At 37.1% G+C, this 72,089-nt stretch overlaps 4 protein-coding genes, 2 non-coding genes and 1 pseudogene across 8 annotated transcripts in view; 3 read left to right on the forward strand and 4 right to left on the reverse strand.

The window, feature by feature from the left end:
- The first annotated feature begins 6,931 nt into the window (after nt 1-6,931).
- On the forward strand, nt 6,932-7,531 carry LOC148868558 (uncharacterized). Its single transcript, XM_088968771.1, has one exon. The coding sequence runs from the start codon at nt 6,932-6,934 to the stop codon at nt 7,529-7,531; it is 600 nt and encodes a 199-aa protein (XP_088824897.1).
- Nucleotides 7,532-10,173: 2,642 nt separating this feature from the next.
- LOC148868559 (secreted RxLR effector protein 161 pseudogene) lies at nt 10,174-10,677 on the forward strand (annotated as a pseudogene).
- A 4,139-nt stretch (nt 10,678-14,816) lies between these two features.
- Nucleotides 14,817-21,872, reverse strand: LOC148868560 (putative methyltransferase PMT23). Of its 2 annotated transcripts, none has more exons than XM_088972075.1 (9): nt 21,112-21,872; nt 19,656-19,805; nt 18,391-18,661; nt 18,115-18,225; nt 17,693-17,864; nt 17,315-17,569; nt 16,259-16,453; nt 15,539-15,767; nt 14,817-15,282 (listed from the first exon to the last, which is right to left on the reverse strand). In XM_088972075.1, the coding sequence occupies exons 1-8, from the start codon at nt 21,595-21,597 to the stop codon at nt 15,569-15,571; spliced, it is 1,839 nt and encodes a 612-aa protein (XP_088828201.1). In that variant the 5' UTR covers nt 21,598-21,872; the 3' UTR covers nt 14,817-15,282; nt 15,539-15,568. The 2 variants fall into 2 exon arrangements, with proteins under 2 accessions (XP_088828201.1, XP_088828200.1); XM_088972074.1 differs by having other exon boundaries at nt 15,557-15,767; nt 21,112-21,867.
- A 2,227-nt stretch (nt 21,873-24,099) lies between these two features.
- On the reverse strand, nt 24,100-35,237 carry LOC148868561 (eukaryotic translation initiation factor 2 subunit alpha homolog). 2 transcript variants are annotated; one of them, XM_088968762.1, is made up of 8 exons: nt 35,065-35,227; nt 34,488-34,970; nt 31,456-31,512; nt 31,276-31,362; nt 31,048-31,194; nt 30,807-30,911; nt 24,749-24,847; nt 24,100-24,541 (listed from the first exon to the last, which is right to left on the reverse strand). In XM_088968762.1, exons 2-8 carry the CDS (start codon nt 34,869-34,871, stop codon nt 24,386-24,388), a joined length of 1,035 nt encoding a protein of 344 aa, XP_088824888.1. In that variant the 5' UTR covers nt 34,872-34,970; nt 35,065-35,227; the 3' UTR covers nt 24,100-24,385. The 2 variants fall into 2 exon arrangements, with proteins under 2 accessions (XP_088824888.1, XP_088824887.1); XM_088968761.1 differs by having other exon boundaries at nt 34,488-35,237.
- A 55-nt stretch (nt 35,238-35,292) lies between these two features.
- Nucleotides 35,293-35,374, reverse strand: TRNAS-CGA (transfer RNA serine (anticodon CGA)). Its single transcript has one exon. It is a non-coding gene; the product is annotated as a tRNA-Ser (tRNA).
- Nucleotides 35,375-40,839: 5,465 nt separating this feature from the next.
- TRNAK-CUU (transfer RNA lysine (anticodon CUU)) lies at nt 40,840-40,912 on the reverse strand. Its single transcript has one exon. It is a non-coding gene; the product is annotated as a tRNA-Lys (tRNA).
- Nucleotides 40,913-67,848: 26,936 nt separating this feature from the next.
- LOC148868564 (histone-lysine N-methyltransferase ATXR3-like protein) overlaps nt 67,849-72,089 on the forward strand; it is a 10,601-nt gene continuing 6,360 nt past the window's right edge. The window contains exons 1-3 of the mRNA XM_088969318.1: nt 67,849-68,753; nt 69,449-69,646; nt 70,415-70,697. Of these exons, the coding sequence (XP_088825444.1) occupies nt 68,060-68,753; nt 69,449-69,646; nt 70,415-70,697 (1,175 nt within the window). The 5' untranslated portion in view covers nt 67,849-68,059. The remainder of the gene's footprint in view (nt 68,754-69,448; nt 69,647-70,414; nt 70,698-72,089) is intronic.

Raw genomic sequence — 72,089 nt, forward strand, 5'->3', positions numbered from 1 at the left:
GACTAGTTACGTGTTAAGCCAGTCATTGCATGTGAAGGGCCTCCATCTTTGTTTCCCAATAAGGAGACTTGGACCAATTGGACGACCAACCCAATCCATCATCATTCTTCAGCTTGGCTCCATTCCCCGACCCTGAGACTTGCATCCACCAAAGACTCTTTTATAGACTATAGAAGACTATAGAAAATAGGCTCTATCTTAGGACTGTGTTTGGTTTCAAAGAGAAACACAAAGTATTTTTAGCTGCGACAGAGAAACAGAAAGTTGAGAGAATTTTGTAAAATTCCTTCTTTTATAGCTTTCCCTCAACTTTTTTGTTTCTCTTATTTTCTCTCAAACCAAACACAGTCTTAGTGGGAACATATATATAGCTAGGCTTTCGTCACTTGGGAGGGTTATGAACAGTCGGTACCCTGGATGCATGGCCCATGAGAGATCAGTATTTTGGTTATTCTGGGTTCACCTACAGGTTTGATAATTAAAAGAGGCGGAAGAAGAAATTCGTGGATTTACTACGATAATTGAAAAGTAACAGTATTTCAAATAAAAGGTCACAATAAATTAAAAATGTTTTATAGGAATAAATATTTAATTCTTCACTATTTGGCCAAAAATAACAATCGTTTATATATTTGATTTTTTTTCCTTTTTATTTCTGTTTTCATAAGTAGGTACATCTGATATTTTAAGATATTGTTAATACATAAAATATGAGTCATTAACATCAATTTGTTATATATTTTATTATGGATGACATTTAGGTGCATTTTCTACTTTGTTTTCTTTTTTTTTTTTCAAGCCAGCGTATTTTCTACTTTGATTGGAATCCAATTTGATCCAATCCGTTTGCATCCCTAATTATAATACTCCTATTTCCCTTTAGAAAAGAGCAAAAAAATAATGTTTTGGATGCATTTTTAAGTGATAAACTATTCACCTTTTTTTTCCAAACATTTTGGCTCCCTTTATCTGCAATGCAAATCTGAACCATAGGCAAATTTTGCACTTGATTCAGCTTTGCTTCTATTTATTTGTAATTATCATTTGCACTCTTATTTAATAAAATTTTTCACTTTTTTGTCTCATTTGAATTCATTGGCAGGGCAAACTTTGCATCTAAAAGTTGATGCGAATTTGCACCACTTTCTTCCTACCCTCATTCTCTCTAATATAAAGTGGGACCACAACATTCTACTACCTATTTTACTTCTTGCAAAGTAAACCAAGTTTTACACTTAGCCCATTTTTTCACCGGTGTAAATAAAATTTGTATTATGAACAAATAGAGCCTTTGTTATAAATTTTGCATTATATGAAGTGGAGGATACTTCCGTTCTAGTAATGGGTGCTTTGGGGAATAGGGATATTTTTCGAAGATTATTAATATTAGGAAGTTGAAAGTCAAAAAAGGTACGGGCCATTTACCGATGGCAGAATCGAATGATTTATTATTTTTATCTTTAGTGGATGAAATTATATATGAAATAATAAAATAGTTGTGGGTAATAACAAAATGCCCTTAAAGCCTAAGGCATTTGTGCAGAATAGCTCAACGCTCAACCATAGGATTCAATAACTTGTAGTGTCACTTAATTGGAACAGAACTAAGGCTGTTCATGGGTTGGATTGGGTCGGTTTATTGAGGTTTTTCCAATTGATCTGACCTAGTCAGATTATTTGAGATGGAAACCAAAACCGACCTAGTGTTAAGCAAAATCGACTTGATTGGTTTGAGTCGAGTTGGGTTGGTTTGGGTCGGCTCTAAGTTCATCCATGCCTCCCATGGCCCATGTGCTTGTGTGGTGCAAGTTTGGGTTGTCAGATATTTCAGTTTTTATATAAAACTGAAATATCTTTATTTAACAGTTTTAAATATAATATATATTTAAATTAAAATCAAAATATATATTTAAATAGATTATGTCGATTTAATTTAAAATTGAAATATATATTTAAATAATTAAGTAGGAACTAAGTTGGTTCGGTTTGGATTGGTCGGTTTGGTCGAGTTGGGCCTTCTTATGAACAACCCTAAACAGAACCATTGGAAAGAGTTCAGGCTGCGTTTGAAAACGATGCAAATAAATGTAAATGCAAATATATATAGAATGTACAAATATACTGAACCAGGATTTATACTCCATTTGCATTGTTTTCAAATACAGCCTTAATGTATTAAAAAATTAAAACAACTGGAAGCTCTTAGCTGAAGACCTGAAGTTACTGAATTGAAAGGCTAATTGTTATGTCTTTTAATTGCAAAATTAAAACAACTGGTCTATCTAACTTCAGTTTCAAATTCACCAAAAGACAAAGCAATAAATTTTTCAGTTCAACACATTCAGCTGTAATGAAATAGCCCCCGGTCTCAATCAATAAAACCTTATATAAGCGTATAGACAGAATAGGAGTTACAGTTTCGAACACTTTTAACATTATAGAAAACCCAAAGAAGAAAAAGAAAATAGAAATAGAGGGGATAGAGGAGGTAATAGAAGAGTTCAGGAGATGAAAAGTGTACAAAAACCAAGTTAGAGCTTAGAACCAGATCAGAAGTTGGGACTAACATTGTCCAATCCAGGTTGAATGGGGGGGTAGACCCCACATCAAAGCAGTCCAAACGATATGGTATAAGAAAAGAGAGAAGTTTTTATTTTATGTGATTTTCGCCGTTGAACCATCAGATGAGCTATTTGCTCTTTGTTGTTATGTGATGTCCAAAATCCACATGCGTCCAGCTTCGGTTTGATTTTTAACTCATTGGATGAATGACAAGGGTGCAACAGACACGGTAAGATGGAGAAGTAACGTAAAGCAAACAGAAAAAGGACGAGAACAAATTGAATTCCGAAATTATTTTTCTTGGATTCTATCACAAATCTCGAAATTTCTATGAAACTTCCAAGAATATATATATATATCCCTATCATCCAAATTTGATCAAATTCAAATTTATCCCTATCATCCAAACTTGATTTGATCCATTGCAGATTTTGCAGCCCTATTTTTTTTTCATGAACATATTGAAATTGAAACCTAACTCGAAGTTCTATCTCAGAAGGTGTCAGCTAACTTGCAGTAAGGTCTTTGGCTGGTTGTAGTAAGATTTGAGATTGAGTCCTGCCTTTCCTAGGGTTAGGATCTTGGGGTTTGGAGAAGGATTACTTACACTTGCAGTAAGGTCTTTGGCTGGTTGTAGTAAGACTTGAGATTGAGTCCTGCCTTTACTAGGGTTAGGATCTTGGGGTTTGGAGAAGGATTACTTACAGTAGTATAACCCAATTATCTACCCAAAAAAATAAAAAAATATATATATATATATATTCCCCAATGTTAAATGGAAATGCAACTTGCACTAGGTTAGCCCAGACCCAATCCAGAAAAATTGAGCGAGATTAGGTCAATTTAGGGCGTGCTCAATCTATGGTTTTGCCTGTATGTCAATTAATTTAAAAATGAGAGATCATGTTTCATGCATTTTGCTATATTATTATTTCTTACATTTTGGGTTCACGGAGCTATAAAAGTGGAGTAGGTCATCCCATTCCTATTACAGGCGGCATTCGATCCCAAGTCTCTGCTACAACTAATCAAAAACTTTACTAACCAATCAGTTGACAACTTACAATTTTTCTTTTTAATTTTTGATAGCATTTTATTACACTTTTGGTGGTTTGATAATTATCAATTAATCCATTGCCCCAAAACCACCAGAACCCCTTTTTCAAACATACCAAATTATCATGTTTTAATCCTAAAAACATTCATTGATGTGAAAATGACATAGCAGTTATATGGCGTGTCTGCCAAATCAATAAAGTTTCAGTCATAATTTTCTTACTCAATATTATTTGTACAATCAAAATGAAGTAGTAGGGAGTACACATGCGGATGAATCACATATATCATAATTCAAAACATGGACCATGAATAGAGAGAGCAACCTCTTTTGTTCTTTTTTGTACTGTGTGGTTAAAAAATGTGTTATAAGAGTTGAGTTTTTGGAATAACCAAATCTACTCTAAACCCAATGTCTTAAAGCACCATATTTGGCCTTGGATATGTATACTAACAATTAAGCTAGGTAATCAACGTTTATTGCTTGATTCCAACTCATTCAGTAAGGGCAATTTTTTACCAAAACCCAACTCATTCAGTAAGCTAGGTAATCATGTTGATTCTCAACATGGACGATGGGAGTGTCTTGTGTACGTTGGGTCTTTAGATTGCGCGCTGTGTCCATATCTTAACTGAGGGAAACTCTAATAGCCTCTTGTAAGGAAATTGAGCCAATCCATTAGGATTTGGGTTAGGATTTGTGTTGGGAGTTTTAACGATTTAGGTTGAGTTAGCTAGAGTTGACCATTTGACCTCAACCCAACCTTACCTGGCTCAATTTGTGCCCTTAGCTACCAGATATGATATATTGAAAGGGATCAGGTCCAAGTAATTAATGTTCAATTGCCAACTGTCCTGCAAAAGACCTTAATACAAGATAACACGTGAAATCTATAGAATGACAATTAATGCTGCTCGATTCGAGGTGTCCCAAGGCAATGTCATATTTAGATAATCCTACTAACTAGACAAAGCCAAGGTGGAAGGATAAAGCCATGCTCCAATATATAAAACTAAGAAAGTGATCAGGGGCCCGATGAGTTATTCTCCGAATAGGTGTTCCGACGCTCAAATTAATTGAGAAGAATAGGTAGTCGGGCTGAGCAGTTGAGAGTGATGCTAGTCCGAGCAGTATAGCAAGTATGGGTGCTGCAGAGTCAAAAAGTCAGATCCCTTACCTTGAACGGAAGTTACCTTTTTATAGCCATGGATTCGTGTCCTATTCGGATGAGGCTTCCGGGGTTGTCAGGATGAGGTTATCCACTAAGGTCTTCGAGATAAATCTTAATCTCCGACGGACTTGTCCTCCTCATTTATATGGGATTCTCCTTTCTTAGTTGCGCTTATCCAGTTCACGTGGTACCGATATGGCCAAGGAGATAAAATAACTGTGGATGTGACACATGACACCCGTAACCAACTCAACCATAACCCAAATAATAACCATCAATAAAATGGTCACCTTAACACTTAATTTCCCACTGCTATAACCTCATTAGACAATGTATAAGCTAAATAAGAAGGCATTTATTGGATTACAGTTACAGCCCTATATTAAAGTGTTGGGAAAAGGGTAATACAAGGAGAAGCTTATTTGGCAATCCAAAGTATATATCCCTTGTACAGGGCATGCAAGGAGAATTAGAGAGAATTGAAGGGTAATTTTTCAAGGATTTTCACCTGTATTTGTAATATAAATTTATATTTCTCTTTAAAGGAGCAATGCAATGGATAGATGCTTAGCTATTTAACCCTTTTTCTAATGGCAAAAAAATAAAAAACTTTTTTCTAATGACATGGAACAATTAATATTTTCCCTTGAAAAAAGAAAAGTTTTCCAACTTTTGTAACAAGAAATTAATTATTCTTTTCTCTTTTGGTGGTAGACGGTAATTTGGGTTTTTATGGTTTTGGGTATTCTAATGCAGTTTTGGGCGAGGGAAGTGGAGATTGGATATTTGGATCTGTCACCCACAAGACACTACAGACAGATCATTTTCCTGTAAAGGACATTTGAGATATTCCAAATGTACAGCTGTAGTATCGTGGATAAATTTGTGGGTAATGTTCTCAATAGCAAATCCAGATTCCCACGCTTAACCTTGTTAGTGGGTTAGTGGGGTCAATGATGAAATGGGATCTAATAGGCATATAGAGGTGTCAATTGGATTGGATTTGGTCCAATCCGGTTCAGTTCAATGTGAGTTCATTATAAATGGACCAGGTCCAATCCAATCCAATGACCAGTCTAATTTAATGTCTAGATAGTTATATTTGTTTTAATCTATATTGGTTTCAACTCAAATTCAGTCCTTTAACACCTAATATAAATTAATTATAAATAAATCAAGTCCAGTCCAATCTAATAAATATTTTGAATTAGATTGGTCTAATCCAATATGTTTTGTTGGTCCATCCAATCTTTTCGATTTTGGGCATTGGGCGGGATCCAGTCCAAACCGGTCCATTGACACCCTTAAGCATAACCTTATGAATTTGGATCTTGCCCTAGTGCACAGTCCCAACACCACCCCATCAGCTCATTGCATCAATGGTGCATTGGAAACATCTCCATCTATTGCCCTTCATGGTGAGATATTCCTGATGTATGAATGCAATGGCTGTTGGGACCCTGTGTTGAGACTTAGATCTGAACTCCAAACTTGTAGCACACTGAGTAAGCATTCAAATTAAAGAGTTTGCCTATATATCTACAGCTTGAACCTGCACTTCCTCACCAACTGGATTAGACCGGCCGGCTGGCAACATTTTGCAGAGTACAAGTTGTGTATATGATTTCAGTAACTCCTACCAAAGCTTTTGTTCCAAAATCCCAAGAGAGGTTCAGGTTGAGGGTTTAGTATTCAAATTAGAAATGTCCGAATGGAAATGTTTTTTATGTTAATTGGGCATTCTCCTGTTTTTTAAATATTTTATATTTATTTTGTCTTTTCATATAGTAGGTAAAAGTAATTTTAGTTGGGTCATTTTCTACTTTTTGTAAATCTGGGTTAGTTGAAAATGTGTATTTGAAGAAGCTTCTATTTGGCTTGCTTAAGAAGCCATTCTTGTATGACTCTAACCAAAAGAGAAACCATAATAGGTATGAATTAATTTTTCAACCCTTTCTCTTGCTCTGTATTTTACTTCAATCTAATGCATGTAAGTTCTTTGTTTTCTCTACTTTGCATGCATCCACATTTAGCTGAAATTATAGCCAAATCCTAACAAGTGGTATCAGAGCTATAAGGTTCGTTGGAACAAGTTTGGGTGCAAGAAAAGTTGAAGAAAAATTGATTGTGAAGAGAAAACTATGGCCAACACTAATGTTATTAATTTCAACACAATTCAAGTTCCTATTTTTTATGGAGAATACTATGATTTCTGGTATGTTAAAATGAAAACCCTATTCTTGCCTTTGGATTTATGGGACATTGTTGTCCTTGGATATGAAAAACCAGAAAATATAGCAAATCTTACAACAGCTCAACAAAAGGAACTAAAGGACAAGAGAAGTAAGAATGTAGGAGTACTTTTAATGATAAAAATGAGAATTGGTAAACCTATTTTTCCAAGGGTAATGAGTGCTGAAAAGGCAAAAGAATCATGGGATACACTTCAGCAAGAGTTCCAAGGAGACAAAAAGGTAAGAGCTATTAAACTCCAATTGCTTAGAAGAGATTTTGAAGATATGAAAGTGAAGGAAAATGAAAGTTTAAATGATTATTTCCGTAGATTTATGGAGTTGATAAATCAAATGAAAGCACATGGTGAAAATTTTGATGATAGGATGATTGTTGAGAAGATTTTAATTAGCTTACTTGAGAAATTTAATCATATTGTGGCTGTCATTGAAGAGACAAAGGATCTCACTAAATTAAGTGTTCAAGAGTTGTTGGCATCTCTAATATGAGTAAAGATTGGCGCGTCATTCCAAAAAATTAATAGAGAGTGTATTCCAATCCAAACTCAATGTTAGTTCCAAAAATCATAATGGAATATCCTCAACTCATGAGCAAGGAAAATGAGACTCCTATAGAGAAGGTAGATATGCAAAAGGAAGAGGAAGAAGCAAAAGTAATTTTGACAGAAAGTCTATTGATGAAGGGTCATCACAACGGTGTTCTATTTGCAAAAGAAGCAGTCATGTTGATAAGGATTGTTGGCTTAAAGGAAAACCACAATGTCATTTTTGCAAAAAAATTGGGCATCTAAAAAAAGATTGTAGGTTGAAAAACAATAAGCAAGCAAATTTTATAAAAGAAAAAAAAAATGAAGGAAATTTGTTTTATGCATGTCAAAGTGCCACAAAGGAAAACAATGATGTGTGGTTCTTGGACAGTGGGTGTAGCAAACATATGATAGGGCACCAAAATATTTTTCTTAACATGGACACATCATTTAACTCAAAAGTGAAATTAGGAAATGGAGAAATTGTTAAAGTAAAAGGCAATGGCACAATTGGCGTTGAAACAAAGAAAGAAAGAAAATTTATACATGATGTGTTATTTGTACCTGAATTGAATGAGAATCTTCTCAATGTTGGACAGCTTTTAGAGCATGGATATTCACTCCATTTTGAAGATCTTGATTGTACCATTTATGACCATGAGAAACATATGGTGAAAATTTTGAAAATGAAGATAAATAGAAGTTTTCAACTAGTGTTTAACTATGCAAGAAATGTTGCTATGAATGCCAAGGAAATTGATAAATCTTGGCTATAGCATAGAAGATTTGGCCACCTAAATTCCAAGGGGCTAAAACTGTTATCATAAAAGGAGATGGTTCAAGGGCTTCTAAATAGTGAAGAAAAGCATGAAGTTTGTGAAGGTTGTGCACTTGGAAAGCATCATTGACGACCATTTCCAAAAGTAGTTGCATGAGAGCCAACAAAGTGCTAGAATTAGTTCATACCGATGTGTGTGAACCCATGAGGACATCCTCTTATTTCCAAAACAGGTATTTCATTCTTTTTATTGATGATTATACTCGCATGACTTGGGTTTATTTTATAAGAGAAAAATCTGATGTGTTTATTATTTTCAATAAATTTAAATGTCTTGTTTAGAAACAAAGTAGGTGTTACATTAAAAAATTGAGAAGTAATCATGGTAAAGAGTACACTTCAAAAGAATTTGATAAATTTTGTGAAGATTAGGGCATAGAAAGGCAACTAACAGTCCACTATACTCTCCAACAAAATGGAGTATCGGAGAGGAGAAATCAAACTATGATGGAGATGGCAAAATCCATGCTACATGAGAAGAAACTTCCCAAAAGTTTTTGGGCTGAAGCTGTAAACACGGCTGTGTATTTGATGAACCAATGCCCCACTGTTGCTATTAAAGGAATGACTCCATTGGAAGCTTGGAGTGGAAGGAAACCATCGATTAGACACTTGAAAGTGTATGGTAGTGTGTGCTATGCCCAAGTTCCAAAAGAGAAGAGATCAAAGCTTGATAAAATAAGTGAGAAGTGTATTTTTGTTGGCTATAGCTCTATATCAAAGGGTTATAGGCTGTACAGTTTGAAAGCAAACAAGATGGTTATTAGTAGAGATGTCTTGTTTAATGAAAAAACTGTTTAGAATTGGGAGCAAGAAAATTTTGAAGAAAAGCTTGTTCTCATGTCCAATTTGGAAGATAATACAACACAAAATGATGAGGGAACTTCTCAATCATCTCCAAGTTCAAGATCATCTTCATCTAGCTCGATTCCAAGAAAAATGAGGAGCTTAAGTGATGTTTATGCAATGTGCAATTTTTGTGCTATGAAACCAAAAAACTTTGAAGAAACTATTAAGGAAGAAGCTTGAAAAAATGCAATGGAAAAAGAAGTCCCAATCATAGAAAAGAATAAATCTTGGGAGTTGGTTGATAGACCCAACAACAAAGAAGTGATTGGTGTTAAATGGGTCCACAAAGTGAAGCACAATTCTAATGGTACTATGCAAAGAAACAAAGCAAGGCCAGTTGCTAAGGGCTATGCGCAACAGCCCGGTGCTAATTATTTGAAAACATTTGCTTCGGTAGCACAGTTGAATACTATTAGAGCTCTCATTGCACTTGATACCCACAAAAGTTGATTGTTATGGCAACTTGATGTTAAATCAGCTTTCTTGAATAGAGAATTGAAAAAAGAAGTGTATGTAGAACAACCACAAGGATTTGTGATTCAAAGCAAAGAAGAAAAATTGTAAAAGTTAAAGAAGGCTCTATATGGGTTAAAACAAACAACAAGAGCATGGTATAGCCAAATTGATGTATACTTTGCTAAGAAAGGGTTCATAAAAAGCAAGAGTGAGCATACTTTGTATGTGAAGAAACAATGTATGGATGATGTTCTCATTGTTTCTCTTTATGTTGATAACTTGGTTTTTACCGGAAATAATATGAAAATAATTGAAGATTTCAAAAATGAAATGGTGAAAAAATATGGAATGAGTGACATGGGACTGTTACATCACTTTTTTATATTGAAATTTATCAAGGTGATGATGGAGTATTCATTTGTCAAAGCAATTATGCTGAAAAAAATCTCAAAAAATTCAGAATGCTTGGATGCAAACCTATAGTTACTCCATTGGTTGTTAATGAGAAATTAATGAAGGAAGATGGTGGTAATAAGGAAGATGAAACCTTGTACAGAAGCTTGGTTGGAAACTTGTTCTATCTTACTGCTACAAGGTTGGACATCATGTTTGTGGCAAGTTTGCTGTCCAGATTTATGAATAGCCCCAGTCACATTCATTTTGGGACTGCAAAAAGAGTGCTAAGGTATGTGCAAGGCATCATGGATTATGGACCCAAATATGACAGAGGAAATGAAGTAAAACTGATTGTTTTTTGTGACAGTGATTGGGGAGGATGTGGTGATGACATGAAGAGCACATCTTGTTACTGTTTTTCCTTTGGTAGTGGTGTGTTTTCTTGGTGCTCAATTAAGCAAAAATCAGTAGTTCAATCTTCAACAAAAGTAGAATATGTTTCAGCTTCAATGGCAACATCTCAAACAATTTGGCTTAGGAGAATTATGGAAAATGTTAATGAGAAGTAAGAGAATTCTACGGTGATTCATTGTGACAACAAATCTGTCATTGCTATGTCCAAAAACCCATGTTATCATAGCAGAACTAAGCACATTGCTCTCAAACATCACTTCATTCGAGATGCCATTGAAGATGGAGAAATTGAATTAGTATATTGCAGAACCTAAGAGCAATTGGCTGATATTTTCACTAAGCCATTGGCAAGAGAAAAGTTTGAATAATTAAGAGAAGCATTAGGAGTCCAACAACAACACATTAAGGGGGAGAATGTTACAGCTAATGTGTTAGGAAGTTAAAATATTTTATATTTATTTTGTCTTTTCATGTAGTAGGTACAAATTAACTTTAGTTGGGTTATTTTCTAATTTTTGTAAATCTGGGTTAGTTGAAAATGTGCACTTGAAGAAGCTTCTATTTAGCTTGCTCAAGAAGCCATTCTTGTATGACTCTAACTAAGAGAGAAACCATAATATGTATGAAGTAATTTTTCAGCCCTTTCTCTTGCTCTGTATTTTACTTCAATCTGCTACATATAAGTAGAGGTGTCAATGGTATTCAAAAATTTGATTTCGAATTCGATATTCGACATAATCGAATCAAATTCAGATAATTCGAATATCTAATCGGTCGAATTTGGATATCCTATTCTTACCGAATAGTTAATCGGATTCGAATTCGGATATGACCTGATTCGATTCGATAAGTATATGAATTCGATCGATTATTTAATTCTTATATATAATATATATAATAATTAAGTTATATATTTTATATATTTATTAATTATCTAAAATAATTAATTAATCAAATTCGAATCGAATTGGATATTCAAATATTTAATCAGATTCGAATTCAGATATTAATTTTCAATATCCGTAATTGAGTCGAATTCAAATATTACCTGATCCGATTAGAAGTAGATCCGTTTACACCCCTACAAGTAAGCACCCACATATAGCTGAAACTACAGCCAAATCCCAAAAGGGTTATCATACTGTTTACAAGTTCATATCAGACTGAGCATGAGCAGGAAGAAAACGGTGATGGATAAAACAGATGGAATCATTTGACTATTTGAGCAATTGGTATCGTTCTTCCCCTCCCAGTTCCCGAAACAAAAGATAATTGCTTATCCCCAAAAAGAAACAGAGCATGAAACCACGATGCCATGAAGAGCTCCACCATAAGAAGACAATATTAGAAGCTATGTAAGAGTTGTTTAGATTATTGGGAGGTGGTGGTGATAAGACGTATTGAGGGAATCTATGGATACGGTTACAGGCTTTGTGATTCGTACTGCATCCAAACAGTAGTCATCCTTCATGGGCCTGCTAACGACTGCTTACCTAAAACCCTATCTTTCAGATCAGATCGTTCTTTCAATTCAACGTAACATGAAACCAAAATTTTCAGCCTGAATATATAATTTTTTCCCCCACTTTTACATTGAAAATTTTGTTCTCAAGTTCTTCGTTATTACATAAAAGCAAATTAAGAGGGGTAAAACGAGAAACCAAAGCTGCATTTAGAAATGATTTAAATTAAGATCAATATAAATATTTATATCAGTTAAAGGAGTGTAAATCAAGATTGACATAAAACTCTACTCTAATTTAAATTTATCCGTATTTGAATGGAATGAAATTTTATATCATAAATCGATATAAGACTTCATCAAAAATAAAGTTTTACATCAATAAAACTTCATCAAAATCGATGTAAAACATCATGCTTTCCAAAGTTAATGGTTACTTTTTTACTGTTTTAGTGTAAAACATCACTGAATATCGATGTACTTTTACACCAATAAAATTTTATACTGATTCCAAACAAACGCAGCTTAAAGATTTCACTAGGAATTAAAGAAGACCAAAATAAATTCCTTAATAAGTGCTTATTGTATTTCTGGCCCATTTTGGATCACAGTGTAATTTTCAAAATAATTATACCATCCGTTTGGTAGACATGCTTTTTTTATCAAACATTCATTAGAACTTATTAGGATAAACACTTTTAATAAATACTTACTTACACTCCCAATCCCAAACGAGGCAATTGGGAAAACCTACCGCACGCTTTCCAAGAAAAACTTATAAAAGAGAGAGAGGATCCAAACAGTTCACAGATTAATTAAAGGGAAAATAACAAAAAAATATACAAATATAAATAGCATAAAAAAGAGCATGCAAGTATGTACTCTCCAGACCCCAGAGTTCAGAAGAAAGAAAAAAGAAAAGATGAAAGATTGAACAGATCAAGCGTTAAGTTAAAACCTAGCGTACGAACGAGATGCCTTTTAAGTGGGTCCGCATTCCTTGCACGTGTACAAGAGTAACGTTTCACTGATAGAGGATTGGTACGGTACGTGTGTAATTGCATGGAGGCGTCACGGCCAACCCTGGCCTACCCAAACCCAACAAAGCTGAGTGCTGAGGAAACAAAACAAAGAGAGGAGAGGATCAAAGCAGGCGAGGAAGGGAGAAAGGAATAGGATTGGATGATGGTGTATGTGATTGCTGCATGGCTTTGTATTCCGGGCAATTACCAATATTCTGGGTGGAGGAGTGCAGAGAAAAGGAGATGAGTGGGGAGAGAGTGAAGCCACTCGTGTGGCGTGGGAACTAAGAAGGACACGCAGAGAGATTGAGAGAAGAGTTAGGTGTGGGCCCGGACTCCGAGCTCGTTTGACTGGATGTAGTTGCGGTCGCCGACAAGATATCCGGAGCGTAGATCTTGGCAGAGGTAAATGTGTGAGGATATTTCATATTTGTATGTTAATCCTGATTCCGGATTAGACAGCTCTTCCTTCCTTCGTCTCTCTCTCTCTCTCTCTCTCTCTCTCTCTTCTTTACCCACCCATCCTCACATCTCAGACTCACACGAACACACACTTTATTTAGCTAGCATGAATTCAGACAACAGACATCAAACCCATTCGTACCGAATTTGATTCTCCCAGTCCCATATCCATTGCGAGGAGAACAACTGTTGTGTGGTTTCCCACCCTTCAATTCACACGCTTGCAGTGTTAATGAGGGAAAAGAACAAATTGCCGTATACAAACATGCACGTGTATGACTCTGTACTGGGCCTCCATCCAGATCCAAGTTGTACGCATCAAATTTTCATTCACACCTTACCCACATTGGATGCCCATTGTCCGGTATTTCTCCGTTAAGACTTAGGACCTCCACCCTTTCTTCCTTTTTTTTCTTTTTTTCCCTTTGCCCTTGCTTTTTTACAAATGATGTTAGATAGCCATCCAAGCTTTTCATTTTAGCTAAAAAGAAAACCCATAAAGAAAGGCGAATCCTGAACTCTGAATACAGTGAAGGATTTTGACTACGAACTTTCGTCCATGCTGATGCTGATAGAAACATATAAATGTATGTAATCAATTAATATTCATATTTTCTATATAATAATGTAATAAATGTTTTCTACTTTTTTTATCCCATATTATTCACATATAAAGAATTTCCAGGTTTTATAAATCTTTGAGTAATTTTTGAATAGGAGTGTTCATTATATGGTCCAGACCATCAAATCAGACCTAACCAAACTGAAATTGGTAGTTTGGCTTGATCTGGACTTAAGAATGATCCGGTTCAGTTTGAAATTTTTTTAAAATCTGGTTTATGGTTACATTCCAGTTTCAAAATTCTCGTATCATAATTTATTGGTTTCTTCTGAGATTTATTGGTTTCCACTTGCTTACCACTCCGTTTTGTTACAGTATGAACAAATTGAACATCACTCCATGACGAGGCAAGTGGAGCACCAGACAATCCCAGAGCCCCGGAGGGCCCATACTCTTAACCTTGAACCCAGGTCCAATTTAGCTTTCATTACCCAGGCACTCAACTCGGGCCAATTCATAATTGAATGAATTTTCTACTCTAGCCAACCTAATCCAGTCCAGTGGCGTATGCTCCTAACCTTGGCATCCAGGTCCAATTTAGCTTTGATTCCCGGGCAGTTAAAATTGGATGACATTTTCTACTCTAGCCAACCTTAGAGCTGTGTAATTTTATTGATGTTTATCAGAAAAACGTTTTATATCATTTTTTCCTTTGAAAATCAGGATAAAACGTTTTATGTTGCTTTATCACAGCTAGGCACCATTAGGAAAGCCACATAAGCCGAATAGTAAAAAAATGCTTACTACTACTGAAGAACATGTCAAAAATGATGTTTCCTCCAACGATGACTCACAATCCAAGAAAATGTTTTAAAGGTGTCTCAAATGAAACAGATAATAGTGTCTTCAAGAATGCTTGGCCATTCATCATTTAGATTTTCTTATTTGATTTCCAGAAAACCAGTATTGCTGTGCATGTCAAGTATAGCTTCATGCAACTCTCAGGACAACTGAGGTAAAAAAAATTGGGTTGACCTACCAGACCTTTACAGAGAGCATCATCATCATCATATATGAACTAGCGGGACATCTCAAACAAGTCCAGCTGGCCACTCATGCAGGATCTTCTTCCATTCAAAAGGTGCTGCGAGGCAAGAAATCCATCAAATTGGATTTATAATCCATTTTATGGATAATATGGCTAGTGGTCGTGGATCGTCACACATTTTAATTCCTCTCAACAACTTGAGCCCTGCAAAGGACAAGATAATGTATATGAGAAGTGATAATCACCAATAAGACGACACAACAATTGACTTGCTTGGGCTATTTAATCTTATAAGCTAGACCTAATCGATGTTCATTCCAATTCTATACAAATATAACACATGAATGTGCTAAAAGTTCTGCCCCACAAACACTGAAAGCTATCAAAGCAACTAATGAGGCTCAAATAATATTTTTCACTACAATTGATAAAAGAACAGAGATGAAACGTAAGATTATACAGTGGTAAAGTGTGGAACCTCTACTCATGTTCATTGTCCTGCATCAGTGGGACGCCAGAAACCCTTCCTGCCAACAAGGAAGTCACCTTCGTATAGATTGGTCTCCCAATGAAGTGAGCGCAGTAACGGATTTATCTTATTAATCACTTCCAAGTTGTCTCGCACCAAAATCCATCCACCAGGTCTCAATATTCGATCCATCTCCGCAACAACATAAATAATGTCACACCTGCGAAAAAAAAAAAGAAAAGAGTATAAATTTTAGAATATACTAATAATCCTTACTATATCTGTTGATTGGAGGTATCATAAGCCCTTGATCTGTAAATACCTGACACAAGCAATGAGCCAAATCAACTTTGATATAGGGACCATTGCTTGCTTCCTACTTTTTGAGTCTGAGAGTGGCTACTTCATTCCCATTCCACCCCTCCCAAGACCACGAATAGTCAGGCCAGCATTGGGCAATGGCTTTATTCACGACACTAGACCAAACCCTAGAGCACTCAATCCTACTACTACTGCAGATCAAACCCTCATCTCCCAGAGAGGGGTGTTTTCATTTCCCTTTGTATCAAGGCATCATATTCAATTAAACTTTTGACATGGTATCCCCACCCAGAGAGAGAGAGAGAGAGAGAGAAAGTGTAGCAAGTAGGCCTATTCATGCTGTGTTGAAAAAAATTACTATTATAGACAAAATGGCCATTGTGATTATACCTTTTCGTGAGATTTCCAAAAAGGTAACTGGAGTGCAGAAGATCATAAGTTCGAGGGTATGTATTGAAAGCCTCACACCAATCGTGATAAATTCCAATCAACCCTCTGTCAAAAATTACAGGTAGAGTATCCGGTCTGTCAATGGGCACAACATTCATTACCCAGAGAGGTTGATCAATAAGTGCTGCAGCAAATCTGATAAGAGGCAAATGTCAATATTAACTGAAAATATACTTATTCAAAAGGTGCACTATTTTATTCTTAAACTAGTAAAATAGATATGCAGTGGATATGAATGATTGAAGGAATTCCATATCACAAAGCAATTACTGGAATTAGTTTTTTGTATACAAAAATTGACTGAAGATGGTAAGACATGTTAAGCTAAAGCACTAAAAAAAACAAAGGTCAAGGTTTGTCTTGAATTTGACAAAGCTGCTTGAACCTAGTATTATTTGTTGCAGTTCTCTCACGTTCAACCAGTTTTGTCACCTACAACAAATGTTCATGTTTTAGACTTTCATAAATTCATTAATGATGTCTCTTTCCATGGAGAATCTAAAGACCATCACATTTATCCTAGGCACACAATCACCACATGCAAAGATCCCCTGATCTCTTGACTAGAAACTATTATTATAAGTTCACATGGAACATGGTAGGTAAACTCTGTGATTAATTAAAACAACCAACTAAATCTAGCCTAGAAAATAATCTGATTACAGTATAATGGTCATCTCTAAATCCAAAACTCATGTGATAAAGAAAACAAGTCACAGTTTTACATATAATGTAAACTATATATTTCATTGTGGTTTTACTATATGTTTCAAATCGCATGTTTCACACCTACCATGAATTTGTTCCAAATTGATAGTAAAACATTAGAATGAAGTCATTCCTGGTTTTCAAGAAATATACCTCCTAATTTTCTTAAGAAACAGAAACGGCTCCATTTTATATGATGATAATTAAATTCAAATGCCATAAAAAATTAGAATGAAATGACTTTATTTCACATGGCATCAGGAAAGGAAGTGATTTAATAAATGTTACCCTCCATAACCAGCATTCATATCGATCACATTCCTAATGCTTGACCAGTTGATAGCCAACCCTTCCAAATAAACATCTGATACAAGTGAATGCCAGCGTTTACTGTCTTCATAGAATGTTCTTTCACCACTTGGTTCCATTGGTAAACTTGGAGGTTTACTGCTAAGCCTTTTGGGCCAGGGTGTAGGCCAGTTTAGGTTTCCAAGAGTGCCAGCTGCTGGAAGTAGGGGAATGCAGCCATCAAGGGGTGTATACCTGCCTCAACAACAAGTCCAGAAACCCAAACTTAACTAAAACAATGAAATCTTTCATTCCAATAAGAAATAAAATCTATGATAGAGAAAGAGAAGCATAATAATTGAAAATAAATATTTATACCATGAAGTTGCATTTCTGTTCTTTTGATCACACAAAGGAACAATACTTTCTTTGCGCTCTTCATAACAAGAATTCGAGACAGGTTTTTGATATATTACAAGTCCAATGCCATCTGAATCTTTAGTTTTTGCTACCATCTTCCAGCAGATAGATTCTGTCAATGTTACCATGGCTGCACAAAACATCATAGAAAGAACCAGGTTTTAACAAGCAAAATGCATAAAGCACAGTATAATTACCGTAACAATGTCATAATATTACTATAAGTTAAAATCATTAATAGGAAAGGAATTAAGAAACAAAGAGAGCTGACATGTTCCCAAGAAGCACCAGTCAGCACCATGGATCGAGCTAACGTGTGAGGGAATGTAACATGAAAATTTAGAACATCTTCTGAAAAGAGAAAGAGTATGACCACAAACCATTCCAGACACTCTGATGCTTTTCATCTGTAAGATAAACTGGTGTAGCAGACCATACAAAAAACCCTCCTGGTCTAAGAATCCTGTTTAGCTCTACCAATGGCTTTCCACCTACAATTCAACCCAAAACTTTACAATGATCTTTACTTAACATATGACAAGAAAAACAATCTGTAAACGTGTGCATGTGTTTGTATACCACATAGAGACACCCACACATACAGAAACACACATAACAATAACAACAGGGACCGGGATTGTAAAGTTCTAACCTACCATCTCCATACCAGTGAACCCTGCATCTTGCACAATGAATCAAATCATATACATTATCAGGGAAAGTCGATCTTTGTGTCCCAATAACAGAAAGAATTGCAGGAATTCCTCTCTCCAGAGCAAACTGTATTTGAGCTTCATGTTCGTCCTTTGGGGCAAATGACATGGTAATAACATCTTTCTCCAGCAAGTAGCCACCAAAGCTAGCCACACCACAACCAACATCTAGGACAACCCTTGTGTGCTTCCCCCATTGAATACCTGGTACAGTCTAGTGAAAGTCAAGATTTACATCAGTTACAACCAGATGTTAAATATCAAATATAAATGTAATGAAAGAGAGACACTTAAAAGTTCAGTATATGTAAATGCCCAAATTGGATATCTAAGCATCAATAAATTTCTTTTCCAGCAATAACTGTTGAATAAGCACACGGATAAAATACTGAAATTTCATCAGTTGATTGTTAAGGACAATGTTGGAAAAAAATAATTGTACAGTGGATTACTTTTTCCAATATAGAGACTTTTCCAATATTCCAGGTTATCGGACCAGGAAAATTTTAGAGATGCATTGGCAGATGTTCCTCAAGATCCAAATGCTTACCAATTACAAAAAGTTACAATATTTGAAATTCATCTGAATCCTTATATAGTAGTACTCATATTTTCCTTCCCTTCTTACAAAGGAGATAGTGATCATAATTTCTCTTATCACCTAAACAGCCAACTTTTATATCAAGAGAGATAGAAGTGTCCAAGTTTCTAGACAAACAGTTAAAATTATAATTAGATTAGGACATTCCCCTGTTTCACTTACTTGAATGGATGCAAATTAAAGGGATATTGAAATAAAAAAATAGTTGAAGATGAGGGTTAAATTCTGAACACATGAGTACACTGTACACCCCCCTTCTTTTTTACTTGCAAGAAAATCCAAAAAAGCATTAGTTAAGTAAAGACAAATAGAAGAGCAGGTTTCACTGCTCTAAACTAGGGGGTCATTTGATAACAGAAGAAGGGACTGAAACCAATGGTTGCTTTGTATTATAGTAAATAAGTTATTAAGGATGTCGCGATATCCTTAACGACTGAAGTTCAAGTTAGATTGGTTATTATACCCTCAAATATTTTATTCTTTTAACTATTTTATTCACTAGAAAAAGTCATTCAGTTCAACTACTTCAGTCACAATCAAACAGCCCTTAACTATTTCACCTATGGTACAGAACATCATATCTTTAACCAAAAGACACATATACTACCTTTTCTATAAACTCTGTGTAACTTCCCACTCCATGTTTAAATTGAGTACCACCTCCAGGAAAAACAAGGTAATCATTGGATGCTGTAACCCAGTTTTGGTCTTTCTTGTAGTCAACGAGTTTAGGATGAGGGACGTTATTAAACCAGATCTGCAAAACAGAAAGTTGATCACATCAATGATTATAAATTCCTAAAGATCCAAAATAGTTGGGACCAAGGCTAAGTTGAGTTCAGTTGATTTGAGATTCCAAGTTCCTAAAGATAACTTCAGCATCAAACTAATGGGATTCTTGACAATTCTTTTTAGACATATCTTGAGAAGTTCAGAACCAAATCAAAAGCAAATTATTTGAAAACAAATACACAATTCTAGAGATATATTACTTGATATTTGATAATGTACAATTGCCAAGAACCTGACGAGACAAAAGTAAGAAAAATACATGCAAAATGAATTAATAATGCTCCAAGAAAAGCATTTATAATATAATAATTTGCATCCTAGAGAGAGAGAGAGAGTGAGAGACCACAAATATATCCTACAATAAAGATCAAATTTTTCAGAAGTTTTCCGTAAAAGCATGGGGAAGAGAGCCATATATTACCACATCACAAGCATCTTTTACAATACACATTTAAATTTTGTAAATGTCTATCTGAAACTGAAAGCATGGAGAAGGAAACCACACGATATTCTCGGTTGAATGATTGATGCACATTCTGGAGTGCTGGATCTTTCAAACATTGGATCCCATAGTAAATGTGTAGCATGATTTACATGAAGAGATTTTAAGAGGTAACCAATTCAGTAAAATACTCGGGAACCACAGTAAACTTATTGGACGGTTACAATTCACTGAATATTGCCAACTGGCAGTTCTGTCGTGATTCAAAGGTACAACATATAAATGCTACAGCTTGTAAATGAATTAACTTGCGTGATTTATGTGGCTAGAGATGGTTGACAACCTGGAGTTGACAATGTTGCACATACCAAATAACGTTGCTGAAACCATTGTATTATTATTTAACAGCATATTCTCAGAATAAGAAATGTCTTTGCTTAAACCTATATCCTTGAAATGGTAATAGTTTTTTCTTTTTCCGTCTATCCTAAGCTCTCTTGGGAAGTATTGTAATGGTTTCACTTTCAAAGTTCTTTAAGGATCATTTCATTCTTGTCAATCAAACCAAAGGCTAACTCCTAGCTTTGGAACTATGATTGTAGCAATATAAGAACAAAGAAACAAAAATAGGAATGTTTCAGCTTATAGGCAGCGCTAGTAATTAGTTTAAGCTCCTCAAAATTAAACCAATCGAAAAGGTTTTATCGAGATTAAGAATTTCTCGCAAAATTAGGAAATCGAACAATTCACCGAGCAAGAACAAGAAATGGATCAAATAAAAATAGAAACCAAACAGACTCGCTTCCTCTTACCGAAGTATCAATCTCACCGTGTCCCTGCTTCTCGGCCACGGTACCGGAATTTTGTACCCCTGCGGAAGAGGAACCAAACACAGGAGGCTAGGATTAGGGCAATGCCGCTCCCTGTGCTCCATATGCTTTCTAGACTTCAACGCCTTTATAGCCTTCATGTTATCAAGACACGGTATGTAATCAATAGCCGCAGAACCTTTACAAGCAGTCCACGTGATTGAGATCAACTGAGTGCTGCCGTTGGAGATCCCATCCGAGGAAGAAACAAGAAGCTTCGGCTTCTTTCCCTTGGCAGGGCTTCGGGTTGGAGGAGAGATCGATACATTGGCAGGAGATGAAGAGATCGTCTGAGATTTTTCAAGATTTTCAAGATCGGTGGCAGATAAAGAAGGAAACCGATTGTTGGTGAAGAGAAGGACTGCAACGCAGACGAGCAAGAGGAAGAAAGCGAAGAGAAATGGATACTTTCTCTCCCTCAACATTGATTGTACCGATCGCGCCATGTCTTTTCGCTCTAAAGAATTGTAATAAAAAAGATTGGATCGCCTGAAGCTTCTGGGGGAACAGACAGAAAAGAGAAGCGAAAATTGACGATGAACGAGTGGACTTGTACAGAAAACTGGAAAGCGAGAAGACGGAGGAGCGAAGGTCTCTCTCGCTCTCTTCGCGATAAAAAAAAAAAAAAAAAAGCGAGAGAGAGAGAGAGAGAGAGAGAGATTGAAACTGGGGGAATTTGAAATGTCGTTAAGGAAGCAGATTGTATGCGCTGCTAGAAGGATAGAAGAGGTGGTGCCGTCAGTCGTCAGGAAAAATAAAAAGTCAACACGTGTGCCGACAGTGAATTACTGAATTCACGAGGAAGAGACGGCCGAATAAGAATAAAATAAAAAAGTTTATGGATCAGACGGTAAAAAAACCCTCTGATCATCATGGGGACATTTAACTTCTTGAGTGGGCCCATCCCCATCCCATCAAGTGATAGTAGATCTGAGTAAAATGCACAAACATACGATCTAGCATCCGGAGTAGCAAGTTGTTGAAACATCCGGCCAAATATTCTTGTGGGATGATCCAGTCCAGCACCCAGCTCAAATATTATATGTATATTATAAAAACAAGGTTGTTGTCTGAGAGTGTGAACCGACTAGGATCGACATTCGAGGTAGCACAGAGTTTAATAGGAAAGAGAGTAATGATTATTTTAGTCTGTTCATATGTTCTCGTGGACCGTGCAGTGTTTTTCTTTTCCGGTCTGAACCCAATTTCCCGCTTTTGTGGGGATCGAACCGAACTGGATTTATGAGAAAGGAATAGCAGAAACATAGGCCATCGGTCTAACTACCGGTGGCGGAGTTTTCCCTTTTTTTTTACGAGACCTCTGATATAAGCTTAAATGGCGACTGACGAATGCTCAGAATGTGTGACTGTGATATTATTATTAATACAATGGGGCACCGATATCAGTATACTTTTACTTGAACAAAACGGAGCAATAATATTGGTCTTAAGAAATATGATGTTAATGGGGAAATGCAAATTTTAAATCAACGCTACCCAATGGCAGTACCCATCCCACCAGTAGTAGGTAGAAGTAAAACTGTCTGTATCCCTCAACCTAGGTCAATGACAGTTCTCTTTTCGTTGGCACTCCCACCACCCCCCCGTCCAGGTCCAGCTTTCGAGCCACGTCCACTACGGCGTCTGCATGCATGTGGAGTGGTGACTCTGGACACACTGGACCAGTATCTTAAGTCACATATTTCAATATTTCGATGGTAGATTGAGGAATGGAATCGCAAAAAAAAAAAAAAAAAAAATCAGTGAGACTAGGGAGGCTTGGAGCCTAGCACTTGGCATTCGCCTGTTTACTTAACCAAAAATAATATAATTTAATGTAATGTACGCCTAGTCTTTCAAAAAATCAAAGTTCAAACCAAACTTTTATTATGAGCCGAAAAACCAAAGGAGAGGAGCAATTGTTTCTGTTGGGATAAGGTGGACTGTCAATACCTTGGAAAAAAAACAATTGACATTGCCCCAGTGTTACCAAACTAAACTAAGGGCTGCAAATCAGGTTGCACGACGTCAAGTATTTCAATTACATCAGGTTCAGGTTAGGGTTTGGGTCATTTTAACTTTAACAAATTCCCAACCCAAGCTTTTTAATCCCCCCTCCCCCCTCCGCCCCAAACCCAAACAAAAATAACTAGATATCTGGAATTTTGACTAATGCCAAACGAAGTATTTTATTTAATCCTTAATAATGGTGTGTGTTATGAAAGAATAAAGAATAACAAGCGTGATATGGATGATCGTTGTAGAACCCTTTTTTTACCACCAAGAAAAGTTTGAATCGGTTCCAAGTTATCTCGCTACGCAGAACCTTAAAAGCAAGGCCAGCTATTAGACTTGGAGGTTCCAGAGATTACAATGACCAAATTGGTTTAATTCTTTAACTTTAGAGTAGTGCCATCACATTGGTTAAATCTAGATTCTCAGAAGAGTACCACCGGAAGGTCAACCAGACAATATGCATCCTAGCTGGTCAACCACTTGCTTCTCTAACAATACACTCAAGTAAAATTTAAAATTTCAACGACATTAAACATTACAGATGGCAAGATCTTAGCCCTGTGACTCACATTTTTAAGTGTACACGTAACAATCAGTTCACGAAGATTCCAGGCTTCAAGGTCAAGGTTAAGTGCCTCAGTGCCTGCATGATCAACCAACAAAATCAATGCAGTAGACCCATATCAGCAAGGGGGTGTTTGGCAATGTAAATGGTTTTGCTTTTGAAAACAAAGATGCCAATAACCCAGTAGTTGAGACGGTCCCAAATATGACAGACATACCAACATGAAGAACGATACATCATCATTTAGGTGAAAACTGAAAACCACTGTCTCACATTTCATCTATGCTGTAGCTTCCACGGAAAGCAGATCATAATTAAGAATAAGTTAAAATTTAGGTTAGTCATGAATCATTACCATAGTACTATGTGATATAAAATGATTCCACCATAGCCATGGTAACCCATTTCAAATTTCTGTTGTCAAACACCATGGTAGTTGCAAAAACTGTTACAATGATGTATTTTTCAAATAAGTATCCTCCAAATTAACTCAGGGGAACATGGCCATTCCCAACTAGAAAAACCTGTTAAATAAATAGCTAGATTGGGAAAGGGCTTAATGACACAAAACATGGAAACTGGTTCTATACAACTACTCTCAAGCATGACAATAGAAAAAGAATGTTCCAATCCCGATCTAATTTGCTGTGCTTTTACTCAGTTATCCCAGAAGCCGCATTTTCCACATCAATTTCTCCCATCCCTGTATCTTCCTCTTCTTCACTGTCTTCGTCACCACTAACCTCCTCATTGTCATGTCGTAGTTTAGCCATGTGCTCAGCAAGTAGTTTATCATCCCGCTCGCTCACCTACACCAATGCACCATACAATAAGAAACAACAAAAAAAAATAAACCATGAAAATTCTTTATATGTTCTCAAACTGTGGTAATCTACATATAAAATACATTTCAAGCACCCCCCTTCCCACCAACACAAAAAACACAACATGCATATATACGCCTGATGCACAGAGAATAATATCTAAAGATTTAAAGTGTAAACAACGACACTCACAGCTCTAGGTGCTTCCTTCACTGCAAGTTTCCCCTTGTGGCGGTCTATTTCATCAGTGCAAGCTTTGATTGCATTATTGAGAATTGATATTCCTTGTTCCTGCCCAACAAAAATACAAATGGCGTTAAGTAAACAGTGATAGTCATGTTTATAAAGAAATTCAGTTGTGCTAGAAACAAAGCATTTACATAACTAAGGGGGAAATGATTAGTTCTAGCCGTCATGCAAGGTTTTGCATTTTGAAGGATTGTGTTGAAATAAAATTTTAACTTGACTTCGTTAAACAGATTTTTTTGAGAAATGCTAAACAGATTTCTAAATTGGTCTTAAATTCTAATGATATGATTCTTCTCCGAGGATGGGATTATGTAACAAGTATGCATCTGGCTGTGTGCTATCACATCCAACTTAAAAAACAGGTGACGCAGTGAACATAAAAGGTCCACAAGCCAAACAGTAATAATGAGCATTTATTTAGAAGGCCCATCTAATAATGGGACAAATTAACAAATATGTATATGAAAAGTTTATTTGTTCTCTAAATTGATGTCCTCATCCTCTCTCAATCTTAGAGGGACATGAATCCAGAATTTACATTAGAAAATTCCAGTAATTGCATATGGTTGGTTTATTTTGTTCATTTCACCTCCAAGTCAGAATCAGAGGGTGGTCTTATCAGCCTTTTGCAGAGATGTAATTAAGAGGACCATCTATTAGATACCCCAAATGAACATTACCCAAAACAATAAAAGCTCAATTGTTAATTAAGTAAATCATGTTGTATGAGAATTTCTTCAAAAAAAAATCCATCAACAACTTGCTTAACAGCTTTTTATTAGTAGCCTGCCTAGCAGAATTTGCATACAGGATCATATGGAAGATCAGGCAAGGGTGCACTCAAGTAAAGTATTATAAACAGAAAGCACTAAAAAAATCCCATAAAGAAAGAAGTGGCACAAAAACAAACTGGATAACAAGCATCTTAAATCTTCTAAGTGCTCAAGTAAATGAGATCAATGGCTCTTCATCTGAGATATCAGAGGGCATTACCCATTTTTTGGTCCCAGCTATCTAGGGTCTTGGGAGGGGTAGAGTAGATACAGTCCTAACAGACCTAATCTTTGGCATTTTTTGGACAAAGCGGCCACTCCACGCTCAAACCCGTATTCTCACGCTTGACCCATTCAGGATCCTACTCTTAGCAGTGAACATAGCTTCCATTCTCTATTGTAATTGCTCTTGTACAGCAGCAAGCTGTACCTGTTCAGCAGTCAGCCCTTGAAAGTTCAGATTCAATCTGATCCATGTGTGCTTCCTCCCCCAAACCTTGCTTTAATACCACTTTGGTACGTACAGGAGTGATCTGTGACTCTGGTACAATTAAGCGATGTGTATCCTTGGGGGAACAGGGTTCCCCCAAATGCCTTTCAACCCTGAATCTTCTCCACTTGACCTTCAGAGGGACTTAAGCATTTGACTGAGAACAGACCATTACTAGATTGTTGAACCATCACCAACTCTAAAGAAAACAAGGTTAAGAAAAGCGGACTAGAAACACATAATATCTTTTCATACACTTACCCCATAAGATGTCTTCACTTCTTTATGTCCTACCCCCCGAAACCAATAACTCCATATTTGCAAGCCACCACCCGCTTCTTCAAAGTGCCTCACTCTCCAACCCAAATCTCCATAACCATTTTCCTAAGAGGGCTGTATTGAATATCTTCAATTTTCTTATCCCCAAGCCGCCATCTTTTTTTTTTCAGTGCACATTTTATCCCACTTAACTAAGTAGAATTTCTTCTCAATCCCTTTAACTCCCCATAAGAACTCCTTTTACAAATTTTCAATTGAATTTATCACAATGTAGAGAGCCTTCAAAAAAGTGAGAGGTAATAAACCGGGAGAGTGGAAAGCACTCTTAATAAGAGTAATCCTTCCACCAAGAGAAAGATACATTCCCTTCCAACCTGCCCGTTTTGTATCAATGCTGTCGGGAACCGATTGCCAAGTAAATGAGACCGAAGCTTTTGCCCCTATAGGGAGACCCAAAATAAGTAAAAGGAAACTCCCCCACCAAACAACTCAAAGCTGAAGCACAGCCCTCCAATAAAGCATCAGGGATATCACCCATCCCAATCATCATGCTCTTCTTCAAATTGATCTTTTGACCTGCCAATATTTCATAAAACCTGAGGTCCATTGGCGCACCCAAAAATACCAGTGTGTCATCCACAAATTGAAGATGAGTGATAGAGGTTCCAGGTCCTCCTGCTCCAAACCCTTCCAGCATCCCAACTTATGCTCCTTTACAAAATAAGTGACTTAGGATTTTTTCTACCAAGACAAACAACAATGGTGACAGCGGGTCTCCCCGTCGCAAGACCCTATGCACTTGGAAAAAAAGTGTGGATATCCCACTGACAATAACTAAAAAGGAAACCAAAGAAATATGCACAAATATCCAACTTTTCCACCTCTCCCCAAAACCCATCCTAACCAGGAAATCCTCCAAAAACCCCAATTCACATGATCATAAGCCTTCTCAATATCAAGCTTGCAAACTAAACCTGGATGACCGCTTCTAGAGAGAACTTTGGCTATTATGCTGTATGGGGTTGAAATTAAGCTGACTGGTCTAAAACCTTTGATTCTAGAGGCCCCTTCCACATTCAGAATTAGAGATATGAAAGTCGCATTGGGCCTACAAAATCATGTAAGACCGATCTTCTAGAGAGAACTTTGGCTATTATGCTGTATGGGGTTGAAATTAAGCTGACTGGTCTAAAACCTTTGATTCTAGAGGCCCCTTCCACATTCAGAATTAGAGATATGAAAGTCGCATTGGCACTTCTCTCAATAATTTTCTCCTTCCAAAATCCATTGAACATCCTCAAAACATCCTCTTTTATCACATGTCAACAATTTTTGTAGAATGATATATTAAGCCCATCAAGACCTGGAGCCTTGTCACCTTTCATAATATTAACTGCCTCCCAAATTTCCTTTCCATCAAACTCCCTTTCCAACCAATCCCTTAGGCCCCCTCCCCAATCCTTTCCGGCTCTACACCACCCAAGAAAACATTTCTGCTTGGATTAGCCTTATATAGATTGATATAGAATCTTCCAATTTCCTCCATCACTTCTTGTGTATCATCAATGATTCTGGACTCCTCTTCCAACCTAGAAATGAAGTTATTTCTCCTATTGCCCCTTTTTTGTGCAAGTTGTAATAGACAAACCCCATGGACTCTTAAACATGTCTTCAAAAGGATTGCAAAGGATATGAATGCTGAATTCAAGTGGGTGAGGAGTGCAAACGGATTAGCTGATTCCCCTAATAAACAAGGGAATACAAAGCAGCAACTTTTTTGGGCTTCATTGTGAACTACCCTTGGATATTTTGAGACAGCATTATGGTTGTCAAGTTGCACTAACATATATAATTAATTTAATAAAATTACCTTTTTTTCTGATAAAAAAATGAGATAAGATCACAAAACATGGCTCTTTTGGACTCCATACATGTAACACAACCCAACTAGCAAACTTGCTCTAATTTACTAATATGGCTTGGGACAACATAGATGAACTATGCAAGTAAGATCAACAGGAGGGCACTGCCACTAAAATCACTTCAGGACAGGGAAAAAAAAAGAAATTGATAGCAAAAAATTAGGGTCCATTTGGTTTGCAGTTGGAACCGGAATCAAAATCCCTTGGAATCTGAATCAGAATGGTCTATTCCCATAGTCTGTTTGGTTTGGACAGGAATCAGAATCTGGATTGGAATGACTTGAATGGGATTTCATTCCCAAGGTAGGGGGAGAAAATGGTCATTCCCTCAAATGGGGAATGTCATTCCAGATTCCCAGCAGGAATGGGAATGGTATTCCGATTCCGCCCAACCAAACAGTTGGAATTGGAATGATCCATTCTGATTCCGATTCCAGATCCCTAGTCCCATAGCCAAACCCTTAATCAAGAAAAGGAATTTATCTTCATACTTACCAAAACAAAAGAATTTATCTTCATCTGGCACCGTCGTGCACAAGGTGATGCAAATTAGTCATGCTTAATTCAAAAATGACTGAATGATCCACCCAACAAAAATGTCAAACATTGGGATTGTTGACTTAAATCAAGATGCTAAAATAATCAAGTTGCCTTACAGTCAATTTTTTTCTTTATTTTGATAACTAACTTGATTATATTGGCATCGGAATATATTCTTGTCAGCCTTAGGTTGTTCTGTATCTACCTTTATTCTAACTTCCTTCAAATGAAGAATCTGGTTTCTACCAGTAACAATTAACAACTTTATTGATATATGCAAGAAAATCCATATACATCTATAATGTGTCAAGCACCACTTGTTAGCAGATTGCTACCTTCAGCTAGCCACCACTAGTATTTTCTGTCTGCTTGAGAGGTTAAACTCAATAAATACAAGTTCTTTTCACCCCCAATTTGCCTGTCCATTTACAACTATTGGCTGAACATGGTGTCCATTCTAGCTGCAATGCCAATTTATTGATCTCCTTTAAGGTATGTCTATACTTCCATAGTTCCATGCCCTGTATACGTCCCCTTTATCCAGCTTATGATCATGTGTGAGTCCCCTTTAATCAATTTATCTCTTTAGTTTAGGGATTTTGCCATCCTTGACCCTTGAAGCGCCGTCTCACAATTCTGTCCAAAACTCCAAATAGAACTCCAAAACCAACAGCTCCATACTTGATAGCTAATATATTTCCTTCCAAATTCCTAAATCCTACATACTCCCCCTACTCCAAAAGGACCTGGATTCCCTAAGTTGAATCCGTCAAAGTTTTAACTTAATAGTGTTTTGGGTCAGGAGGCTCCATTGTATGCAAATGCCTCTAACGGAGGGGAAGGACACAACATACTGCATATTTCTGAGAATATCTTTGTGGTAAAAGGTGCAAAAACATCCATAGTCTTTACCCAACTTGCTACATAGGTTGAAATGTTCTCTGTAAACTATGATGGCCTCGTAAGTGAAGAATTTATTCTTTCCTTATTTAATATAGTAGGCTGTCCACGGTTAGGCATTTGATTTGCCAAAGGATGTTCAACATGCCAAAAAGAGCACTCATGACAGTAATGCAAGCACTAGATTTTGGGACTTGAGGGAAAAAACAAAAAAAAATAAAAATTAAAAAAAAAAAAAGTCAGTAGTTGAGCTTCTTGAAGAAAGACCTGGCTGTGAACATACCTGAAGCATCCCACACCCACAGTCCAACCACTGCCAGTTTTCTAGATTGAATATTTCACATCAGTTCCACAATTGGAATATGACCAAATAAAGCCAACTTAGCTTCAGGTCAAGATGCTTCTGCTGTTCTCTAAAATTACTTGTTATTTGTTAATTCCCTACATGTTATACGCTGAAAGAGTTATGAATGAAACAAAGTTCCAAAGTCAAGACCCATGATAAGCTGATAAGTCAAGACTCAATGAAACTAAGTTCCATTGGGCTTGGGTCAACAGCCCTTAAATTTGAGGCCAGGTGGGATCTAGCTACAGATGAACTCATCTTCTCTGTTATTTAGGTTGGGTTTGTATGCTACTGACAGAAAAAACCCAATTCCCCACCAAAATATATAAATAAACAAGTAAATAAACCCAGTGGAACTGAAGAACTCCATAGCATGGACTAAAAAGACCATTTACTCAATGTAGGTCCCAAATATCTGGGGTCTTGGGAGGGATGGACCAGAAATGGACCTAACCTTTGCATTTTTTCATACAAAGTGACCACACTCAGACTAAAACCCAGTACTCATACTTGCCACTCAGTTTTTTTTTTTTTTACATTTACACCAAGCAATGCCCCCCAAAACATGGACTATCATATTAAAATTTAAAAATAAGGTGAGAAAAGAAATAAATGAGCAGATCGAAGTGATAAAATGATAACATAATAGAATCAACCACAAAATGTAGCAAAAATGCATGAATCCGAACAAGTAATAACATAGGTCATAGTAACTTCACCGTACCAAATTAGTGCAAAATTCATAACTGACCTTGTCAAGAGTTTGAGTTGTTAGAACATAGAGTGGAGGAGCAACCAGTTTAATCTTCACTGGGCAATCAGTATTACCAGCAGCTTCAGCTTTCCTCATAGCTTCCTGCAAATTAAAAATGCTACGAGGTTACAAACATAATTTTTCAGCCCCAAAGGCACAGTGCACAGTCAGGAGTAATGATAGTGTTTCAACTTTCAACTAATGGTATTGTGGCAGCAAAGGATAGCCACGATCAAACCTTAATGTGGAGAACCCCATCAAACTGGAAACATTTCATTTCAATGTCTGCTCGAATCTTCAATGGTTGAGGGGTCATTCGCCTCCTAATGTTTTTTATCAGAGCATCTTTAACCTCATCTGACATAGCAGGCACTACCTTGGTCACCTGTAAGATAAATAAATTGCAAATTAGTTTGAAAATCAGCAATAGAGATGGTGATCAAGATCCCAGGTACAATTTCATTACCTCTTGGCCATCAAGATCAACTTCTTTAATTTCACGAGTAAGTGAATTTAGAACAGAATCAGGATCAGTAACAATTATCTTGAATGCCTGCTCAAACAAGAAGACTTGGGAAGAATAACCACAAGATCAAAAGCAAACAATTCCTTTAAAAACCAAAGATGAAAAGGTCAGGGGTATCACCTCAAAAGCATGCCCATATTTGCGGTACAGAGGCCAAGCAACATGGATATACAAATCCTGCAATGTTTAAACTCCAACACTCAGCAGGTTGCACATGGGAATACATGCAACAGTTTCAAGAAACATTCTAACAAGTATTGAGTTATGCTAGCAAAAGGAATAAAAAGCAACCAAACCATTTGGAACCTGGAAAGGAAACCACATGCAAAGGAAAAGAGAGAGGAGCACACAAGCTCAACATATCAAGAAGCTGAATAAGACAAGTGTGCAACCAATCAGTTAACTGTAATACACACATTCCACTAACTCTAGTGAATGGTAATCATCATGATAAGTTGTTAATACCATAAAATAAAGAGGGATGAACATAGAGAAAATTCAAGTATTTGGAGAACATTTTCAGTTTCTTCCATTTTTCCAATCTAAAAGTAAAGCGAAAAAGGTTGTCTAAACCCACAGAATAAGAACCATCAATAACAGAACACAATAAATTTTGATCAGCAACATAAGAACCTGAGTATAGTTCAAATGAAAAGATTATCACAACATTATATTAACTCAAATAGCTCATGGATTGTTACCACAAATAGATCCAAGGGCAGCCTGTTAAGTTCCCATACTGGTACTTCATTGTGCATAATATATATCAAGAAGCACCAAGATAAGCAGATATAATTTCGTATAGGCCCAATGATTACAACATTAAATCATATTTAGGCGTAACCAAACAACACTTCTGGGTAATAAATAAAGCACATCAAATCATCCTGATGACTGCATCTTTTAACACCAGGTTTTTTTATTTTTGAAAAGGTAAGAAATATGATATTATTGAAGAGAAAAAGTGTATACAAGGAGTATACATAACCAAAGTGAGCACTCAGCCACCCCCAGGCAATCTTTTAATACTAATTGTAAGGACATAGACTTATAAATGGCAATAGACCCACTTAACCCAACTTGATCCCAAACCATCTCGGGTCATGAAATATTAAACCAGGCCTAGCTTTGAGTCAAGCAAGGGTGGGAAAGGGTAAACAGTTGGCCACCCATATTGAGGTGGTAAGAAGATTCTAAATAAGTCCCTTTACGAAAAAAGAAAAAAATATAAAGGATCTGGGTTCCCAAATTCAGGGGAACCCAGACCTGAACTCTCTCACTCTCTTCCTCTGGCCGGGTCTCGAGTTGGGATCTGCTCCTCACACTGACCTCACAGCCACATCCCACCACGTATTGGGAACATCTCCTGATGTGCGGCTGGTACATGTACGGGAGATGTTCCCAATGTGCAGCTGGTACATGCTGTGAGGCTGGTGTGAAGAGCAGATCCAGACTCTGGGCTCTCTCCCTCACAGTTCCCTCCATTTTCCACCAACATTCCACATCCCTCTCTCCTCCAACCACCAATTTTCTCTCCCACCAGTTCACTCCACCACCGAACCCAACTTTTGGATTGACTGACTTTGTCGTGCCATAGAAAACTGAGACAACTAATACACCATAGCAGGGGAACAAGATGATTTAGCATATAGTTCACCTGCCTAATCCATGGAAGATGAAGATCAACAAGCATGACCCATGACCAGTGGACAAGCACGTCACAACCATTAGAACAGGTTCATGTTGAAATTTTACTTTCCCAAAATCCTTGATACTTCCAACCAGTTGTAGTAACAAAGACATTGCAACTCTTTTTGCAAATGAATATGCAAATTTTATATGGACATGAATAAATGCAGCTAAATTTACAACAATAAAAAAAATATATGTTCACAAGTAAGAGAGAACATCATGTGTGTGGAAGTTCTCAAATTGTTTGCAAATATTGTGCATTCTGGCATCAGTTTCTGATTATACAGATAAGACCTAAACTGGGAACGTTTTCATAAGGAAAAGGATATGAACTAAGACAAGATGTGGAATAAACTAAGACTCTCAAGAAAATACAAAATCCTGTCAAAAACCACTAGATAAATCCTAAAATAATAAGGCTCACCAAATATAGTAATTTGAATGTTTGATTTTAGGCTTGTTGGAAAGATAAGCAGATAATCCCACCAAATGGCTGAAGTTTTGACCTAAAAGCATGACATAAGAGAGTGACAAATTTGAGAAAGTTGGTTCTTCTATTTTGGTTGATGCCCCAAGTAATTAAGTATTTAACTTTTGAATAATTTAGGTCCTTGCATCCCATGTCGCAAAGTTCCAACTGGTCACTCTCTCGAGATTTCTATAACAACAAAACTTTATAAGCCATTCAACCATATATAAAGACATTGTCGCATTGTTAAGTAATTCAGCATGGAAGGGAGCCTTGGCATCATGTAGATAACCACGAGCCCGTATCAAAGATAGCTAAGTATGAACCATGGTTGCGCATAGCAATAGAGAAGAAATCTAGCACAAGCATAGCATATGCAATATCTGATAGCCAGATATAAGACAGTCACAGCAAAATGTTAGAGTTTCTGTAGCGCAGTCTTTCCTTTCTGACAGACGAGATGCAGTAGCTTCATCAATTGGGGAAGAATGGATAAATGGGCCAATAGATATTTTGACAACATTTTTTTTATGAATATATTTTGACAACAATTACAACCTAACAGTTAGGTTGACAACAATTACAACCTAACAGTTATTATTTCTTCCATAGAGGCATTAAAAATGAAAAAACAAACCAGAAATAAGCAACCGAGTACACCACCACTAGTAAATGAGACCAAATTAGCTTGCTACTCAAAATAATTAATTGAAACAACAAACCCACATTGAGTTTCTAGTTGAATTTAACACATAGTTACTAGCTTCTCTTAGAAGTACACTTGGAAGATGAGAATTTAAAGACTTAATCAAGTACATAATCTAGCTTTTAACTCTCACATATCAAGACCCAATGGACTCACCGCCTCCCCGTTGGGGCGCATTGAGCTTTAGGATTTGAATACTCATCTTCAGAGCACCCAATAGAAATGAAAATTAATAGAAACGCATTTCATAATAGGAGACACGGACTAAAAAATGAATCCACGTACCTCTAAATCTAGTTGCATCGTTTCTGCAACATGGCGCATGATGGAATGAACAAGTTTGCTCTTGTTATACCTCTCCTCGCAAGCCTGAATGTCTTCCTCAGAGACCCTTCTCTTGCTGAGATCGATATAACCTTTCTCCTTATCAACCCTAAGAACCATCACCGGCTCTTGTCGCCCGACCTTAATCAAACTGCTCACACTGCGAATCCGACGACGAGAGAGCTCCGAAAACAAAATCATACCCTCTATGTTATTGTACTCAAGAAGAGAAACATAAGCTCCCATGTCGGCGATATTCTTCACTTGAATCATCACCGCCATGTCAACTTCCGGGTACTTCGCCTCGTACATCCGGCACTCTAAGTTCGGCCCGTTTGTCGCCATTTTTGAGGAGCTACGCTAGGGTTTCAAGGGTCTTGAATCTCCGGACACTTTAAGAACAAAGGCCAAAGGGAACGAGAAACAAAGATTTAGGGTTCTTGCCTGCAAAAAAAAGAACTAGGGTTTTATACTTTTCTATCTGAAGCGACGATTGGAACGGTGGAACCTTTTGCTAAGACTTCAAGACAGAGTGAACCTGTGAGTCTGCAGATCCAAGCACGGGTCCGATAGCTAAAGTCTGCACGTTTTTTTGGGGAGATTACACAAACCACAAATGAAACGGCTTGGGAGAGAGGGTGTTTGGTGAGTAGCATTGAGTTAAATGGTAATATTTTAAACAGTCAAAAGAAACTTCAGTCACTCTTTACTAGTATGTTGTCATATTAATTTTTGCTTTATTTTTTCATCGACGATGAAAAAAGATCGTCGACAGCAGGATTCGAACCTGCGCAGGCAGAGCCCAACAGATTTCGAGTCTGTCTCCTTAACCACTCGGACATATCGACAACTTGTTTCTTTATGTTTAACTATTTTATATATATTAATATTCCTTTCCGAGTTTTTGTTGCCAGACCCCACAAACTTGCTATCTTAAATTAACGTAACCATAAATTTTAACATTTTAGATCTTATAGTCATGAAAATATATAATTCCTAAAAAAACTTTAACTAGTTAAAAACCCACATGAATTGGAATGAATGCTAATTGATTCATTATTCTTAGGTATGATACCCTTTAGAAAAATTTTAAATGTCATTTGCAATTGTCAACACTTGGATTGTGTTTGGTTTGAAGGAAAAAGTAAGGAAAGAAAGGAAAATGTAGGGAAAAGAGTCAATAAAACCAATGGCAAGTTAACTAATGGGTGTAATAAATAATAATTATGGGTGATTGATTTGTAGTTGTTTTCGTGTTTCATTATGTTTACAAACATAAAATATTTTGCAATTGGCAAACCATAACTCCAAAACTAGCCAAATGATTCCTTTTTCATAGCTTTCTCAACTAGTAAACGTGGTTTTCTCTTATTGTAAAGTATGATATGACAATCATATAGTGTGTCTCAAACACCGTTATAATGAATTGGGGAGAGAGGTTTAGTTGTTCACGGGCTGTGGAGCTAATGATAAGGTTCTATGCCAATATTAAATACAAGGGGCCCATATCTTTTTGAACAGATAAAACATTCAGCTAATCTGAATTCCAAATTGGGATCTATTCCTCACAAATGGCACCCTCACAGCCACATTCCACCTTGTATTGGGAACATCTCTCCATGAATAATAAATACAAATATGATAGATATTCCCGATGTGTGGCGAGAGCATGCTATGAGGTTGGTGTGAGACGCACTTTGTGAGAAGAAGATTCGGACTCCAATGTGACTCTATATATAATATCTCTCTTAGATAATAACCATAAATCAAAGGCAAATGATGAGTCCATGCTCACATATAATGGTTCAAACAAATGAAAATTGTTTTTTATGAGTGAAAAATAAATAAATCTGTATCTTTTGCATGTGTGGTTTAAACCAAAAAATTGTCATTTTAGTGTAATGGTTCTTGAATACCACCTCAATGTTTCAATCACAAGCTATAAGAGGCGAGTTAAGAGTTGTTGACAAAAGCTAGAGCGACTGCACTCATTACTTTGTCTTTTCATGAATTAGTTTTGACTTTTAAGGAGGTTGTGTTGTGAACACCTAAGGTTCAATGTTCATACACCTCGATAGACCACAAGTGTGTGTATCGACACTTTGAACCTTGTACTCATATATATTTTTCAGATTTTTCTAAAACATGCCAGGGGGTGGTTTAGAGGCTATTTAACATTTTTTTTTGCAGACAAAAGCAGCTTCATTGATTAAAAAACAACTTTATATAATTGTGGGTAGAAGAGTTATATACGAGAATGACTTTACTCTTACAAGCAAAGTAAGCAAAAAGGTGGGTCATTAGATTTAACTATCTATTTACATTTACATGAATATGCGAAAATGATTGAAAACTAAGCAACAGCCTTCGAATGTGAGCCTAATGCATCTATTCTATGCATGAACTTTGTCTAGTATAAATTGTGAAGAGATTAAAAAGTTTTTGACAATCAGAGTATAAGAATATTAAAAAAGACATATGGATCACTTATCAATACAATATGCTCGATAGGGGGCATATCATGTTGATACCCTTTTGGTTCGTATGAATAGGGATCTATAATCAAAATTGGAATAGGTTATTCCGATTTGAACCGTTTGGTTGGATGGAGTCAGAATGGCATTCTCCCATTTGTGGGAATGGCCATTATCTACCCCTCTTTTGAGAATGAAATCTAATTATTGCTGATTTCAATTCACATTCTCATTCCCGTTTGAACCAAACAGATTATGATAATAGACAATTCCAATTCTGATTCCAAAGGAATTCAATTTCGATTCCAATTCCAATTCTGACTATAAACCAAACATACACTTAAATGCCTCATATGAGGTATGTACACTCCCCATGTGCAGCATGGAGTCCACATGAGTTCAAATCAGCCCCCCACAACATCCCACAACACATCCCCACCGTGTATTGGAAACATCTCCCGATGATGACATCATCATTTGTGGTATTATCATCAGGAGATGTTTCCAATACACGGCAGGGGTGTTCTTTGGGACATTGTGGGGGGCTGATTTGATCTCACTCCACATAGGCATGGGCGAGACGTTGAATATCAATGAGTGGCAAGAGGGGAATTTGGTGATGAATGCAACAAAGTCATGCATAGGAAGAGATATGTATTTTGGTTTGAAGAGAGGAAATCTTCATGTGTGGCCTCGTTTGGAAATGGTCCCCTACTTATGTATTTTTCATAATCTGTCTTAAATAAAAACACTTGTAGAATCTTAAGGTCTATTTGGTTCACAATCGGAATCATAATCGAAGTGGTCTATTCCCATAGTCTGTTTGGTTCAGACAGGAATGAGAATGAGAATTTGAACCAGAAGGAATGAGATTTCATTCCCATGGGAGGGGTAGGGTGAGGGAATGGCCATTCCAACAGGAATGGGAATGGAATTCTGATTCCACCAACGAAACAATTGGAATCAAAATAGCCCATTCTGATTCCGAATGGATAATATATATGGAGAAGTTATAAGGCCCCTATTCCTGCAAACCAAACAGGGCCTTATATGCCATGTCAATAAGAGGTGGCCAGTTATATGCCATTGGCAAATTTTATTAATTTATCACTCTGGTTGGATTCAACTGATTTAATTTGGGAGTCCAGATCTTCTTCCCACACAAACTCTGCCCACGTCTACCCACATAACATCACAGTCACACATGGAGAACATCTCATCCTTCTACATTGTATTATGCAGGGGAGATGTTCCAAATTCACGGGGATAGTGTGTTGTGGGTAGACGTGGGCAGAGTTCTCATGAATAGGTGATTCGGAGTCTTAATTTGGTTCATGTTGGGTCAATTAAGTCTATTGCCTACACTATATGCCCTTGCATCATGGTTCATAGGTATGGGGTGCTTTTTCTCATTAATAAAAATATTGTTTTTCTACCAAAAGAATAAATAGAGAAGTATACATCGAGAGTTGGTCGGCCATGGTAATTCATAGTAGCGAAGTACAATCATTTTATATGTACGTGTTGGGAGGGATTTCCGGATCTCCTACCCACGTCTACCCACAACACACTACCCCTGTGAATTGGGAACATCTCCCCCTGCATAATACCATGTAGGAGGATGAGATGTTCTCCATGTGTGGTTGCAATATTATGTGGGTAGACGTTGCCAAAGTTTGTGTGAGCAAGAGATCCAGACTCTTTGGAATGAGGGTCCGACTTAATCCACATATCGGGTCCATTACCAAAAAATCACACTTATCTAGATCCATCAAATACAACCCTGATTTTTATACAAATTACGGAACTAGTCATTAAGCACGTGCGACGTTGCACATGCGATATTTGTCTTCATATTAATTACTTGACTTTTACATATAGAAATTGAAAATTAACAAAAGTAACAACATGATTAAAAATAAACATATTTTAATAATTATTTTTATTTAATATAACAAATATATAACATTAGAAATATTCTCAAATGTTTTTGACAAAATTCTATATTTTTTATTTTTTGTGTTCTATCTTTTTTTAAAATATTTATTATTCAATTATGGCATCATAATTTGCTTTCATATCAGTTTTAAAATATACTTTTTTACTATTTAACTATCATATCATCAATTGATCCATTTGACCCAAACCACTACCCCACCACCCAAAAAAGAAAATAGTTTGATTTATAGGCTAACATTAAATTTTGTATCATCATTGATAAAATTATTTCTTATGTTTAATACTTATTTTTGTTATTTTACCAAAAACTATTTATTTTTGTTCAATATATTAAACGTATAATATTAGAAATGTACCTAATATTTTATTTTTGTAAATTTGTAACATTGGATATGTGCCCAAAATTTTCTTTATTTTTTGTGATTCTTTGTATTTTCTTTTTTTAAAATACTTATTTTTGTTTAGTATAATGAATATACAATATTAGAGATATGTTAAATTATTATTATTTTTGTATTATATATTTTATTTTTTGTTATTTAATTATGGCATTATTTATTGACACATTTGAACCAAAATGGTTGAATTGCTTACCCACCACCAGGTATTTATTGTTATACTATTAAAATTAATGTTGTAGATTTCATCAATATAATTTAATGATTAAAAATATATATTAAACATAGGATTTAATGAGAGAATATATCTTAGATATGAAATTTAATGAGAAGGAATAGGAAAATAGTTTTATTTCTAATTGGTTTCAAATTTTACATATTTTTTAAACATTGCTTATTTTGTACTTTTTTATTTTCTGTGTTCTATCTTTTTTAAATATTGCTTATTCAATTATGGCATCATGAGTATCTTTGAAAAGTTGGATCATTGACCCACCATATAGATAATAAAATAACATTGTTTTCGAGTCAATTTTAGATCATATGTTTCATCTACATTATATAAATATCATAATTTTTATTTGGCACAATTAATATATAATATTTATTTATTTTTATTAATTACATATTTTTTATTTTTTAAGATTTATTGTTTAATTATCATATCATCGATTAATCCATTTGACCCAAACTACCAGTCAAGGGTTGGCTCATTGGTGTGTTAGTTGGTTTATTCAAGCGTTGACGTGGAATCAAATCCTGCAACTTGTACTTTGGAGAAAAAGGGGTAAGGAGAAGTTATTAATGATGCATACCACTGAATACCCAAAGAAAAAAAAACCCAAACCACTAACCTGCCACATAAAAAGAAAAATAGTTTTATTTCTTGTTGATATTAAACTTTGTATTACATTTTCATCATTGATAAAATTATTTTTTATGTATAATACTTATTTTTATTCAATACAATGATTGTATAATATTAGAAATGTATCCAATATTTTTATCTTTTTATAAATATATAACAACAAATAAGTGCCCCCTTTTTTTCTTTATTTTTGTAATTCTTTATATTTTTATTTCTAAAAATTTTCTTATTTAATTATGACATCATTTCATTTTCAGGTTGATTTTAGAGTTGGCATTTCATTTTCATCATTTTGTCTTCAAATTACTTTTCAAAATATTTATTTTTATGCTATTAAAATTAATGTTGTGGATTTAATTAGTAGAATCTATTGATGAGAAAATTATATCTTAAATATATGATTTAATGAGAGAATATACCTTAAATATGAGATTTAATGAGTGACAATAGGAAAAATAGTTTTATTCCCATTTGGTTTTAAATTTTATAATCCATTTTTTTAATCTCTATATCTTTTTGCATTTTATCTATTTTTGAATTTTATTATTTAATTGTGGCAACATGGATTGACCCATTTGACTCGAAAAATAGTTAAAAAATAAAATAATTAAACACGCCCACCATGGGGCTCAAACCCATGACCACAAGGTTAAGAGCCTTGCGCTCTACCAACTGAGCTAGACGAGCTTTGCATTTTAATTATTATTAGTTGTTTTTTTATCTAAATTCCTTTGTCAAGCGCAAGGAATTGCTCCCCCAAATCAAACCAACCAAATAAGTGATGTATCCTCATTATATATTGGCCCAAAAAATACATTGTATTTAAATCCCCACCCACAAAATATATATAGGGATGTAACATGGACCGGCCTAATTGAGTCTATCCCAATCTAATCTACATTTTTTTGCATTGGTTAGGCTTCCAATTGAGTTATTGGATAGTCCACTTAACATTGTGCAATATACATATTTATATAATTATATTATAAATAACATATAATATATTTGATTTATTTTAAATATGTATATGATTGATCTAAGGGTTCGACTATGATACCGATTGAAAAAGACATTATATTTGAAGAACTTGTGACCAATCAATCAATATCATACACATCTTAACCAAACAGATGGTATTTATGAAAATTTAGATGTAGACTTTGATCAGTCAAAGCTCTTCCTATGCATTATGCATGTTCTTTATAAATATAAATATAAATATATATATATATATATATATATATATATATATATATTGTGATTATATATTGGCTTGTGTAAAATATGTAGTATCTCATTCCCATCTATATCTATTATCTCTCTCTCTATATATATGTGTGTGTCACATACTTTAAAAGTACAAATAACCCCTAGAAAATTCTAAACTTTAGTTGGACAAATTTTGCCCCTTTGTGTTAATGCTTTAAGATTTGAATTCGATGAGAAATTTGATATTTTGTTGATTGTTTTAAATGAGTTACTTAAATGAATTGTAACTTAAATTTCATGGAGTGTTTAGCTAGATGTATTTATCTCTCTTTTAATTAATAATGAATTATAACTGAAATTTCATGAAATTTGTAGTTAGATGCATTTCCCTCTTTTAATTAATACTGAACAAAATCATTGGTATTTGGTCATCTTTAAATGTATGTTCAAGTGTCACTATTTAATGATTTTAAAATGTGGATTTTGAGTGTGCCTCCACAATTTTGATTATGATTTTAGGTTATATTTTTCATTGGTTTATAAATAGTTTCTGCCCAGTTTCAATATGTTTGAGGGGGTTTCATTCAAAATATCAATTTCAAAAGGTCAAATTTTCCTTCTAAAGAAAATGTTGGGCAGGGTTTAAAAACTGATTTATAAGATTATGAGCACCCCAATATCAACAAACAAAGAAAAATATTTGGGTGTTCCCATTATTCAAGGCATCATTGATAAAAAGGCTTTGAATAACATCACAACTATAATTAAGAAGAAAATTTAGGGTTGAAAATTAAACTCTTTTTTAAAGATGAAAGAGTGACCATTATCAAATAAGTTTTGAATGTGGTTATTTTACTTACAAGGTGCCAACTAGCTTGTCAGTAAGGTCTCTTGATGGTTAAAGCAAAGAGACTTGGAATCAAATCCCACCTACACCTAAGTTGGGGGTTATGGGTTTGGAGAATGGGCCACCCCTGTTGTGTAGCCCCATAGAGCAAAGAAAAAAATAGAAGAAAAAAGAAAATGTAAATCCTCTATTTCTAATGATGTTCAAATGAACATCTATAATACCTATAAAAGAGTGAATGTTTCTTTTTTTTCTAGAATTTTTATTGGACGTTTTCTATCCCCTTGTCTAATAATACAGTGGGCATATATGTCCTTTACTCTCACTTTAGAAACTATACACTTATAACTGTTTAGAAACTGCTCACTTGTAACTATTCAGAAATTGTCCATGAATTATAAATAGTTTTGTCTTAGAGATACTGTCACATGCAAATGCACATACATGTTTACTAGTATATATATATATATATAGCAAGACGGTCCACGTCAACATGCCTCTCCTTATTTCATTACCCCTAACATACATTATCTTTGATTCTCTCCTCTGGAATCAAGCTTCAGTTAGGGCAAAGCCCGTTCAAATAGCCTTTACTGCCTTGCATTGAAAATATCTTCGTACTTATATGCTTTATTTCATGGGGAGATGGTCCCAATGCAAGGTATCAAAAGATTGTTAGAACAATGAGGGCACAGGCTTGCCCTGATGGAAGTCGATCCCCTCTCCTCTCCCCATTCCCACCACTCCAATTAAGCCATGTCACCATTCCCAACCAACTACTTAAAAATATTCATAGAATATCTCTCATAAGGTATATCCTCATTAATAGCTTATCATGTCACCCCATTCCCCAATCAATTCCTAAAATATCTCTACCAATCTATATCCACTCTTTAATTTAAAATATTTATATTAATTAATAAATAGTTAAATATTAATATTTAATCCAACCCATATTCAGTGTCTATTAAATATTGTTATTAATTAACTCATCATGACTTTTTAAAGTATTTTGGGTAAACACTTTTATATTCATGTTACTTAACAACATTTTATAGAAATTAAAAACTCTTTAACTAATTTATATAAAATTGTGAATTATATTTAACAATCATAAAAAAATCATAAAGTTTTAGTTATTGCTATTATTATAGTTAATAACATGGGGGAATAAAATATTATAATGTTAGAAAATGAAATTATTAATTAATTTATATTAGAAAATAAAAGATAAATTAGTGTAACTTTGTTAGTAAACTACTTAATAAAAATAAATATTTAATAATAATTTTTAGCAAATCTCCATAATTACACAAATGCAATAAAATTTTCAAAATTTTTCATAAAACTACATATTCGTAAAATAACATTTTGGAAATTAAAAGATATAAAATTTTTGAAAGTTTATTTACAATGTATTAAAGAATTATTGAAAATTATTGGAATATTTTGAAAATTGTAGGAAAATTTATTAAGTTTGATAGATTTTGGAAAACTATTGAAAAATTATGTAATTTTCATTGTAAATTATTGAAAATTATTAAAGATAAATGAACATGGTAATGGAAAAACTTTATTTTGAACCAATAATTACACAAATTATTAAGATAAATTAGTATAATATTTGAAAAAGGAAATTATTGATTACTTTGTATTAGAAAATATAAGATAAATTGGTTAATTTTGTAAGTAAACCATTAAAAGGAAAACAAATTATTTAATAACAATTAAAAATAAATTTGAATAAATTTTCAAAATTAAACAAATGTAATAAATTTTTCATAATTTTTATAAAATTACATTTTTTTTTAAATTAAAGACAATTTATTATACTTTTAGAAATTTACCATGTGGTAGATACTCAGTATATCAAATTGAATATTAGGTTGATGGGGAGTGGGTGCCTTGCCTTGAACCCGCCCGACACTAGGGAAGGGGCAAGGAAAAACTCGAGGATTCCCCATCCTTGATGATGAGTGGGTGCCTTGCCCTGAACTTGCTTGACATTGAAGAAGAGGAAGGGAAATTCAAGGATTCCCCATTCATAACGAGGAGTGGGGTGCCTTGCCATGATTATGTGGTCCTGCCTGACACTAGAGACAAGGCAAGGATGGGGTAGAGTGTCTTGACTACGATCCAGGGATAGAGATGGAGTGCCCCACCCTGAACCCACCCTATTGCTATTCCTATATAATTGTTAACTATTAGTGAAATAAATAAAATATTAGCTTTTGTAATTATTTTATTTATTTAAATTCAACCAAATTTCATTTAAAGAAATAGAATTTAAATAACAAAAATATTAAATATTTTACATATTATTGAAATATTTAAATAATGAAATATCCAACATAACTAAATTTTAAATAGTTAACATAACGAAATTAGGCAAAAAAATCTTAATAGTAAAATAATAATTATAATAGATTTCATAACATTTGAATTAATAATAATTTTATATCTTACAAAATTATGTAATAACGGTATAAATTATAATTTTATTGATTATTAAATTTAATAAATAATTAATATTTTAAAATTTTAAATAATGACATTATTTAAATAATTAAATAATATTATATAAAAGTATTTTTAAATGCTTTAAATATCAAAATATTAATAACTAAATCATATGTTATACATTATTGCAAAAACAACAAATATATTAAATAGCAAAGTTATGTTATAAATTAAAACAATTATCAAAGAACAAAAGTAATTATAACTAGCAGGGCCCTATGTGATGCATGGGATGTGGCACCCCTCCTTGTCCCTCGCCCCCGTAGTCAAGACACTCTACCCCATCCCCACCCAGTCCTTGGTAGCAGGGCAAGTTGGAGGCGATGCACCCTTTCACCGCCAAAGATGGGGAATCCCCAAATTTTCCCCACCCCAAGGCACTAAAAATAATATAATTTGTGGATATTTTACAAACAGGATTATGGGATTTGGGGGTATTTTAGGAATTGGATTATAACAATTTGAGGGTATTTTATAAATGAAATTGTGGGATCCTATGATTATAACAATATGAGGAAAAACTTGAAGATATTTTAAAAATCAATATTAAATCTACTAATTTAATCTCCAATAATTATTGGAGATTAAACTATTGTTATTTGTTAGATATTATATTATTAATTTAGTTGAAATTATGAGTGTTCACTGTGAAATTATTGGAAACTCTTTATTAAATAATGTTTAAAATAATTCATGGAAATTATTTAACTAATAACCTATAATTTTTTAAATAAATAATAATTAAAAAATTAGGAAATTAATTTACAAAAAAAAGATCTTCAAAACTATTAAATAATCATCCATTGTTATTATTCAACTAAATAAGCATTGAAAACTATAGAAAAAATAGATTAGGAAAATAATCTATGAGAAATTGTTTCATATTTATTTAAATAACAATCAATTATTATTATTTTAATAAATAATTATGAAATGATTTAGGAAATTTATTAAATCAATTGTCTGGACCACTTTGTAGAGTTCAACCATACTTGATTTACTTTTATTTAAAAATAATGTAATCTACCATAATTATATTAATTTATTATAATTACATCACTTTGATTAATAGTAAATAATTTAAGCTTAAAAAGTAAATAATTTACATTAATTCACATTAATTTATTGTTATTGTAAATAACTAACTTACTATACATTTTTGATAATCAACAACAATTTCAATAATTTTTGGAAATTATCATTTGTAATTTATTTTTATTTAATTTACTTTTAGTTAATTAGCTATAGAAAATTATTAGAATTGTAGGGATAGCAATTTTCCCTGTAAAACTAGGGCCCTACCCTACCCCACCCCGTACGGGGAAAGTTTTCTCGAAGTTTAAATAGGGATGGGGAAGTGACAGAGTGGGGACGGGGAATATATTTTTGCTCCAAAACAGGGATGGGAAAGGGACGGGGTTTTCATATAATTCCTCAAACCCGATGGTAAATTAGTAAAATATCAGTAGATTTAATATTAACTTTTAAAATGTCTCTAAGTTTTTCTCCTATTCTTATAATCTTAGGGTCCCACAATTCCATTTATAAAATACCCCCAAATTATCAAAACCAATTCTTAAAATACCCCCATAATCCTATTTGTAAAATATCCACAAATTAGATTGTTTTTAGGTGGTTGCCCTCGGGGTGGAGAAAATTTGGTGATTCCCCATCCCTAACAGGGAATGGGTGCCTCACCTTGAACCCACCCCACCACCGGGGATGGGGCAGGGTTGGGGTAGAGTGTCTTGACTATGAAGGTGAGGGACATGGAGAATTGCCCCATCTCGTGCATCACACGGCCCCCTGCTCGTATATACTAAGGTAGAGCTTGCCATGTCAACAATCATCTCCTTGCCCCCTTACCCAAACTGAGCAATTCAAGTAGGGGTGCAAGATTCCCTCTATAAGCACTAGGAGTTGCCACCTAACATGGCTTATCTCATTTTTATCCCCAACTTTCTCAAAAATTATCTATATCTCTCCCTAATTCCTATTTATCTCCTAAATTATCTCTAATTCCTATTTATCATTTCCCCCACTTTTCATTTATATATATAGCATCAATTAAAACATTTAACAATTATTTAAATATTATAATGAAATTATGTTAATAACTTTAAAGTTTCTATTAAAAACACAAAATAATTATAATAGGTTTAATAATATTCATATTATTAATAATTTTATATTTTTATTAAATACATAATGAAATTATAATTTTATGGATTATACAATTAATTCAATAACTAAATAATGTTTTAACAACATAAATAAAAATTATTTAAATAGCAAAATATTAAAAATAGCTAAATAATTATGTAACAAAATATTTAAAATTATATAATAACTTTAATGAAAAAAATTTAAATAACAAAAAGATTAAATATTTTACATATTATTTAAATATTTAAATAATGAAATATCTAACAAAACTAAATTTTAAATAGTCAACATGACGAAATTATGCAAAAACAAAATTAAAAAAAAATCTTAAGAGTAGAATAATAATTATAATAGATTTCATAACATTTGAATTAATAATAATTTTTTACCTTACAAAATTATGTAATAACAGTATCAATTATAATTTGATGCATTATTAAATTTAATAAATAATTAATATTTTAAAATTTTAAATAATTTCATTATTTAAATAATATTATAAACAACTAATTTTTAAATAATTTAAATATCAATATATTAATAACTAAATCATATGTTATATATTATTTAAAAACATTAATTATATTAAATAACAAAATTATGTCATAACTTAAAAAAAAAATTATCAAAGCACAATGTAATTATAACTAACGAGGCCTCATGCGATGCACATGATGTGGCACCTCCATGTCCCTCGCCTGTATTCAAAACACTTTACCCCATCCCTGCCCTTTCCCCAGTGGCAGGGTGGGAATCCCAATTTTTCCCCACCTGAGGCAATCACCTAAAAATATTCTAATTTGTGGATATTTTACTAATAGGATTATTAGATTTTGGGGTATTTTAGGAATTTGATTATGACAATTTGGGGGTATTTTATAAATGGAATTATGGGATGCTAAGATTATAAGAACATGAGGAAAAACTTGGAGATATTTTAAAAGTCAATATTAAATCTAGTGATATTTTACTAGTTTACCATTGGGTTTGGGGAATTATTTGCAAACCTCATCCCTAATTTCGATCAAAAATATTTTCCCCATCCATATTTAATATTCAAGAAAACTCGCCCCATTCGAGGTGGGGTAGTGTATTATTTATGTTTTTATACTACTTTTAATAATTATTTATGTTTTATATACTATTTTTAAATCAATTTTAAATGTTTTCAATATAAAAAATTGAATACTAAATCATATTTAAACAATATTATAAAAAGCAAAAAATAGATTAAATAGCAAAGTTCTATAGAAACTTTAATAAGAATATAAAATATAAATCAATGAAAAAAATATTATTATTGAAATAGTGGAAGTAGATTAATTAATTTAGAGGTATTAAAGCTTTTTATTAGTTATTTATTGTATTTTCGTTATAAATATATTTTCAGCAATTCTGTATTTTCATTATAAAATTTCAATAATTTTTGGAAATTAAACTATTGTTATTTGGTAGATATTAAACTATTAATTTAGCTGAAATTAGGAGTATTCACTAGGCAATTCAATTTGGTTGGAGATTGTTTGCTAGCCAAACTGATCTAATCGGGTTAAGGAGTTGGTCACTCGAAACTGATCAACCATTAGTGAAAACTAACTATTGGTTAATTAATAAATGTTCAAAATTTTAATGTTTAGTTTAATTTACATTAATTATTATAATTTAATAAATTTTCATTGAATTTTTACAATAATTATTTATTCATAAAAGATATTACTAATTGGTGTAATTTATGGATTTCTATAAAATCAATAATTGTAGTTAATAGTTATCAAATAATTAAAGGAAGCTCTTTAACTAATAATCCATAATCTTTTAAATAATAAACAATTAAAATATTAGGAAACTAACCTACGAAAAAATATTCAACTTTTTAAATAATAGTCCATTATTATTATTCAACTAAGTAATTATTAAAAAATTAGGAAATTAATCTATCAGAAATTGTTTCAACCAAGTGGTTTATCCACACTGGTCTACACCACTTGGTTGACTTCAACCATACTTTGGTTTTACATTAATTGGCAACAAATGATTTACTTTTAGTTAAAATTAATGTAATTTTCCATAATTACATTGATTTATTATAATTACATCACATTGATTAATAGTAAATAATTTATGCTTAAAAATAAATAATTTATATTAATTTGCATTAATTTATTGTTATTGTAAATAACTAACTTACGGTACATTTTTGCTTATCAACAAAATTTTCAATAATTTTTGGAAATTATTATAAAATATTGTAATTTATTGTTATTTAATTTACTGTAAGTTAATTGGCTATAGAAAATTATTAAAATCGTAGGGATGGCAAATTTCCTTGTAAAACTAGGGCCTTACCCTGCCTCAATCGAACGGGAGCAAGTTTTCTCGAATTTCAAGTAGGGATGGGGACGAAAAAATATTTTTGCTCCAAATCAGGGACGAGGAAGGGATGGGGTTTGCATGCAATTCCCCAAACCCGAGGGTAAATTAGTAAAATATAAGTAGATTTGATATTGATTTTTTAAAATATCTCTAAATTTTCCTCATATTCTTATAATAGCAGGATCCCACAATTCCATTTATAAAATACACCCAAATTGTCATAATCCAATTCACAAAATAATCCCAAATTCCTATAATCGTATTTGTAAAATATTGACAAATTAGATTATTTTTAAGTGGTTGCCTCGGGGTGGGAAAAATTTGGGGATTCCCCATCCCCAACGAGGAATGGGTGCCTTGTCTTGAACCCCTCCCACCACCAAAGATGGGACAGGGATGGGGTGGAATATCTTGACTATAGGGGCGAGGGACAAGGAATGCCCCATCTAGTGCATCGCACGGGGCCCCGCTAGTACATACTAAAGTAGAATGATGCCACATCATGGCCAGGGATGGGGTGGAGTATCTCCCTCATGAAGCCACCTCATCACTTCCTTTTCTCTCTCTCGTAATGACACCTCATCATGTCTGGTCCACCCCCTCTTTCATTTATCCCTTTGGATATCTCTTACTAAAACTACTCCTAAAATCTCTATCTACCAAAATCTAATATAATCTACCCAAATGGCACCACTATCCCCCACTTTTTCCTAAATTATTTATAATTCCTATTTATCTTCTAAATTATATATAATTCATAATTATCTCAAATTTAGTAGAGAGTTTCTCTCCTAAATAATCTATAATTCTTATTTATCCTATCCCCGACTTTTCATCTATATCTATCAAAAGAAGGTTTGAATTAAAAAATTTAAGAATTATTCAAATGTTACAATGAAATTATGTAATAACTTTAAAATATTTATTAAAAACATAAAAAATATATATAGATTTAATAACATTCAGATTATTAATAATTTTATACTTTTATAAAATTCATAACGTAATTATGTACTAACAATATACATTATAATTTATGAATTATTCAATTTAAATATTATTCAAGTAATAAAAATTTAAAATTAAATAATATAATTTAAAAATTTTAATAACTAAATATTATAAATAAAAATAGCTAAATATTATATAACAAAATATTTGATATTATGTAATAACTTTAAAATAAATAAAATTTAAATAATGAAAAAGTTAAAATATTTTCATTTTATTTAAATGTTTAAGTAACTGAATATTTTAAATAATGAAATATTTAACATAACTGATGGAGCGCAATCCGGTCGGTCCTAGCTGTCAGCGATCTTGCCTCTAACTAGAGCAAAAGGTGCCTGAAACGGGGAAGAAAGTGAGTAGTCTTCGGGGAGGAACCCAGTGAGAGTGCTTCGAAGCTCAAATTAATATTTCCTTAAAGGCAAGATAAAAAACCAGACGACACAAAGTTATCACGTACCTCTGTTCTTGGGGGGAAGGGGGCCTTTTATAACCACTTCGCGCACTCACTCCCAAGCTCCTGTCAGGCCGGGTATCATTACCTCTGCACTTCTGCCAGCTCGGGTGTCATCACCTTTGCACTTCTGCCAATTTGGGTGTCATCACCCTTGCTGGGGCAGACAACCGCTGCTGCTCTTTGTCGGAGCCGTCTCTGTAACTGGAGATGGCAGTGGCAGGTGGCCGTTGAAGTGCAGCTGTCAAGCGTAAGATCCTAAGTCAGTTAGGTGCGCCGCCTCAGGATACAGACTCCTTTGGTGTCAGGTACGGTTGTTCAGTTCGATGGCCTGGAGACGAAGTGCTGGAGTGGTGTGCGAGGTGAAGTCTTGAGTTCGGATAGAAGTGTGGCCCGAACTGCCCTGGGGTGGGCTAGTTCGGGTTGTTGCCCTTTGGGCTCTTCGTAAGGCTCGAGTCAAAGGAAGAGTTCGGGCTCCTTTTGGGGAGCTCAGACCGCTGGTTCCTCCTCTCGGAGCTCGCGCCTTGAGCGTACTGCCATGCCATGCTGTTGCTCCAACTAGGTCACCCTCGGTTGCTTCCACGTGTTGGGTGGCCAAGAGGTCGGGCCAAATCTTCCTCCATCAATTGCCTCCCACTCCACGCGCTAAGGGCCTTGCCCTGGCGCGGGGAGTTCGCGGGGTGACGGGTGGATTTGACCCATGCTTCAACCAGTTGACTGATAGCGCGAAGTGTGCGCATATCAGGAGATTTTCGGATTCCTCGAGCACCGAAAAATTAGAAAACGCACCAATCTGTCTTTAAATGTTGGGAGATGTGACGACAGACGTTTATTTCAAATTCAAAAAATGCGCCATTGTTGCCCTTAATGCTAGGAGATGTGACAACGGGCGTTATTTCAAATTTGAAAAATGCACCGCTGCCGCCTTCAATGTTGGGAGACGTGCACCGGCACTGCTTCGATTTCTGAAGACATGCGACCAGTCATGTCTCGGTCTTAGGAGGCGTGTGGTCAGCTTGATCGTGGGCCGTTGGATTCACCTCGATCAGAGCCGTTGGTTTTTGATCACTGTGGGTATAAATAGTGGGGGACCCCAGTTGCTTTCCATTGCCATTCTCATGTGTTTGCTTCTTCAGCTCGCGTCAACCTTTTGTAGTCCGTTTGCTTTTTCCCGGGTGAGTACTTTCTTCCTGGTATTCTTTTCCTTCCGATGTCTAGCTCGGATAGCTTAGACAATTTCTCGAGGGGGTCAGATGTAGGTTCTATGAACCGAGCTGCATCCCCTGACAGCCTTAGTGAGCCCGAGGTAGAGCTTGAGGAAGAGTTCGAACCCATAGGCCGAGTCGCCTCAGGTAGTTTGGCATCCTCCTCCCGTCGAGGTTGGACGTTAGACAAGTTTGGGCCCTCAACCATGACGCCCGAGGGGCTTTACTCCCTTATCACCCAGTTCAACCTGCCTGGGGAGTATAGTTACTTTATACCCTCGGGCAACTTCCCTTGGGAACACGGTCCTGACGAGATCGTGATATTCTGGGAGCAACTCGTTGTCGGGCTACACCTACCTTTCCACCCTCTCATCGTCGAGGTTATGAACCACTTTGGCGTCACCGTGGTCAGCTCCACCCGAATTCTATCCGCAGTTTGGTTGGGACAATCTCCCTTTTCTACGAACACATTCTGCCTTTAGACCTAGAGATCTTCTCTTCCATTCTCATGCTTAAGAAGCAAGTAGGTCCCCTTCCCGGTCGTAGGTGGGCGTACTACCTGTCTCCTCGCCCGGGGTTCAAGCTTTTACACGATCTTCCCAACAAGGTCCCGACGTGGAAACGAGACTACTTTGGGGTACGAAGTGCAATGAGGTGGCTGTTCTAAACTGGGTGGGGGTTGGCTGCCCCCGACCCTGGCATTTCGCTAGATAGGGAGACGGCGAAGGGCCTCCGGGAATGGGCCCGGCTCGAGCTAAAATGCCACCATTATCTAACAAAGGTCAAGCTCATCTAGGCGGCCAGAGTTCGGGTAGGTTCCTTGCTCAGAGCTTGCCTTTTGTTTTGCTTTCCGTTCTTTCATTTTCCTGATGCCGAGCTCCTTTTGCAGGTGTGATGGACGCAAAAAAAAAAACTCACGGTGGGAACCTGTTTCATGCCATGAAGAGGAGGAAGCGAGTTGCCAAGTGGACTCGTGCCAAACTGCCCCGAGATGCGGAGCCCGAGGTACCTGGCTATCCGCCAGTGGATCCGTCCAGGGAACTCGAGATGGCCCCTCCAGTACAAGAAGTGGCAGGGGCCCCTTATGCTGAGGCTGCTTATACGGGGGTTCCTTACGCTGAGGTCGTTTATACGGGGGCTCCTTATGCTAAGGCCGCTTATACGGGGGCTCCTTATACTGAGGCTGCTTATACGCGGGCTGGGCCTTTAGGCTCGGGAGGCCAAGGCGAGTTCAGGAGCATATTGTCGTCGAACCACACTCTTCGAAAAAGTAGGGAGGTCGTCTACCCTTAGGAGGTCGCGGAGTGGACCGAGTTTCCTTTGAACCATGTAGCCAGGCGCACTGCCTCTTATGCCATGGTGGTAAGTCAACGACTTCTTGTCATTACCTTTCTCACTATTGCTCTTTTAACGTTCTCGTTATTTTTTCCTTTTGGCAAGTAAACTCCTCCACCCATGCCTTAGTGGCCCAAGCGAAAAGGAGCTCAAGGCGGGCACGAGCTGCCGAAGAGGCTTCCCGTGCTGCCAAAGCGATTTTTCGCGCTGCACAGGCCAGGCTGGTGAGGTCCCAGAGAGACACCGAGGCCACGGGAGTGGTGGTGAAGCACATGGCGGACCTAAGACTGGACTTGCAGCATCAGGTCGAATACCTTCAGGAGGATATTAGGGAGAGGACAGAGATCTTTTCTCAGGGCATTGAGGATGCCAAGAAAAGGCCGTTGAAGACTATATCGCCTCGCCACGCTTTGACGACCTGATGGTGGGCTCCTACAGAAGGGGTTTTAAACTGAGCCGGTGTATGATCAGGAACACGTACCCCGAGCTCGACATCAGCACCATAACTACTTCACGCATTACTCAGGAGATGGCCAACGCGGCTGATGGTGAATCGGATTCTGAGGATGAGGCTGGACCCTCGGGTATCGTTGAAGTGCCTTCCGAGGGTGAGGATTGAGATTGTCGGACTGCTGGAATGTTGTTTTTTTTTTTTGAATGTAAATAGAGTATGCTGTAATGAAATGTCCTCCTTTTGTTTAAGTGTTGTTGTCACCCTCTTTTTTCTGAACTGACTATATGCCTTTGATGATGAGGTGCCAAGGTCCTTATCAGCTCGCTGTTAGAACTTCGGCTTGGTGTTAGCATTTTGCCTTTGCGTGCCCATGCCAAATAGGTGACTAAGTCTTATGGTGTCGAGGTCCCTGTTAGCTTGGCATTCTAGCCCTTAGGCTCTGGTAGCGACTCCTAGTCCACTTCGCTTGGTGATTTATAGGTAGTATCGTCTTAACTTAACGACGTTCCATGCTTGGGGTACTTGTTTGCCTTCTAATGTTTCGAGCTTGTATTCTCCCCCGAGCGCTCTCTTTACTCGGTAGGGCCCTTCCCAATTCGGTCCAAGTTTTCCCACGCTGGGCTCGGGTGCCATGATTTTACGGAGAACTAGGTCGCCGACGCGGAAGTTCCGCTTTTTTACTCAGGCATTGTAGTACCAAGCTACTCTTTGTTGGTAAGCTATGGTCCGGATGTACGCGAGGTCTCTTACCTCGTCGAGTAGATCGAGGTTGGTGCGTAGCTCGTTTCCATTTGTCTGATCATCGTATGCTTCTAGTCGCAGTGTAGGTACTTCGATCTCCGCCGGGATTACCGCTTCAATATCGTAGGTGAGGTTAAAGGGGTCTCTCCCGTGGCGGTTTTTTTCGTAGTTCAGTGGGCCCATAGAACACTTGGTAGCTCGTCCGCCCACAACCCTTTAGCTCGGTCTAGTCGCGCTTTCAGCCGCGGAGGATAGCTCTGTTCATAACTTCTGTTTGACCGTTTGCCTGCGGGTGCGCGACCGATGTGAAGTTCTGCCGAATCCCCATATCTTGGCACCATTCCTGAAATTTGATGTCCTCGAACTGCTTGCCATTATCGGAGATCAGTACCCGAGGTAACCCGAAGCGATATACTATGTTCTTCCAAAAGAAGTTCTGTACGTTTCGAGTTGTGACCGTTGCGAGAGGTTTAGCTTCTACCCACTTTGTGAAGTAATCTATCGCCACCACTAGGAACTTCCTCCCACCTGTTGCTGGCGGGAATGGCCCCAGGAGGTCGATGCCCCATTGCGCAAAGGGCCATAGACTGATGAGATACTTGAGGTCAGTGGCATACTGATGGTGGATATTGGCATGCTTCTGACACTTATCGCATTTTCTGATGAGCTCGATGGCCTCTGCCTTCATCGTTGGCCAGTAGTACCCTTGTCGAAGTGCCTTCTAGGCGAGAGCCCTGTCCCCCAAGTGTCCACCGCACAGACCTTAATGAGTGTCGCGGAGTACAAGTTCGGCTTCGGCAAGTCGCAAGCAACGCAGGTAGGGGAGCGTGTAGGATCATCGGTATAGTCGTTCGTCTATTATGACATGTTTGGATGCTTGGCGCTGCACCCTTCTGGCTACATTGCGATTTGCAGGGAGGGTCCCGTCAAGAAAGAAGCTCGCGAGTGGGTCGATCCAGCTCGGCTCTATTTCAAGGACAGGAGCGACCTCCTCTGCCCCCCCCCCCCCCCCCCCCCCGAGAATGCTAGGACGAGGTAAGTCCTCTATGTACACGGTTCTCATGGCGTTGTGACTGGTGTTGGTTAACCGGGATAGGGCGTCGGCCTCAGTGTTCTCTGACCTCGGGATTTGCTTGATGAAGTGTGACTGGAAGTTGAGCAGAGCCTCTTTTACCTTTGCCAAGTAGGCGATCATAGTTAGCTCGCGTGTTTCGTATTCGTCTGTAACCTGATTGACCACAAGCTGGGAATCGCTTGCAGATAACTATGTGTTTCGCTCTTACCTCTTGCGCTAGGGCCAGCCCGGCTATCAATGTCTTGTATTCCGCCTCGTTGTTGGATGCTGCGAACTCAAAGCGTAGCGCGTATTCCAATTTTGTGCCACCCGGGCCGTGCAGGACTATTCCAGCCCTGCTGCCCTGTTCGTTCGAGGAGCCATCTACGTGAAGGATCCAGGGCTCCTCATCCCAGTTTGCGTTTGGCCTAACTAGGAGAGATGCCACCCTGGCTGCTACCTCACAGGGTTCGGACTCTATTGGCCTGGGAGCTCCGGACTCACCCGAACTGGGGATCTTACCCTTTGCCTTTAATTGCTTTAAAGGAAGGCTGGCAGCGGTCTGCCGGTTTGGACATGAAGTAGCTCAGGGCAGCTATGCGGCCATTTAGCCTCTGAACCTCTTTTACTTTTCGGGGTGGTCTCATATCTAGGATGGCCTTTATCTTGTCCGGGTTGGCCTCAATACCGCGCCGGTTGACGATGTACCCTAGGAACTTACACGAGGTGACACCGAAGACACACTTGTTTGGGTTTAATTTCATGCTAAATTGATGTAGAATTTGGAAGACAGAGTGCAAATCTTGTATTAATTCATGCGAAAACTGTGTCTTGACGACCATGTCGTCTACATAACATTCTATCTTCATGCCAATTAGGGGCTGAAACAGCTTATTCACGAGTCTTTGGAAGGTCCCCCCAACATTCTTCAGTCCGAAGGGCATGACCTTGTAGCAATACAGGCTGAACTCGGTTATGAAGGTGGTTTTTTCCTTGTCGGACTGGTCCATCCTGGTTTGGTTGTAGCCCGAGTAGGCGTCCAAGAAGCTTAGCAACTCATGTCCTGAGGTCGCGTCCACTAGACGGTCAATTATGGGGAGGGGCAAGCAATCTTTCGGGCAAGCTCGGTTCAGGTCGGTGTAGTCGACGCACATGCGCCACTTGTCGTTTGCCTTTTTTACCAGAACTGGGTTGGCTACCCAGCTCGGGTAATGAACTTCCCTTATGAAGTCTACTGTGAGGAGTTTCTCGACCTCCTCATCAACCGTCCTCCAGCGTTCTGGGGTAAGTTGCGTTTCTTCTGTCTAATGGGTCTGACTACAAGGTCAGTATTAAGTTTGTGAGTTATAAGGCTGGGGTCAATACCGTGTATATCGGTCGCGGACCATGTAAAAATATCTAAATTTTGAAGTAATAAAACTTACCAGTTTGGATCGTAGAGGTTCTTAGATGGAAGCACCGATCTGTAGCGTCTGAGCTGGGTCCGCAGCTGAAGTTGGGATTGCGACCATTTCTTCTGTGAGCGTAGCTCGTTCTTTGCCTTGCTCTGTAGGCCGCTCCAGTTCGAGGTTGTCGGCCACCTTGGTTTTTCCCTTCAGGGCAGCAACATAGCACTTGCAGGACTCGAGCTGGTCACCCCGCGCTACCCCCACACCAAAGTCTGTAGGGAACTTCCTTGCCAAGTAGTAGGTGGAGACCACTGCTTGTAGGACATGAGTGATTGGTCGCCCTATTATGGCATTGTATGGGGAAGAGGTCGACGACCACCAGGAAATCGTGGTTGAGTCTGACCACACGTGGCCATGTGCTGACTTCCATAGGTATTGCTATTTTCCCGAGGGGCCTGACTTCCTCTCCATTGAAGCCCACTAGAGGAGTGTTTGCGGGCTTCAACTCGCTTATCTGCAACTGAAGCTGGTCAAACACCAACTTGAAGAGAATGTCCGCCGAGCTGTCTGAATCAACAAGCACGCGCCTGACTTCGAAGTCGCTGATCCTTAGTTTTATGACAAGTGCATCATCGTGGGGGTAGTGGACCCCTCGCGCATCATCTTCCGTGAAGAAAATCGGTTCCTCCATCTTCGATCTTTTCGAAGAGTTATGTTCTTCTCGGGCAGCTTCACGAACTGACATCCGGGCTGCTGCCGAAGTACAATCCGCTACTACCGAACCTCCCACTATCACGTGGATGGTTCCCCGAACTGGCCTCTCTTCCGGAGGTTGTCTTTGCGACTGCTCGGCCAGCCTACTGCTGGACTCGGGGGCATCCTTACCATGCTCCCCTTGTCGACCTATCTTATTATTATTATTATTATTATTATTATTATGTTGTTGTTGTTGTTGTACAAAATTTCTTAAGTACCCGTGACGGATGAGTCCCTCTATCTCATCTCGGAGATTATTACAATGTTCGGTACTATGACCGTGGTCTCTATGGATACTGCAATGCAAGTTTTTGTTCCTCTCGTTTGGGTTCCCTTTTAGGCTAGGTGGCCACTTTACGTACGGGGCGTCTTTGATCGTCATCAAGATCTCAACCCGCTTCGTGTTCAAGGGCGTGTAGTCTGTCCAACCCGCCATGGGAGCTCAGAATGACTGGCTTGGTTTCGGCGCCCGAGCTGAATCCTTTCCAGCAATCTCCTTGATTGGGGAGTTCTTCTCTCTTCCTTTTTTCAAACCCGCCCCTAGTCCTTTGGTTGATCTCCTCCTCCATTCGCATGAACTTGTCCGCGAGCTTAAGGAACTCAGCAATGGCCGCAGCCTGGTTGGCCACTATGTGCCACTTGAACTCCTTGTATGTTACCCCATCTTGGTTGTCGCGAGCTGAACTGCCGGGTCCAAGCATGGGATCTGTAGGCATGCATCGTTAAACTGCTTGATGTAGCAGCGGATGGGCTCCCCTTCTTTTTGGACCATGTTGAGGAGGCTCTCCTCGGTTTGGGGGCACCGCTTGCTAGTGACGAAGTGTGCGATAAAGACCTGCACGAACTGGGTCCAACTCCTTACTGACCCGAGGGCCAGGTTCCTGTACCAGGTGCGAGCCACTCCTCTGAAGGTGGTAGTGAAGGCTACGCACATACAGGACTCGTTGGCCCTAGCTAGGTGCATCTGGGACTAGAAGGCATCAACATGGTCACTGGGGTCAAAGGACCCGTCATACTTGTCGAGTGGGGGGAGTTTGAAGTCTTTGGGCATAGGAACTACAAGGAGTTCTGATGACAGGGGGAAGGGACTAAGAGGATTGGGGTAGCCTTTACCTCTTTCGAGCTCGCTCCTTCTTCGCCTCAGAGCTCGGGCAGAATGCGGGTTGCGGTTCGGCGGTTTCGCCGGCAGCGCCTCTTCTGCTTGGAAGGCCCGATGTTGGCACTGCTTGCCTCAGTGCTCCCAAGCTCGATGGGCCTGGACTGCTGGAGGTAGTCCACGAGTAAGGCGCTGAACCAGTTTTCGGTGTGCAGGGGCCCGTCCTGAGAGCACCAAGGTGATGCTGACTTGATGGATAGGGTTCCTGGTCCATCGGTGTGTGGCGAGGTGGGGGCAGCCACTCTCTCTCTCCTACCGGGGGATGAAGCCTGGCTTTTAGAGGGGCTCCGAGCCTAGGGGGCCCGAGCTTGGGAAGCCTCCTGGTGGGGGTGCCCGCCTTGAGGGGAGGGCTTGGCTCGCCTAATGGCAGGGTGCCGAGGTGGGAGCTGACTTTGAGGCAGTTGGGGAAACTACTGCTGGTAGTGGTATTGGGATACGTGGTGCAACATTTGTTGCCAGTAGATTTGATGTTGTTGAAGCTACTGCATTTGGGCTTGGATGGCCCGCATGCCATGCACCAGGTCATCAAACTGGCTCTGGCTAGTTGCCGGGGGAACAATGGTTGATTCAATAAAGGTGGTTCCAACAGAGGGAGGAAGGAGGACGTTCATGGCGGGAAGATTCACGGGCGCCACTGTTCGTGGCGCATTCAGGCTGGGGATCCCATCCATCGGAAGGGGGATGGTGAACTGTCCGATGCACACCATGGGGACTTGAGGTTTCCCCGGTGGCATTCATCTCCGTGCTACGTCCGACATTGTTGGAAGAAGCCATGGGTGTTGGGGTTTTTTGGAAAAAATGTGTTATGAGAGTTTTAGAGGGAGGCTTTTAGAAGCGTTTTCCATAGACGACACCAATTGATGGAGCGCAATCCGGTCGGTCCTAGCTGTCAGCGATCTTGCCTTTGACTGGAGCAAAAGGTGCCTAAAACGAGGAAGAAAGCGAGTAGTCTCCAGGGAGGAACCCGGTGAGAGTGCTCCAAAGCTCAAATTAGTATTTCCTCAAAGGCAAGATAAAAAATCAGATGGCACAAAGTTATCACGTACCTCCGTTCTTGGGGGGAAGGGTGCCTTTTATAACCACTTTGCGCACTCACTCTCAAGCTCTTGTCAGGTCGGGTATCATTACCTCTGCACTTCTGCCAGGTCGGGTGTCATCACCTCTGCACTTCTGACAGTTCGGGTATCACCACCCCTACTGGGGCAGACAACCGTCTGCTCTCTATCGGAGCCGTCTTTGTAACTAGAGATGGCGGTGGTAGGTGGCCGTTGAAGTGCGGTTGTCAAGCGTCAGATCCTAAGTCAGTCAGGTGCGCCGCCTCAGGATACGGACTCCTTTGGTGTCAAGTACGGTTGTTCAGTTCGGTGGCCTGGAGACGAAGTGCTAGAGTGGTGTGCGAGGTGAAGTCTTGAGTTCGGATAGAAGTGTGGCCCGAATTGCCCTGGGGTGGGCTAGTTTAGGTTGTTGCCCTTTGGGCTCTTCGTAAGGCTCGGGGTCAAAGGGAGAGTTCGGGCTCTTTTTGGGGAGCTCAGACCGCTGGTTCCTCCTCTCGGAGCTCGCGCCTTGAGCGTACTGCCGTGCCGAGCTGTTGCTCCTGCCAGGTCACCCTCGGTTGCTTCCACGTGTTGGGTGGCCAAGAGGTCGGGCCAAATCTTCCTCCATCAATAACTAAAATTTAAATAGTTAAAATAGCGAAATTATGTAACAAACTTAAAATTTTTATTAAAAGTAGAAAATTGATATAATAGATTTCATAATATTTGAATTAATAATAATTTTATATTTTACAAAATAAATAAAAAATTATGTAATAATAGTATAACTTATAATTTTACGGACTATGAAGTTCAATAAATAAGTAATATTGAAATAGCTAAATAATGATATTATTAAAATAGATAATAATAATAATACTATAAATAACTAATTTTAAATATTAGAAAAAATAACTAAATCTTATTTTAAATATTATTTAAAAACAAATAAAATAGATTTAATAAATAAATTATATAATAACCTTGAAAATTTTATCAAAAACACAAAAGTAATTATAATAGATTTAGCAATATTTGATAATAAGAATATGAAATATAAATAATTTAAAAGTTTTAAATATTATTGAAATAATGAAGAACAGATTAACTAATTTAGAGGCATTGAAGCTTTCAAATAAAAAAATAGGTAATAACTTTGAGAAAAAATGACTTTAGTAGATATTAAAAATATAAAAATATATATAATAATAATAATAATATTTGCAATTATTAATGCACTAATAGTAAAAACATTATTTCACTTATGTTAATTAATAACTTTAGAAAATAACTTTTAGAAAATTGATATTTATTAATAATATTTTTAAAATCTTAATCTATATTTATTATATATTTTTATATACTAAAATTTATATTTGTTATACTTTTCTAATAAATATATTTTCAATAAACATGTATAAATCTATTTCTAGTTTGTTATTTAATAGAAAATTTTCAGTAATTATTGGATATTAAATTATTGTTATTTATTAGAGATCAAACTATTAGTTTAGCTAAAATTAGGAACGCTCACGGGTTGGTTCGGTTCAGTTGTAGTTTGTTTGGCCTTCCAAATTGGCATGACCGAGTTGGGGAGTTGGTCACTCGAAACCAACTAACCTTTAGTGAAAACTAGCCAACTTGGGTTATATTGGTTTGGCTGAATTTTCGATTTGGTTGGTTGATTCAAAAGATTTAAACTTAAAAACATTAAATTTAAAAATTACAATGGTATTATTAAAAATTTTAAATTTATAATATAAAATATTTTAGACTAAGGAATATGGGATTTTTCCCACTTATGTGCTTTTATTGTTTAGCTTTCACTTAACAAAGCCCATGCATCACATAGGTCCCTACTAGGTGCAACGTAAGTGGGTTGGGTTGGGTTGAGGGTCAATCCAATCCTAAGTATAAAACCTCAAGCTTAAGCTTGGTCCAATTCAACGTTAAGTATGCATTTACCGATCGAGGATTAATTCAACTTTAACTAAACATTTTGGACTTAGGGATGACAATTTCTACCCTACCTGGTGGGTATCTACCCCTACCCACCTCGATGGGGTGGATTTTTTTGTTTGAATGATGGGTTTTTTTGGGGCAAGTTGGGTTTTGGGATTCTACAACTCATACATTATGGATAGGGCATTGTGGTATTAAGCTAAACCCGACCCATCAACTTGCATATTGTTTGAAAGCATATAAACTTGTACTAGGTGGTGAATTTAATAATATTTTGAATTAGATGTAAAGGATGATTGATAGTTTATGTGTTATTTTATATCTTAAACAAGTAATTGGAAATTTTGTTGTTTATTTATGTTATTTTATTTATTTATTGCTTTTATATAACAAGAACTAATAGGAAATTAGATGTGTGTTTTAAACCCAACCCACCACTACCCTTGAATATGGAGAGGGCTTTGCATTTTCATGTGTGGGGAGGGTTCAGATTCTCAAAATCCAACCTACTACGCGGGTAGAGTATAATTTACAAAACCACCCCGAACCCACTCTGTATATATGTGTGTGTGTGTGTGTGTGTGTGTGTTAGGCAAACTTAAATTGCACTAGATTAGTACCTAGAGGTGTAAATTAGGCCATGCCAAGCTTGGGGTTTCAGGACTGTGGGCCAGGCCGGCATGGCATGGCATGGGCTCGGGCCATGGTAGTATCGGGCTGACCCCCTAAAATATCCCAAGGGAGGGAGGCATGGCCCTGGACGACTGACGGGCCGACACAACACAACTAGAGGTGTAAATTGGGTAGTATCGCTTGTGGCCAAACACGATTGTATGGGCCGATGGGCCACGCCGGGCTTGGGCTTTCAGGTCAGTTGGTCGGGCAGGCATGACTTGCACTGTTGTGCTGTGTCGCCCGTGGCCCACAGGTTGGCATGGCCTGACTTGTGGACCATATAAATATATATATAATATTATATATATATATATATAATATAATATATTATATAATAATATATAGTATATAATCTATTGATAAAATATTTTTTTATTTTATTTAATTATTGTATATATAAGAAATTGTATACATCAAAATTCATATAAAATTAAAATTTTAAGCTCTTTTTTTTCAAAATTTTAAATAAATAACTTTGACCTAGTCCACGACCCGACTTGTGGTCCGGGCCTGTGTGGGCTTAGGCCATGGGCCGTGCCGAGCCGACCCCCCAAAATATCCCAGGGGAGGGAGGCACAACCTAACCTGCACTTTGCGTGAGCTGTTTTACACCTCTAGGCATAGCTCGTGCTTTGTGCAAGCTGCATGCGAGTCATGTCATGCTAGCGCAACACAACCCGTTTTATAGCTATATCAATTTCTGAGGCCCCAACCTAACCCCAATCTAAGTTTAACTTAGGCTCAATTTTTTTTTGGGAGGGGGGGGGGGGTTAAACCCATTTTAAAGTTAAAAAACTCAAACCCAACATGTACAAAAGCTTTGATTGAATCAAATCGAGCTTGAATTGGATACACCTAACCTACACCCCTAGGTCTATTGCTTTAAATTATTTTAACAAAACATGTGCATCGCATGAGTTCTCACTAGCTAGTTACACTTCTAAAATTGAGATATAAGTGAACACTCGATCTGGTTGGTTGCATCCAAGTCATATCAACAAAATTACATTATTTTTAATGGTATGGCAATTGTTTTTGGTTTTTAATGGCATGCTAGTACTAGATTACTAGCGTTGTCTATACTTTTATGATACTTGCATTGATTTTATGTTATAAAAATCAAATTTAATTATATAACATCAATTTATATCTATACTCTTTATTTTGCAGACATACATAGAAGGTGCCCTTACACTAATATAAATAAAAATAAACAATAGAGATACAAAAAATAGGTCAATAACGAATTTTATATTGGCTTGGGTGAGCTTGATAAGGTATACTTTTATCTTGAATGGTATAGTTAGAGGGTTAATTCATCCTAGTAATGGTCTTAGGTAGGGAGACCCATTACCCCATACCTTTTTATTGCAATGCAAGGTGATGAGGGCAGATTTGGCCCTCCACTGACATCATGGCACATGGCATCTTAGAACTGTTGAATGACACCTCTGCATCACCTAGGCGGTGACTTGCCTTAGCCAAAATGATGGAGTCCTAACTCGTGACCTACCTGCCTTTGCTATTGACTTGGCAACCTACCTCCGCCGACCTAGCGACCTGCCTTTGCCACCAATCTGACGACTTGCCTCTACTGCTAACCTAGCGACCTGCCTCCGTCAATTTGGCGACCTCGTCTACAACTCAAGCACATTGACGTGCACGGCTAGCAGCACCTCGTCCAGGGCCAACTTGTGTTACCTCGTCAGTACCGATCGAAGTGACCTTGACGTGAGGAAAGACCTCCCTCGAGGGTTTGCTGACCTGATTGAGGTTCAAGTTGCGACCTGCGAGATGTGTTCACCGACCAATCTGCATGCATCCTGTCACTCCCGGATCTCTCGGAAGTCATCTCTCACACCGAATGTTTCAGAGGAATCCAAGTAAGGCACAAAGATTGGCATGCATGCACGACTACCTCCAAGGACTTCAGACTAGCTAGGCACGTCTTCCCGGAGATCTCGGATGTAGTGTGTGATGCCCACGCCAAACAATGCCTATATAAAGGCCTTACCTCAAACCTTAGAAGATAGATGCGCAATTTAACTATCATAGCTCTCTATCTTGCTTTTAGCTCTCTCAAAAGATATCTAACTCGCTTACTTAAGCATCGGAGTGCCCATCCCGGGTAAAGCAACTTGAGCACTCTGGCACTATTTCCTTGTAGGTCGCCCCAATAAGCTATACAGCTCGTCACCATTCAGTTAGGCATCCGAGCCATTTTTCAGCTAAGAACCATTCAGCTAGGCATCCAAGCCACATTCTAGGTAGGGACTATTTAGCTAGGCATCTGAGCCATATTACAAGTAGGGACTGTTCAGCCAGGCATCCAAGTCACATTCCAAGTAGGGACTATTCAACTAGGCATTCGAGTCACATTCCAGGTAGGGATTATTCAACTAGGCATCCAAGCCACATCCTAGGTAGGGATTGTTCAATTAGACATCCGAGTCACCTGCCAGCAGGGAGATGCCGAAATGTGCATCATCACAGGGCATCTTGGATCCTCTCAATCATGCTATTGAAACTCTTGGTCTTCTTAAGATAAACCTTAACACAAAAGTCAAACCATCTCTCATATGTTATATGCAAATGAATGTATCCTCTTTGCTAAAGCGGACGTAGAGCAGTATCATGTCACAAAAACTAGGTGCTACCATGCTAGTTATTTTCTTGAAGTCGTATAGTCTAAAACTACCCCCCAAGGAGTTTAGAGGGCTCATGTCAAGATTCAAGAAAGCTTGGAATGCCCGAGGAGTTGTTTGGTCTAAAAAATAAATGCAAGCTAATAGGGGTGCAAATGGATCCAATTGTGATTTGATCCGGTCCTATTTGGTTGAATTTGGACCACCCTTGTTTGGATCTTCGGATTGGATCAGATTAGATAGTAGGATCCGATCAGAAATCGAATCAGATTTGGATCACCCCCTTACTCGATTTGATTTGATATATTATATATTTATAAATATAAAAATATATAATACATATATATGTTATTTATTTATATATAAATATATTATACTATTTATTACCTTTTCATAAAAATATGTATATATATGATAAAATAATTAAAAATACTTGTAGTTTATTTTATTTTATTTAAATTATTATTTTTTAACAATTTATTAATTAAAAAAATGTCAGATCGGATCAGATATGAAGACCCAACTTACCAATAGAATTCAAATTTAAATCGAATATTATCAGATCCGATCGTTACAAGTCTAGCACAATTTATTAATTTATGACATTGCAAGTCTGGCAAGAAGGTTCATTATCAAGTGGATTGTTGCCACAAGGTTGGGACTTTTTGCACCTGTTTTGAGGACTGGCATGAATGCATTATCTTCGGCCCGTCCTGATTGGAGTATTGTTTTTGAGAAATGAATAGTTTAGCCCTTTTGGGTTCTTATCGTTTTTTTTTTTGTTTTTTTTTGTTTAGGCTGCATTTATTTTTGGTGTAAATGCACTTTTACACCGATGGAGTTGAGACATGATGGTTCAGTAAGAATGTAAAATTTAGACTGGCCATTGTGCCCATTTACACTCGTCCTATTTGGTTACATCTTGTTTCAGCGGGAGATTTATCAGAGAGGGAGGGAGAGAGAGAAGGGCAGAACCGGGGTGTAAAGATTTCCCTTCTCAGAGGCTCATAAGAAAGAAGGGGCAAAAAGATAGAGCCACCATATTAACTCTTGAAAATTTTTCACTATGGCAGCTAGGAAGAACTACCTCACTAACGATTAGTTCCGATACCAAGTTCGAATTCGACAAATCGACCTATGGAATTTGAATCAGGCTGTCTTGCTCGAGTTGAAGAAACCGATGACCAATGTGTGTGATGCTGCAGTCATGAAGGGAGGTCAGTGCCGCTGCCTTTCACTTCCCTATGCCTCATCAGTCAACCAGATCCCCAAGTCCCCATGCTAACAACAGAGGAACAATGGGAGCAAAACGCCCAGTAATGACGAGATGCTGTAGCCATGGAGGGAGAGAGAGAAACAATGGGGTTGCACCCAAATGGAGATCACTACCCAGAAGTAGAAAATGCCCATCTGAATCAGCCTCCAAGTTCCCCAATCAAACCCGTTGGAGGTGGTGGTGGTGAAGGAGAACGCCCAAGTAGGGAATGCACATTTGAATCAACCTCAAGTTCCCCCAATCAAATCCCGTTGGAGGTGATGGCGGTAAAGGAGAACGCCCATTTGGATTTACTCTGATGTTGTCGATAGACATCGCCTATTGTTAAGAGAGAGAAGGAGAAGAAGAAGAAGAAGAGAGAAGGAGAGCGAGCGATGTAATAAATATATCGATAATTTTGATGTATTTATTACATCGGTTATCGATGTAATTAAACGGTAAACATGTAATTTTACACCAATTTCAGTGTAAAATTACATGTTAATCAAATGTCTACAAAATCGAACTGGGGTGTAAAGTTTACCCCGGGGTTTTCAAATGCAACCTTATTGTACCAAAAAAACTAGGGGTTTTCAAATTCGGTTACCAAACCGGATAAGCCAAATCAGTTTGATTTATATGATTTTTGGTTCAGTTTGATTTTAAAAATTAAAAGATTTTTTTTGTTGGTTTGGAAAAAATTATAGCCGAACCCAACTAAAAACTGAATAAATCATATATTATTTATTAATATAATATACTCTACTGTTATATATAACTATTGTTAATATTGTTTATTTATTTCTGTATTATTTAAAGATAATATATATTTCTACTGTTATATATACCCTTGCTATATATATATTTCGGATTCCTTGGGCTTGTTAATTCGGTTTAGTTCAGTTCTATTATAATATTAATTCGGTTCGGTTTGATTTAGGATAATGGTTAAATCAAAACTAAAGGTGTAAATCGAACCTTATCGCCCGTGGCCTGGCACGATGGTCCGCGGGCCGTGCCTGGCCTGGCACGATCATGTGGGCCGTGCTGGCCTTGGGATTTTAGGTCCACAGGCCGACATGGCATGGCCTAACCCACAACCCGACCCAACATGGCTCGATACGATCCATATATATTATTTAAATATTAAATATTATATATATATATTTATATAATATTATATAAATTATAATTATAATATATATAATATTAATAAAACAAATATATATTTTTAATAAAAAATTTAAAATTTTTATTAATTTTTTTAAATAAATAATTTTGTCCCAATACATGACCTAAGTTGACCCGAGGCTCAACCCATGAGTCTGGGCCATGGCCATGCCGGGCCGACCTCCATATTTATCAGAAGGGAGGGTGGCACGGCCCCTAACACAAATTAGCCCCCTACACAAACCACAAACCACTCTTGAACCCTTCGTTCATTGAGTTCAAATTAGCCCCCTACAATGTCCCGCGGCACATCCTCGCCGTGTATCGGAAACATCGACCTTTCGTTCTCCATCCAGTTCAGTTTCTCTATCTACCTCAGAGGAAGAGTTTCTTTACTCTATCTATCGAGCAGCCCTAACAGTCATTAATGGCGTCTGTAAATTTTGGTTGGTTCGAGAACTGGTTTCAGAAACCCCAAAACCCAGTTCCTCAAATCAGCTTGACCTCTTTCAACAACTCTCAGTTCCTCAAATCATCCAGTGCACCAAAATTTGCCTTCATTAGTGGTTCATATTCATTTGGTAAAGGGAAAAAACCCAAACATCCGTCGGAAACGCCAGGCAAATACAAGCGAATGCTTGATCAGTTCTACTGGGAATGCGAAACTCTTCCCGACCATAGAAACACACCAGAGGTTGAGAAAATTCTCGACGAGGACCCTATATTCGAGAAAAAGGAGAATCCGACGGAGGAAGAGATCAATGATAATGCTCAGTGGTGGGAGGAATTCAGGAAGGACCCCGTAATTCAGTTCTTGAAACGGGTGGAGGAGATTGATGATAAGATTAATGAGATGGAGCTCAAAGAGAATGAAGTTCCTTATAGGAAAGAGGACCGGAAACTTTGGAAGGCTTTGCCACATGTCCCGGGATTGGACGGGCGGCCAATGCCGAGGAAGGCGATTAAGACCCGTGAGGAGTCTGATAACAAGTTCTGGGATTTTACGAGGCAGTTTTTCTTTGGACTTTGGGGATTCAGGCAGAGGCCTTACCCTTCTAGCCGGCCAATTGACGTTGCGCAGGCTATTGGCTACAAGCGACTTGAGAAGCGTTACTTCGATTGTAAGTTGTTCAATGACTTGACTTCTTCCATTTCTTTGCTTATTGCAGAAATGTGGTTAGTCATTTTGTTACTTCTATTTTAATTTGAAATAGGTTTGATGTAGATGAAAATGTTGCTTTAAATCTCTGATGATGTTTTGTTGAACTGCGGCTTTCATTTTGAGGTTTCTATATGTTGTCTTTTGGTGAAGGATAATCCATCCAACCCTAACTATTTTTTTTTTCTTTATTATTATTATCGTCTGTTTTCTTTAAAGCAGAGCTCCCATTACTTCTCAGTTGTGTTCTGAATTCTCTTCCATTCTATTCTGGTGCTGGTTAACTTGTACTTGAGGTTCATTCGTTAAATTTTATTACCGCTGTATTATTCCATCTATTCTTGCCACATGCTTCTTCCTCCTGGATCTAGTATTTGGATATCACAAGCAAGTATAATTCTTTGGCTTTTGTGCCGACCTTTGCTTCTTTGCCGTGGTTCCTAGGAGAAAAGCTAGGCTTAAAAGTAATGGTGCTATTAATAATGTAGTCATATTTGAACAAGGTAGAATGAAGATTGATACTGTCTGTGCATGTACCCCATTACTCTTCTTTCTCCCTTCATGGTTTCCTTGTAACATATCACTTTAATTTTTTTATATGGTCATTTATTTTTTGTTTTTCATTTTAAGAGTCTTATTTCATGTTGGCTCTTGTAGTTATCATGAGAAGCGGTGGATGGTACTACAAGGATCGCTTGGGTCGTACAAGGGGGCCGCTGGAACTAATAACACTTAAAACTGCATGGGGTGCTGGGATAATTGATAAAGACACTTTCATTTGGGGTGAAGATATGGATGAATGGGCACCAATCCACATGGTTTATGGGTTGGAACCAGCAATTGCCACTTGGGAAGGTTTGTCAAAATTTTCATTTTCTCATGCTTAAGCGGATAAAGTTTTGGGGTTTCATTTTCTTGCTTGAATAATGTGAAATCTATGCTCTATTTGATTCAACAGAAAGTGCGAAGAGAATTTTTGTTGCTTTCCTTGACATTGTTTGATACTTAGCCTAGCAATCAAAATTTGGAAAACTGACTGATGCTGAGTCACCCATCTTCAACTTTTTTCCTACTGTCTTGCATTGTTTTTTCAATCAGAAATATGGCCACCCCCTTAAAAAAAGCTACCTAGAAAAAGAGAACTGGCATAAATGCAAATTGAAAAGAAAAAAAAAAGTTTTCTTATCTTAATGGGCAACTGAACACATCTTAAAGGATACAGCAGAAGCATGAAGGCTATCTACTTTGTGTATTACTTCTTACAAGTGTCTGGCTGTATACTAGTGAATTGTCCAGAAAAACAAGTTTACTGAGACAATCTCAAACAAGAATTATTAGAACCATCTAGTTGGGTCATCATTTGTTCCAAGTGATCTAGGGGCAAATGTGCATCATTTATGCCAAATCCTACATTGTTCTCTCACTATGGTTCTGTCCACATGGTAATTTAGATTTTTAAAATTTAATTTTTAGCAAGCCTATTATCATCTACTCTCTTCTGAAAGGTGTCTTTTCAAATGAGAAATCACTATTTCATATTTCAAGCAAACTGATCCTTGGCAGATAAAAGGATTAAGTGCATGATGCACAAAGATACTGATCATTTTGTTTGGCAATCTCCAGTTAGGTTAGGTGCTGCTGCTACAGCTTTTATTCACAAACTCATGAAAGGTATTCCTCCCTGGGTTCCCCTGAAGGGGCATGAGAAGAAAACATATAAGCAGCTTCAAGAAGAGGCACTTGAGAGCAAAAGACGTGATTTAGCTGTGCTTAAGGCAAATGGTGGTATGTGGCCCGGGGTCAGAACCCCCAGTCATGCATTGTTCCTTTGGGCTAGTGGATCTGAACTGACAACGATTTTAGAGGAAGACCACATGCCCAACAAATACATTCCAAAAGATCTTAGGTATAGTACTGTTCTTATCTCTTTTCCTTTAATTGTTCTCCTGTTTGAGATATTTTGGACTGCCTGGGTAAGTTATCCATTAGACTGTGATAAATTTGGGCAATAATTACCTGCATTTTTGTTGTTATGGGTTTGGATGTGAAGTTCTTTCTAATTATTATTATGGTTATAGTTTCTGAATTCTTGTTTACAGTATCTTTTAATTTCTTCTAGAAATATATTTAATAAAACAAACACACTGCAGTTTGGTTATTAGTGGAAGTTTGAATATATAAATTTTAGATATCTTCTGTTATTTTCCACCCCAAAACACTGCTTTGTGTGGTGTACCACGTTATAATTTGAGACATTACGTAATTAAGAAATTATATGTGTATTGCACGTCGTAATAGTAGTTCTATTTTGCTGGTGAGATTAGGGGGTTGAAACTGGAGGAAGGTTCGAAGAAGATCTCTAAGGGTGGAAGCAAAGCAGTTCCTATTTGAAAGTTACAGGGTGAAAGGGAAGAAAGCTTTAAAAATCAGAGAAATTAATATGGCCATGGTGTTGCTGGTAGGGGAAGAAGCATTGGTGTGGTTTCAGACTTTCATGGAAGATGCTGTTCAGGTGAGTAGGAAGTCTGAATACAAAGATTCAATTGAGATTAATGGGAGGAGGTATATAGCAGAAAGAAGGGAGAATCCTAAAGGAAGGTACGTGGTGCTTATGGAATTCTTTGGGGAAGGAAAAAGAGCAGATGGTTTGCTTCCCTGAAGGCAAGAAGTGGAATGGCTGGGAAGAAGTTTCAGGGATTTTGAAGGACTTCATTACATGGGAGGAAGCTAGAGAAGAAAGTAGAAGGGAGCTAGTAGAAGAAACACGGGGTTTATGGAGACTCTACAGTGAGGGAGCCGAAGGAACTGCCAGAAGAGGTAACAGAAATGCAGCTCATGGCTCAAGCAGCAAAGGACTGTAGAATGGTTTACAGCATGCACAAGAATGACTGGGAGAAGAAATTTATTGTTACCTTAACAGCCCCACCGAAGGACTGGAAGAGAATTGCTGAAGAGTTACTAAAGAAGCTGAAGTTAAACAGTACTATTATTTTAACCCCTTTTGAAAAGTGTAAGGCCCTTCTAGAGTTAGTAGAAGAGAAAATGGAACTCCAGTCTATGTGTTGTCAATTGGAGTCAGCCTCTGTGACTGTTTCAAAATGGATTCCTCATTCCAACTCTAAGGATCTGCATGCGAGGGACAAAGTGATTGTTCAAATCTTGGGGCTACCATTTCACTTATGGATTTCAGATGTTTTTGTCTCGATAGCAACTCTATGCAAAGCAAGGTTAGAGTTTATTTATTTATTTATTTTTCGTTAAAGAGCTCCATTCAGCTGCAATATGTTTGAGTAATGTA

The sequence above is a fragment of the Nelumbo lutea genome, chromosome 2, assembly GCF_056320005.1.
Source record: "Nelumbo lutea isolate HS-2025 chromosome 2, American lotus-T2T, whole genome shotgun sequence".
Classification (NCBI taxonomy): Eukaryota; Viridiplantae; Streptophyta; class Magnoliopsida; order Proteales; family Nelumbonaceae; genus Nelumbo; species Nelumbo lutea.

Excerpts from the sequence above, each read along its gene's own strand:
- LOC148868558 (XM_088968771.1), top strand. The coding sequence starts at position 6,932 with ATGGCCAACACTAATGTTATTAATTTCAACACAATTCAAGTTCCTATT.
- LOC148868560 (XM_088972075.1), bottom strand. The coding sequence starts at position 21,597 with ATGGCGCGATCGGTACAATCAATGTTGAGGGAGAGAAAGTATCCATTT. Across the intron at positions 19,806-21,111 it reads GGCCGAGAAGCAGGGACACG|ATCTGGTTTAATAACGTCCC; the intron begins GTGAGATTGATA and ends TCTGTTTTGCAG. Across the intron at positions 15,768-16,258 it reads TTTGGAAATCTCACGAAAAG|GTGTGACATTATTTATGTTG; the intron begins GTATAATCACAA and ends TTTTTTTCGCAG.
- LOC148868561 (XM_088968761.1), bottom strand. The coding sequence starts at position 34,871 with ATGGCGACAAACGGGCCGAACTTAGAGTGCCGGATGTACGAGGCGAAG. Across the intron at positions 31,513-34,487 it reads CGATGCAACTAGATTTAGAG|GATTTGTATATCCATGTTGC; the intron begins GTACGTGGATTC and ends TAAACATTGCAG. Across the intron at positions 24,848-30,806 it reads CAACTCAAACTCTTGACAAG|GAACAAGGAATATCAATTCT; the intron begins GTCAGTTATGAA and ends TTTGTTGGGCAG.